General features: G+C 38.7%; 6 protein-coding genes across 6 annotated transcripts in view; 1 reads left to right on the top strand and 5 right to left on the bottom strand.

The window, feature by feature from the left end:
- The window catches only part of LOC140232495 (BBSome complex member BBS4-like), a 14,785-nt gene extending 12,311 nt beyond the window's left edge, over positions 1-2,474 (top strand). Inside the window, exon 13 of the mRNA XM_072312589.1 lies at positions 477-2,474. Coding sequence (XP_072168690.1) covers positions 477-788 — 312 coding nt within the window. The 3' untranslated portion in view covers positions 789-2,474. The remainder of the gene's footprint in view (positions 1-476) is intronic.
- Positions 2,475-8,266: 5,792 nt separating this feature from the next.
- LOC140233111 (sodium-coupled neutral amino acid transporter 7-like) lies at positions 8,267-18,927 on the bottom strand. Its single transcript, XM_072313225.1, has 7 exons — positions 18,668-18,927; positions 17,922-18,120; positions 16,026-16,164; positions 15,172-15,325; positions 14,168-14,430; positions 11,019-11,218; positions 8,267-8,870 (listed from the first exon to the last, which is right to left on the bottom strand). Exons 1-7 carry the CDS (start codon positions 18,908-18,910, stop codon positions 8,698-8,700), a joined length of 1,371 nt encoding a protein of 456 aa, XP_072169326.1. The 5' UTR covers positions 18,911-18,927; the 3' UTR covers positions 8,267-8,697.
- A 10,173-nt stretch (positions 18,928-29,100) lies between these two features.
- Positions 29,101-30,269, bottom strand: LOC140232872 (somatostatin receptor type 4-like). Its single transcript, XM_072312984.1, has 2 exons — positions 29,849-30,269; positions 29,101-29,543 (listed from the first exon to the last, which is right to left on the bottom strand). The coding sequence occupies exons 1-2, from the start codon at positions 30,267-30,269 to the stop codon at positions 29,101-29,103; spliced, it is 864 nt and encodes a 287-aa protein (XP_072169085.1).
- Positions 30,270-38,145: 7,876 nt separating this feature from the next.
- On the bottom strand, positions 38,146-39,306 carry LOC140232870 (D(2) dopamine receptor A-like). Its single transcript, XM_072312983.1, has one exon. It carries the CDS (start codon positions 39,304-39,306, stop codon positions 38,146-38,148), a length of 1,161 nt encoding a protein of 386 aa, XP_072169084.1.
- Positions 39,307-45,720: 6,414 nt separating this feature from the next.
- Positions 45,721-46,896, bottom strand: LOC140232868 (prolactin-releasing peptide receptor-like). Its single transcript, XM_072312981.1, has one exon. It carries the CDS (start codon positions 46,894-46,896, stop codon positions 45,721-45,723), a length of 1,176 nt encoding a protein of 391 aa, XP_072169082.1.
- Positions 46,897-54,301: 7,405 nt separating this feature from the next.
- On the bottom strand, positions 54,302-63,082 carry LOC140232866 (neuronal acetylcholine receptor subunit alpha-6-like). The gene is made up of 7 exons (XM_072312979.1): positions 63,067-63,082; positions 58,876-59,000; positions 57,113-57,222; positions 56,528-56,660; positions 55,716-55,910; positions 54,968-55,225; positions 54,302-54,412 (listed from the first exon to the last, which is right to left on the bottom strand). Exons 1-7 carry the CDS (start codon positions 63,080-63,082, stop codon positions 54,302-54,304), a joined length of 948 nt encoding a protein of 315 aa, XP_072169080.1.
- Between the last annotated feature and the right edge of the window lie 9,007 nt (positions 63,083-72,089).

Below are 72,089 nucleotides of genomic sequence, written 5' to 3'. Positions count from 1 at the left end.
TTATGAAGTAGAAACAGCATATAATTCTTAGAGGAATTCAAAGCTTGTTTGGTGAAAATTGGTTTTGAAATGGCTGAGGTATACAAAACATTTTAAACTATCATAGTAAAAGGTGGAACCCACGTTTTATTAGGATCGCTTTGTTTTACTTTGTTTTTGGATATCCAAGCCATTTCCAAACCGATTTTCATCGAATAAACGTTGAATTCCTCTAGGATTGTATGCTCTTTAAGATTTCATAAAGTGATTTTGAAGTATCTCGCAAAAAGTTAAAAGCTGAATCCTCACCTCAACCAATACTATACCATGCCTTTGAAATATGGGGCAAGAAATCTCTTCTTTAGTTTCTCATCTCACATACCAGTGAGACGGTGTAGATGATCTTGGAAGTATGTGAACAAGTTTAGAATGTCCAATACCAATATTTAGCTACCAGATTAACTCCTTTTACCATTTTGCTACATGCAACCCCTCAGCTGATTGATCTGGCCAGCAAGCTGGGACCAGCCCTACAGGTGGGAGAGAGTCTTGTGTGGCGGCAACAGGCTGAAGAAAAGCAGCAACAGCAACCACAGGAGCAACAACAGCGAATGCAGAATGGGTTGCAGCAGCCAACAGCAGGCCAGCAGCAACAACAACAACAGCGACTGCCGAGCAATGACGCAGCCCTCATGTCGGCGTTACAGAATGCCCCCCAACCACCACCTGCCTACGACCCCCCTGCCTACTCACCCCAGCAGGCTGACGGCAATGCCACGCGGCAGCGAATCCCAGACTTAGCACAGTAGGCGAGCATTCTCTCTGTGCCTAACTCCGCACTGAAGACGAACGTTTGCTGTCAAGAGTTGTTGGTAGTGATAGAGTGCAGTGACCTCGCAGTGAGTTATCACTCGGACATATGCGAATACTTTTATTCCTTATAGACACGCATTGTGTAGGCCAAGAATTTTTTATAGACCCTTTTTCTGAGAAACAAACACTTTGTATGTATGGTTCCCTTCAAGAACTACCTTGCATTTACCAAGTGTGTTAATCTTGATTCCAAGTCAGTGAGACCATGTAGAGGCACGTTTACTTTCTTTGACACTGATGTCACTAATGCTGACTAATGGGGCTTCTGACTGTGTTGATATTATACACCAAGATCATTTACGCTGACTGATATGGCTCGACTGTGTTACACCGAGATCCCTGTTGGCAACTGATGTTGGTTGACTGTGTTACACCAAGATCCTTGATGATGGCTGAGGTGGCTCCTGACTGTGTTACACCGAGATCCATGATGGCAACTGATGTGGTTCCTGGCCGTGTTACACTCAGATCCCTGATGTGGCTCAACTCTTTACACCAAGATCCCTAATGGCAATTGATGTTACTCCTGTGTTACACCGAGATCACTAATGTAAACTGATGTAGCGCTCGACTGTATTACATCAGGATCACTGATGCCAACTGCTGCAGCTCTTGACTATTGTACACTGAGATCACTAATGATGACCAATTTGGCTTTTGACTGTGTTTTACTGTGTTACAATGACTGTTGCTACTGCCTACAATCATGGCATTTCCACTGTATTGTCAATGTCTTTCATGCGTTTTTCTGTAAATTTGTCTTTTGATCTGCCTTGTTCCAGTGAATAGTGACTGAAGTTTGCCCCTCTGTATGTGATCCTGGCACTCCACTGTTCACCTCTGAGCTTTACATGCACCTGGGCTTTGGGATGAATAAGTGTCTTAATCCAACAGAGATGCTATTTTGTGCTGATTTGTGTTGTGGACATACACTTGTATGTACAATAAAGATACACCAGTTGCACTGGATACCTGTTCCATAGAAGGTAGACCATAGAGGAAATTCTGACAATGTGAGGTGCAGTCAAGATTATTGGTGTACTGCTCGCCCTTCTTACCTCAGTGATTTTGGAGGATTTAAACAGGAAGAAACGACTCATCTTAGATGTAGCCTGAAGCTCAGGTGTACACACACAGATAAGACAACATTTCGTATTATTGGTGCACCATCTACAGTTGTATATTTTGTAATGGTGGTCTTGAATTATATTCTGTGGACAGTGCAAAAGTCTGAAGCCAAGTACACAGTAAGAAACATAATAGCAATTTTTCTGTTAGAAATATTCCCTTCTTATTTTTTTTTTTTGTTCCAGCAATGCATTTTTCAAATTCGAACAGTGACCCCTTATGATCTTAATACAAGGTCTACTCCCTCCACCCCCACCCCCTACACCAAGCCTGTAAACCTTGGAGTTGTGAATCATATCTAACATTAGATGACGGGGTCTATTCATGAACAGCCTCACTTGCTGATTCTAACCTGCAAATAAGTTGGTTCTCTTGTATATTATGCATACAAAAATTTAGTGTATATTTCAGATGCAAAATATATGATTGTACTTGTATAAATAAGCCAGCTTGTAAGTTATTTCTCTGTGCATTAAAACCAATCATGAAATCAAGACAGCTTGAGTGTGTGATTCATTACAATTATTATTATTATATATGGCTTAACGTAAAGGAATACTGTAGTTCTTTTTGTTGCAATAGGGGTAAAACAATCGAGTTTAAAAAATTATTATGTTCTGTTCAAGGTGATGCTACATTCTGTTCAAGGTGATGCTACATTCTGTTTTAACTGTGAATGCTCATCAGACTGTGGTATGTATGATAAGAAAGATGAGTAATGAACAGATCAGAATGACTCATACCGTTACAATTACATAGTAATGCAGTGCATCTCTGCACCAAATCAAGAGAATTACAAGACAATGGCTAATTGAAGGCACAAGCCTAAAAACAACAGCACATTTTGAAGGTCTACTTGGGAGATTACAAGCCACACCCCCTGCTACTCAAGATACGATACATGAAATATTGTGTGCATGATATCAGAGGAATCATTGTGATTGTGTGTGATGATGTTGATGGGAGGGGGCTATGAAGGGAATGAATTCACTACACAATACGTGATGGATTTGACGAAAATGATACAGAGAAACTTAAGAGAACATAAGAAGGAAGTGAAGTGTGAATGTCTAAGCCCTACTTGAGCTTTAGCATATCTCCAAGAGATACCATCTCATTCACTAAATGGCTTGTTTTATATGAAACCAAATTAAAAAGATAATGGCTCTTGTGCACACCTTCATAGTCACAAGCCAATGGCATGTACACAACTCCATTCAATTAAACAATGACCTTCACTAAACCCATGCATTGCAACTAATGAGGGTATGTGTGAGTAATAACTACTCAAGAGTATTGTTTGTTCCTGCTGTAAAAGTTGTTGAAGTGTCACTTGTCTTTCCTGATATAACCTCATCAGCTTACAATGTCTCCAGCTCCGATCCAGCATACAACAGTGAAATGAACGTGAAGCTTTATCATGGTTACAGGGTCAATAACGTAAAATTATTTCATGTACATTGTAGGCTTAAAGTATATGTGTGTCCCTTTTGCAACCCTGAAAATCTGATTCATTTCATAAGATGGTATGTTTTAGAGGTTAATGTGTGTGTAGGTAAGTCAGACCTTTCCTCGGGATGATAAAACTTGAAATATCTTTATGAAGGATTTGAAAACAAAAGATTTCCTGTCAATTCATTTGGACCATGAAAAAAAAAAAATTCTTTTATTCTCAAGTGACATGTAGTTAGCTTTTCAGTGAAAAAAAAAAAAAAAAAAAAAAAAAAAAAACCTTGTCTGTATACAACCATCAGATTTCATGCATGATGTCGGGAGGCATTATTCTTCAACCATGCAAAATTTTGTGGCGTTTGAAAAAGGGATAATGTGACCTATAGAAGAAATAGTCAAGTGGCATCACTGATGATACCTATGTCCCTTCCCCCCTTGCCTGAGAAGAACTAGGTCACTTGATAGTACACAGTGCAACGCACTTTCCCTTCAGTGTCGCCCAGTGTGCGCAGCAAATTCATTGTTTTGTCATCTATAAAGACAGCTGCTTGTTTTGCTGATCTCTGGCAGTCCATACAGCAGAGACTCCAACCCAAAGCACCTTCTGATCTGGAGATTCTCCCGCCTGAAACCCTAGCAAACGGGAGACTCCAACTTGATGTGTGCGAAGCACGAAGTTCCTAGTGTTCTAGATGCTCTCTGGTGCTATCTAAGGTTTATTTTTTCAACATACGATAGAAATGAGTAAGAAATCGTTTTCAACGGGAGACAAAGAGTCAGGGCGGGAGAAATTAAATCTCAAGCGGGAGAACGGGAGATTTTGCAAAAATGGGTTTTCGGCGGGAGATCTCCCGTCGAAAACGGGAGAGTTGGAGTCTCTGATACAGTCTTAACGCGAGATGAGTATGTGCGAAATAAAAGTGCGTTGCACTGTGGACTATCATTTAACTAGGTCACTTGATAGTACACAGTGCAACGCACTTTCACTTCAGTGCCGCACGGTGTGCGCAGCAAATTCATTGTTTTGTCATCTACGCGCACACGTGGCCTAAGCCCTAAGGATACCTAAAGACAGCTAAAATGGTTTCAGATGTGGAATGAAATAGGAATTTCTAGGACCCTAGATGTGGAATATAAAGCAAATACCCGGGTAATCAACTTTTAGTTTCAGGCAATGAGACAAACTATCACTTCCTCGGTGATCTGAATGTGTACGCTATCTTTCCTTGGCTGCGCTTCGGAAAGATAGCTACATCCAGATCGCCTCGGAAGTGATAGTTTGTCCCATCACCTTCACCAACGTTGATTATTTGCTTACTATCATGAGAATGAAGTACAGTTATACAAACACACATTGAAATCAAAATTTTAAAAAAATGCAATAACTACTTTTAGCCACACAATATGTACACATGGGATCCAATAGAACAAAGTCACACTGGATAGTTATATAAAAAATGTATTTACTTTTTTACCTTCATGTTTTTCCAACATATAAAATTTGAAGAAATGTGTCACAGGTATGTATTAGAAGTGAATAATGAATTCAATACAACAAATAGGCCTACAAACAGATTTTAACCAGAACATAATTACACATGATTACAAACAAGATAAAGATCATGAATTGATATGTATAACTGTCTATGGCTCTGCCATCTCCAGACATTTAAATTGCACAAATAAATATGTAAAAGAGCATCTTCTGTTATTTTTCAGTCTTCACTTATCAACTTTTCAGAATTTCACCTCATTTCTTCCCCGTTTTCTGCTCATGATCATGGCACCTGCAATAAACATTGCACTCACTGTAGGGCCAATTTTTAGTTGACATTTTTACCCGTGCTTTGGCCTCTCCATTCAATATCAATATACCACATCATTTTGACCTAAAAATAGAATAGATCTATAAATATAAGTAATTTGATAGAACCAAATGAGATTGATAGAACCAAATGAGATACATCGTAGTGGCCACTGCCATTTAAAACACTGCTATGGTCCCTTCAAAATATATACAAAATACATGTATTAAACCAGCCACCAGTACTACCAACACTGTAAATAAACACACAACATTGCTCTTAAGATGATGACTCTTTTTTCATTTGAAAAATTGAAAGTTCATAATCATAATAGCAGGTCACAGCTAATCTTCAACATTTCTCTCCCCACCCTGTGGTCCCCTCCCCATCTAAAATTATCTTTGGCAAACTTTCATTTTAATCACAATCTGAAACTCTGAGTCGTGAAGAGAAACTGATGCCCAACTACACATCAGTGCATGACTAAATCCATCTATGAAGTTGTATATATCCATACATATGGATGGAATAACTTTGTTTCCTTGTCAAAAATAACATACACATACATATGGATGGAATAACTTTGTTTCGTTGTTGAAAATAACCAACATCTTTGAAGATTTCATATATATTTGAAACCTACAAATGCGAGAGCAACTATCATTTTCAATATCCAGTACCTTAGCCACCTTACTGTAAACTAAACATGGACTTTTAACGGGAAGGGTACATGTATTAGAAAATTTCTCGATGTAATGAAATGAAATGAAAGAATGACTGAAAAAATGATGCATAACATTCCTACATCAATTACGTTGCATGGCAAGAGAATATTCTACTTACAGGAAGAAAAATAAAGGATATTTAAGAAAAAGTAAAGACAATTACATATTTCTCAAAGGACAACCTCATATGAAAGAAATGTTTTCCAGACTTGTCTATCACAGCCATGGACATGCTGCAGTGTAGATGCACATTTTTAAGGAGTGCCTAAAACTACTGGAAATGGCTGATTTATCCTGTAAAACCTTGTAAAAATATATGGTTTCAAAGATGGGATACATACTCTTAACCGTATACAACGCAAAACTGAGAAGACTGGTTGGAGGCCTAAAATATAACGACCTAACACAGTGTACAATGTACATAGATAAAAATGACTTATCATTATTATCTTAATAAATTATGCTTCCCTCTACTGATTTGTGTATTAGTGATCATATGCAGATTTTGTTTTTTCATCCTCAGCATGCAAGTATTGAGACAGTTTACTTACACTGTAAGACTGCTTCAAAACTGATACAACATAAGAGGGTTTTGTGGTGTCTAAGGCAGTCACTTGGATGCTTGAGTTGCTGAAATAGCTCATTCAAGACATAGTTCCTCTTCATTGAGGAAATACAGTTACATGGAAACATAAAACACAGAAAAATGTTTCTGCAGACTGTTAGTTCACATGTAAGAAGATTTTTAGATGTTTAAGATGAGTTTCATCATGACCAAAACCCTGTCAAAACTTTTAACAAAGAAAGCTATTATGATAACTTCTTTTCTTTTTTTTTCTTTTTTTTTTGGCAAGAGCCTCCGAAGTGTTCAGTAAAGATCAACCATACCCTGCTCATGGCATCAGTATAAAAGCTGCTTTCACAATCACCAATAAGAAGTGGATGATTTATTTGATTTTTTTTTTTCTGGCATGTGTACGCAGTTTTTTAATTGTGTGTGTGTGCTTCATGCTTTTATCATCTTTCAGTGGGACTAAGACAATAATCTTATGTCAACAAAACAAATGGCTCTGTCCTGTATTAGATTTATCAATTCAATTACAAAGTAAACCAGCATCAGAAAAAGAAGACTTCTAAATGACACCTTTAATATAAGACTTATGAGCCTTCAATAAAGACCACCTAGAGCCTCGTGAGCATATCTTATTATCCTGTAATCCCACCCTACTACACGAGAGACGTTAGTTTCAGACAGCTCATATCAAAGAGGATCACAACAAAACGTACCTACTTAAACTGAAGTGGGGGAAAACAAAAGCATGCATACATTTTCCTTCTAGTACCATACCTTCATGGTATGGGACAAAACCAAAGATAAACGTGTGATGATTCCACCTGCTTCATGCTTAAAGAATACATCAAAACTAAATATAAAATGCAAAATAGACAGTACAAAAGCAAAAATGTTCTGCTCTCTCTGAACTTATTTCTGCCACAGACTACGAGTATGATAAGGATGTTTACAAGGTATTGGGCCTTGCCTCAAAAAGCTGACAGACCAGCAAAAAAAAAGGACAAAAAAAAAAAAAAACACTTGTAATGACGACCCACATGGAGAAATAGGAGTGGTGCATTTTATGGACTCTCTGTGTAGCCATTGCCTCTACGTTCAACTGAGCAATCTATCACACACTACATGCATACAGGCGGACAACAGCACACTTTTTATAATAAAAACAATGATAATTATAATAATAATAACTGTATGCAACATCCTCTTTAATAAGCCCTCTGAATTTTTAGCAAATTTGTCTTATATGGCATATTTTGGTGCTGGAGAAGTATGTGCACAACTGTAGCTCACTGGAACAAGCAGCCTCAGATCACTGTGCTCCCACAGTTAATTTGTTTGTTTGTTTTTCAACCACAACACACAAATACTAAAACCTCTGGATGTCAATAATGTGCAGGAAGTGATCCTTTTGTTCCTGTACATTGTTAAAGTGTGCTTTTTCATTTCATCTTATAGCAATGACCCTGTCTCTTCAAGACTTCTAGTACTTTTAACACAAACACAAACACACATGCATACTGGACAGTGTAAACTTACACAACCCACTTTTACAATCTAGCATATTTTTATTGACGACCTTTTCTCAAAAGGCACAATAGATCATAGACTCCACATTAAGGAATTCTTGGGGGAGAGTGGTGTGAATTCAAGGTAACTGCTAATTACAAAAGGTGAGCACATGCCAGGAAAAAAAAAAGGTCTCAACAATTGTTTTGCCCAACTGAGATCTAATAACCAGTCTTCACTGGTTCAAAAGAGATGTTGACCTTCACAACAAGAACATAGAGGTAAGCATTGTTGTTGCATTGGATTGACAAATTGCCCTTTATCAATGTAAAATGAGCACCAATTATTCAATGTTTTAGTAGTGAAACCCGAGTGTGTATGCCTATGATTGTTTTAATCATGGCTACTTTTAAAACTTAATCTGTGCTTCTTTATGTTGATGGAGGGCAATCTGTCAATCAGTCGCATTCAAATCAACTCAATGCAAGAATTTTCCAATGTGACCGCATTGCTGTTGTTCTACTAGTAGTTAAAAATATAACTTCACATCCTGATATCATTGATAATGCCACACACAGTCATTTCAAAATACAGAAAAGTGGTTTACGTAATGCCTTCACACTGCTCTCACTTGCACGAGACGGCCGCAAGTTTCTCAGCAGATGTTCTTGCCCTGGCCGGAAACGTCATTCATGATGGACAGGATAAAACTCTCGGAGAATATGAAGACTCCGAGCGCTAGGAGGAAAGTCCCGAAGGCTATGAGGAACCATCGCTTCCTTGGCGACGCCGCGGAATGTTGAAGTACGAATTGGACTAGACATAGACCTGGGAAAAAAAAGATGGAGGTTTGAATGATGGGACTTATGGCAAACATCACATGATGAGATAACTTTTTGTGATGCTATCTGTCCAAAGCAGATGCTAATTCCGCATGAATCTTCTTGTCATTTGAAAACCCAAATTATTCAATATCTCCTTCATAAAAGCAAATTGCCAAAAATCGAAATATTTGGCCCTTGATTTCAGGCACTAGGAGTATGTACATACAGTGGGGCACTACACATCACACATTTTTTTTTCCCCTCCTTTCTTTCATGTAAAATCTGAGCACGTTGCTCTCCGCATGAGTTGCCTATACGCTCTTTTCAAAGATACAACTTGACAAAGGGACAGATTAGAATGCAAATGGAAGGTGACTAATCAGTTGAGTATTCCCTGATAAAAACCAGGTGGTAATTCTCCCACACTGAGGAAAGAGAGTGTACTTTGCCCGCTTCCAAAGGATAATCCGTAGTTTTGTTCAGAAATAGGTACATATACAACCTTAGCCTACAGGAAAGTGGTGAATGGTCAGTTTGTCATTATCCTGTTAAAAAAAAAAAAAAATGATGAAAACTAGAAATGTCGCTATGGCGACTGATGCCTCCGCCATAATGCATGATTCTCCCAACAGGTGTATATTACAATGTCTTCACAATGTGTGATGACAGTTTCACATAACTGGCTAAATATTGAAATGACAGGTTTGTCAGAAATATCTTGAATTTTCACTTTCCTTGAACTGGGTTTGCTATAATTGTCTAAGAGTGCAGGTTCACGTATATTGGGGAATTGAGGATTTTTACTTGACTTCTGACCAACCCTTTTATAAGTTTATGCATTGAGTAATTACCAAGGTATGAAGAAAGAGTGTAATTACAGTACAAAATAGACTTTATTTGCATTTAAACCTGGCCTTTGACCCTTAACCTTTGACCTTCTGGCTGGAAATTTCCCACAGAATCTCCATTAGGTAATACATGTATATAAGTTTTAAAACTAATAATGCAAGCATTGCATATACTAGTATATGAGGGAAATAGTAAAATTTTGAGGAGTTGACCTTGACCTTTGACCCCCTGACTATTGACCCATGACCCCTAAATTCCCTAGATAATCCCTGCCAGTCAGTACATGCGTATGTACCAAGTTCCATGAAGATACACTGAACCATTAGCGAGAAAAGTGATTATAACATTTTCACCTAACCTTTGACCTTTGACCTTATGACATGAAACTCTCTCTGGAGAATCTTTATGCAGGAGTACATGTTTACTCTAAGTTTCAAGAAAATAAATTTGGGCATTGCATAGATATAGGGGAAATAACATTTTTAGCATTTGACCTTGACCTTTTGACCTTTGACCTCATACAAATGTCCCTAAAATCTACTCAACTAATTGCCCCATCATACATTATCCTTGGACCAAGTTTAGTGAAAGCTGCTTCATCCAGTTTTGAGTTATCACGTAAACAGATAAATTTTAGGATTTGACCTTGATCTTTGACCTTTGACCTCTGTCCAATTTCACTAAAAAACTAATCAAGTAATTGTCCCATCATACATCATTCTCGGACAAAGTTTGGTGAAATTTGCTCGATCCAGTCTTGAGTTATCGTGTAAACGGATACAATTTCATGATTTGACCTTGACCTTTGACCTTTGGCCTTAGGCCGATTTCACCCAAAATCTAATCAAGTAATTACCCCATCATATTTTATACATGGAACAAGTTTGGTAAAATTCTAGTCAATATTACTCAAGTTATTGCGTAAACGAATGCGGACGGACGGACAACACGAAAACATAATGCCTCCGGCACCACTTTGTGGCGGAGGCATAAAAATAAAAATAAATAAAAATTGCAATTACAGAAACCAATAAATCAAATTGAATCAAATCAAATCAAATCAAGTCAAATCTAATCTAATCTAATCTTACAATAATATAAGAGACAGATGAGGAATTTGACTACTAAACAGAGTCCAAGAAGTTAGTTACCACAAACTTGTATCCTAAAGATTCTGTTTAGATCAGAGTAGTAACCATGACAATGCTTGTGCAAAAGATATCCTGCCTTGCACAATCCTAAATTGAAGCAAACGCATGCAGAGTAAAGTGAAATTCTAATGAGCCAGACAAAAAAACCTAACCTGGGAAGACAAATATGAAGACGGCACCCAGCCCACCGATGACGGATATTACTACACCGATGTCAGGAATGAAGAGCGCCAGCACCAGTGACAACACAAACCACGTCAGCGTTTCGATCACTCGCCGCCTCTTCTCTCTGAAACGCCACTCCTCATCAGTTTTCTTCATGATAGATTGGAACATAGTGTCCACCGCAAGTCTGTTGGCAAGTTTTGCAGAAACAAATTATTCTGACAGACATAAGAATTTTGTGGTATAAATGCAAAGATGAAAAGGTGTACCAGGTAAGTAGTTGTATGTATGTTGCACACACACGCACACACACACAGCCACATTCACACATATACTGTAAAAGTGGATATTTTTGTGCGATTAGTTTTTTTGCGCTCAGCCGGGTGTAAAGAGTTTCGCGTGCTTTTAATTCCATGGAATCAAGAAATCAACTGTTGAAACATATGGCAAACAAATATATTTGCATGCTTTTATTTTCGCGCTGGTTCCTGGTTACGCGAAATGCACGAAACTTTCAATGCCGCAAAAAGTTTTATTTTTCCACTACACCGTACATCATATAAATATACCTGTACTATACTTTCCAACAATACTTGCAAAGTTAAAAATAATGCATGGATTGCATTTTTTCACCTGCAAGAATCTATTGTCACATGGTTAAGTGAATTGGAAGTAGTGCTTGCAAAGTACACAATTAAATTCTTTGCCAATATACACTATAATATACTGAACCTGTACACTATTTCCGTAATTAGGTTTCGAATGATTACATTTTTCTTCACAGTGCAGAGAGAAAATTGGAGAGGAAAAGAACCTAAATGCGTATGCGCCATAATTCTGCATCGTTGAACGTTTTCTGGACTCTTCTGAATCTTACCACTGAGCAATACTGTACAACTATTGTATGGGTTGTTCACATGCCAGCAATCAACTCTCGGTAGATAGATATGACCATGTGATTGCCTGCTATTTGTATGAGTCTCCATTTGGCAAAAAAATCCTTGCTAATATTCCCGGGGCAGAAAAACATGCTCAAGCGATCAATTGGTAAATGAAGGCGTCAATGCATAACAAAAATGTTGGTATGCTATTTCCTTACGCACTGCACAAGTGAGGCGCAAACTGCAGATGCCTTTAATTAATAATACTTCCTGCATAGCTAGTTAGCTGTCTGTTGGCTTGTTGGTGCTGCTGCAGAAATGACTACAAAAGAAAATTGAAGTTGAATGTATGCATCTGTCTCAAGCTACTTTGGTTGAACTCATGCAACAGCAGGTGGTTACTTTTGCTGGAGGAAATAAACAGAACGTTCTAACCTCTGAGTTTGAAATGCGATAGTTCCTTGGAGGTTATAAGTCCTTCAATATTATTTCATACTTTCCCACTGATCATGCAGTATGTGCCCTTCCCTACCAGTCATAATATATATAAAATTGACTCCTGCAGACCATGAACTGCCTATCGTGTATTTAAAAGCCAGGTCCATGTTACAAAATAAAATCAGCTGTTATGAGATGAGACAGACATAACCAAGATCTTGTGAGACTAAATAACAAAATTCCAATTTCAAACATTATGAAGAAAAAAAAATTATTGAATATTCAATATAAAGATGAGTGACACATTTATTCTGTACTTGTAAATAAATGTTATACAAAGTGGTAGTCACTCAAACGTTTGTTTGCACTCATGAAAATGAGAGAAACGTTAAAACTTTGGGTCTTGACTGAAGATATTAGATATTGAGTTGTGAAATGCTGGAATGGATTCAGTAAAATAACCCATGCAGGGCTAAAAAGTTTGGAAGAAGAAGAAAAACAGGAGAAGGTCTAGTGACACAGCAGGAGGGCCTGAAAGTGGTAGATATGATAGGGAAGAGAAAGACAAAGAGCGACAAGGAAAGAAAAGGTGAGAGATAAGAATGCCACATGATATTCCCCTGGGTGAAAAGTTTATCACATCGAAGAAACAATGGCAATTTTGAATTGGGTGTTGGAAAAGCATATGGATCTTTTCACACAACAAAGTGCGATAAACAACGTCTGCACTGGATGGACACGCATTTTTGCGTAATCGCTCACGTGTACCACAGCATGTCAGTATGATAGCTCAAAACTGCCTTGATAACTCAATACACACAATGCATCATTTGCCTATGGAAAGTTCAGGAGACTTGTGTTCACCTTGGTATCTCTCTTCATTTGTAGTTTAAAATTACTCTAACGATTATGTTCTCTGCAATAATGCAATAACACTACAACTTACAGATTAAATGCATATTATGCTACATGCAAGAAATATGCTGAGAATAGGGCTGTGCAATCATTTTATGAGTGAATGTTTTAGAGTAGCATATCCTGTGTTTGTCATTTCCAAATCTAATCAAACATGTGAGAAAATATTGGCAAAGATGTGTATTTTGGCTCTGAATTTTGGAGACTGCATGATGGCACTCATTTAGAATGCCTGAAATATGAAAAGCAAGAGATACCAACCTGTGCTGTAGCCACATACTGGCAACTCCTGCATAACAAAATCTTTCGGACTAGCAGTTTTTTGTTTTGTTATATCAAAATTTAATCATAGCCGAACAAAACAGTACATAAAGATACACAGACAATCATTTTGGAACCTGAATTTTTACTTCGTTGTAACGAGAGTTTCGTTGGTTTCACTACAAGCATGTTTGTTATAATGGGAGTGCACAGAACACTGTATGTAACTCCATAGTGTTAGAAGGTGAGAGAATGAAAAGGGCAACTACACTATACAAAGACCCATTTCATGCCAAAAGTGCTGTCTCTACACATACAAACGCAGTGCACACTGATCAGCAGTATGCAGTCAAATCTGCCTGTTTGAAAGTATGAAAATAATACCTAAGCAATCACTAAAGGACAATTTTTATTTTTTGAACGGACATCTCTATGGCAGTACTTTCATAACAAGATCTACTCATGCAATCTGTGTATATTTTGCATGTACTGAGCTGCATCTGAATTTCTCTTTTACAGAACATGTAACGAGGAGTGAACGCAGGAACGAATGTGTGCATGAATGACACAGCGCTGTATGTACAGCCTCTTTGCCTGCACACGTAGGTCTGCAAGTGGACCGCAGATGTAAGTGGCCTCACCTGCCGCAGAAGTGCAGTATGGGATAGGTGGTGAGCATGTTGGCAAGGGCCATGAAGCGTGCGATCATGACGGTCACCTCCCTGCGGTGGTAGGACACCAGGATGTCCGAGCAGACGTTGCTGCCGAAGGTCAGGGAGCCGAAGATGCCCGCCAGCGTGTAGGCGGTGAAGCTGATGAAGAGGCCGGGAATGACCACGCGGGCGAACCTCTTGACGGACCGGTTGTAGAGGCTGGAGTACACCGGCACGACACTGACGTGACACTGCAGGACAGTGAGTACAGCAGGCAAGAATGATTCTTTCAAAATAATTTTTAAAATTATATCTCTTTTTTTTCCATCTTTAATTCACTATAAATGCTATACATTTTGTGGCAGACTTTCTTTTGCACACTTTGAAGTTTGATTATTACAAAATCACAAGCATACTAAAACACTGCCTCCTTTTACACAAATGAAAAATACACTGTATATGTACACCACTATATACCGTGTTTACAGTGGAAAATTGCTAACTCTTCTTAGTCATGATTTCACCATTTGCAAAAATGTCTTATAACCTCCTAAAGCATAAAATATTATGTTAGCAAAGTATAATGGAAAGTCTTTAATTAAACATTCACATAAATTTTGCCTCTGTAATCTCATAAGAACAGGCAGAAACAATGGTTTAGGTGCTGCTGAAGATGAAATAACAGCTGAATGCATTAGCATAGCCATTCTACATTTCCATTCTTCAATGAAATCTTTTAACCCGTTGAGGACGGGTTGATTTTACTACAACATGCATTTCCCACAGACACTTGCCCGAGTATACTCGGGACTCATCCTCAATGGGTTAACTGACTTTTTTTTTTCTTCAGTGCAAACTATAGCATACTGATCATTCACTTTACACAAAGAAATTTCCTTTCTTTCAAATCAAACAGCAGAAAACATCATTGACACACACAGTGGCTCTGTCGCAGAGGAAATGGTGCCTACTATAAAAACGGACAAACTTGCCTGAAAACCAAAGCATATAGTCGGCACGGCTACAAAGACCTGCGTCCATGACGACGGCTTGGTGACAAGATCTTCACTGGGCGTGTGCTTCCATGAGAAATAATTGATAATGACAACAGCACAGATGTAGAGAGATGCCAATACACCTACAGACCTGTATGATTTGGTGGAAGGAAACAGAGTAGGAAGATACAAGCAAGATCCATGTAGTATAGCAACTGATTGACAAAGAGCCCTTCATTGACATAACTCAAGTATGCACGTCCATGAGTTTTCAACATGGCTATTACTATCAAACTAACTATAAATAATTTGTGCTTATTAACATCAACAAAGGGCAATTTGTCAATCAGTTGCAATAAAACAATTTGATACAAGAATCTATAGATTGAATCCACATCCTAGTTCATGTACGTAGCACAGCATAACTGATAAAATGCCATCATGATTTTATTTTTTGATGACACTAAACATGATGTGTGAAGTTTCCAGTGTTGGGTGTACCCAGGTACTTATTTCATGGTCAGGATCCTCTCTCCCACATAATAAGCATAGACCTAGAACAACAACAACAAAAAAGGTCAATACGATGAAAGGTTAGGTTGGATGAGAATTGGAAGGGTGCAGGAAAATACAACATTTATTGAATCATTGAGATCACTTTATGCCCATCCCCCCCCCCCCCCCCCCCCATTAGATCCAACGTCTCCAGGCCACCTGGTCTGTAGTATCCACCTGGGTGGGACTGGATATTCTCACCCTACTCCGCAAGCCTCTCTCTAAAGGTGTCGTGTGGTCCAACCACTGGTCTCGAATCGGACAAGTTAGCTTGAAGGACACCGAAGCTTGCTTACCCTGGGTACTTGAGGAAGTCAACCTTCTTGGGTATGCAGAGCGGTAAGACGATAAGAAGGCCCCAGCATGTGATAGTGAAACGTCTGTCAAGATACCAGTCCTTCACTTCCTCATCCCCTCTGACGATGTATGAAATAACTGTGAAGAGACATAAAATTGAAATTGCCATTTGCATGTTAACACCACTGCATGATATCAACATAACAGTTCATTCTATGGTAACAGCAAATTTAACAACAAAAAATGACCCACCCCCCCCCATAAAAAAAGAGAAAAAAAATCAAAATGTATATGCGCAAACAACAAAGTGCGATAAACAACGTCTGCACTGGATGGACACGCATTTTTGCGTAATCGCTCACGTGTACCACAGCATGTCAGTATGATAGCTCAAAACTGCCTTGATAACTCAATACACACAATGCATCATTTGCCTATGGAAAGTTCAGGAGACTTGTGTTCACCTTGGTATCTCTCTTCATTTGTAGTTTAAAATTACTCTAACGATTACGTTCTCTGCAATAATGCAATAACACTACAACTTACAGATTAAATGCATATTATGCTACATGCAAGAAATATGCTGAGAATAGGGCTGTGCAATCATTTTATGAGTGAATGTTTTAGAGTAGCATATCCTGTGTTTGTCATTTCCAAATCTAATCAAACATGTGAGAAAATATTGGCAAAGATGTGTATTTTGGCTCTGAATTTTGGAGACTGCATGATGGCACTCATTTAGAATGCCTGAAATATGAAAAGCAAGAGATACCAACCTGTGCTGTAGCCACATACTGGCAACTCCTGCATAACAAAATCTTTGGGACTAGCAGTTTTTTGTTTTGTTATATCACTGGCAGTATTAAAAAAGAGAAAAAAAATCAAAATGTATATGCGCAAACAATTTGTCAGTGGTAGTAATCTGATTGTGATGCTTTGATTAGAATGATACATCATTCAAAAACATTTCGCATAATTTCAATTTAACAAAAAAAAAAGTATTGATCATAGTACAAAGTACACAAACAAAGGTATAATTTGCATTAATTTGACCTCAACTGCTCACTAGTGGTATTGTTACATCAACTGCAATATATATTTTTTCACTCTGTATGCTTGTGCACCTTCAAGATAAAAATCAAAGTATATCATACTATTCTTGATAGAGCCTGGGGAATATCGGTAAATGTGGAGTATAACTGTCCTCTCTAGAAGTTCCTGTACCAACTGCTCTCTGAAGTACCTGTTTATGTATGTTTGAAGAGGCTCTTTTCCTTTATCTATAATATTCCACCATTTCCTGGATAGTAAACATGAGAACACAACAAAATCTAACATTTGTCTTCTACACATGCACTTCAGTAATACACTGTATGCCTATGACTGCTGGTCTGAACAAAATAATAATAATAATAATAATAAATAACATAATAAAATAATAAAAACTAATAATAATAATAATAATAATAATAATAATAATAATAATAATAATAATAATAATAATAATAATAATAATAATAATAATAAATAACATAATAAAATAATAAAAACTAATAATAATAATAATAATAATAATAAAGACTCCAATACATATTTGATTGTCACTTGACATTCTATTATCTTTTTTTTTTCTTTTCTTTTTTAATTGAATGGTAGCACTTGATTTTCTGTTCCAGCCCAACTTGCCTACATGTAAACCTTTCACCACATTCTGAAGAAGGGGCCTGTTATTGAATACTGGTACATGTAGTACACCCTCTATTACATTTTGGTGTATGAATTACATTCACGTATATGATCAGTGGGTGTATCACTTGGCAATAAATGAGTAAAAGTGCCCTCTGGATGTCCACTGAGAGTTCAACTATGAAGGGATCTTCTCCCGGTCTACTCACTCCCATCTGTTTGGTCTCCGATAATGATGAAGAAGGTGATGCAGGTGCCAAAGCAGTAGGCGATAATGCACAGCTCACAGGCCAGCCGCCCGATGGGGCCACACATCTCCTGCACCACACCCTGGTAGGAGGTAGATTGTCTCACGTCGGAGCACAGGGCGAGGATGAGTAGGGTGGCCATAATGAGCCCAACAAGGACCTGAAGAACAAATACAAAGTCAGGTATGTAAGACATGCATTACAATCGACAAGTCAATGCACAAACAAACCTCATGTTACAAGCTTTAGTTGCACTGTCAATTTGGGCTGCCTCAAGTTGATTTCTTCAAGGCTTCTGAATTTGATAGAAGTTTGAATAGAAACTGCAACTTTTATATCAACCAGTGAAAGGGGGAGTCATTTCACTGGAGCCAAGAATCACTAAAATATATTCCCAATCTTTTAAGGACATCTTGACTATTCTTTTTTCAATTCTCATAAAACTTTCCTACAAACGTAGTAACCCCATAATATATATTTAATCTATATATTGTCTCAAACCGAATCTGAATTCTGTAAAAATCTTCAGTGGTGTACACTTTTGGTCACAATTTTAAATGACAAATGAGCAAACAAACACTATGTTGAGAAGGAAATCCTTAAAATTTACATTACTACTAATAATTCCCGCAACATACATTATAAGTTGCAGCACAGATTAATCAATAAAGTCCTCTCTAAACGACGGCAGCTGCAAAACAACTTACTGATTGCAAGATGATACTGATGGTTATGCCGCCCGCTGCCTGGTATGCGAAGGGGAAGTTGAGCAGTCCTGCTCCGATGCAGGCATTGACCAGAATAAACATGGCTCCAAGGATGGACGTCTCACCAGTCGGAGCAGGGAGCATCCGGATGGACACGCTGCCCAGAAGGGACTGGCTCTCGCTCGACTCGTATCCATCTGGGGCGGCGTTGACACCATTCAGGTTGAGAACCTTATTGCTCATCCTGAAGCTGAAGCAGCTCTCTAGTAAATAAAGGTCAAAGCTACTTTTATATTGCCACACAAAGTTGTCGTCAAAAACATTGGAAGTGATTTGCTCTTTTCTCTCTCTCTCTCCTCGGCACAATGAGTTCAAGTAAATGTACAAAGTAGGCAGTCTCGGTCAGCTTTTCATCCCGTGCACATATCACTCCAATTCTCTTGCACGCGGCGTCTGGTCGGGCTAAGACTAAGAGTAAGAGAAGTACAGTGGTCTACTACACTTCAGCAGACTTACCAATTCAGTAAAGTTTACAGCATTTAAATTTTATACAGGTCTTGTCTGTTTTGCAATGGCATGCTCCACACTAAGCAGCACTTCTGACACCCACCCATCCCAACGACAACGGCAACGTTAAATAGATATATATCAGAGTTGTCTTTGGGCGTCACAACATCATAGACGGTATTAGTACACAGAACGAACATCCAACTGTGTTGGCGAGGTCGAATTTCACTGCTCAAGTGAAGTCCGGGTGACAAATACCCCGTATACCGGCAGTAGAAACAGCGCAGTAGGAACAACAGCACCACTGACATGACATTGACACTACGAGCTGTGGTGCACATAAAAGCTTTCGAGTGTAGTGTGCACGGTGCTAGTCATGTGACTACGGGGAGACACGTGACTTTCAGCGCATCAGATGGTCGGATGACTCATTATTATTTACGATTCTCCCTCCAAGATATCACCAGTGATGTCGTTGACAGCAAGCAATTTTGGAGCCCGCAAATGGAATGAACAAATCCACGTTTTAGGGCACAGAACATGTCTGTTTGAAAGTTGACGAAATTCATGAAGTGGTACTTATTAGCGAAAACTATCATTTATAGTTTTAATGATGAGGTGTGGGCCAATCGGCTACAAAACGAAAAAAAAAAAATCATCTATAGCGTAGGCCGTACTGTATGCAAAAGTGACAAGAGGTTATGTTAAAACGAGAAATAATTAGAAACGTCAACTTTCATGATTTCTAACAGAAGAGAGATCAGATTACCTAAAAATGATTTTGATATGCTCCTGTGACGTATATTAGTAATCACGTACGTGTCAGTGGCAGATGAGGGGGGGGGGGCGCACGAGCGCGCGCCCCCTCTTTATTTGTTATTAAAACAAAAGAAGTAAAACGCAAAAATGAAATGAAACCCGGAAGAAGCACCACATTGTTTGCACCCCCCCCCCTTTACGGAATTCCTGGATCCGCCCGTGCGTGTGCTTCTGCGCGTCCCCCCCCCCCCCCCTCTCTCTCTCTCTCTCTATTGGGTTTGGAAATGATCGAGTATAGTAGTACTTAATTTCTCTTCTGCTTTCATCTTTTTTAATGTTGTTCTGCTGGTTAAGTCTCTCGCAATTTGTGTGTCTTCCCGTCTTGTGAGCCTTAAAGAATTGTGTATGCTATCTCGACGATATTTTTCACGAGAAAAAGCATCAATGCCAATACTTATTCATAATCATCTATCGTTCATGAGCATATTATAACGGTTTATAAAATGGGGCAGTGGTGCAATGTGTCTTAATAATGATAGAAATATCTGATCAGTATGAATTCACTATCTTGCATTTGTTACTTTATTTCGAACAAGATATGTTGTGATTCAGTAACTTGGACTATGAAGTGTGTGCCACTGGTGAAAGCCAATTAATTTAAATCAAAATGTAAAGAACTACATTGGCACTAAATACATTTGTCTTTCCTATTTGACAAATTACAACATTATGGAACATCTGCTTTCTTATGTTATGCAAAGTTTCAGATGGCAAAGAGATGGAAAAACCAGAAGCTGTGCCAAATTATCATAATGGTGAGCATATTACAGGTATTGCTTTATATATATATATATATATATATATATATATATATATATATATATATATATATATATCGTCGCTGGGGTGACAAGACCTCGTATCTCAAAAATGACAAATGTTCAGGAGAGCAAAAAAACATGGCGGCCAAAGCACTGTAGTGAATGGGAAAGCCTTTCCTTTGACATGTCATGGTGGCTTCATTTTTGGAGTAAGACAGTTGGGATTTGGCCAAGATATCACTTGACCCATTATTTGACCATTAAGCCATTTGACATTTTTGAGATACGAGGTCTTGTCACCCCATCGACGATATATATATAATATATATATATATATATATATATATATATATATATATATATATATATAAACAGTTAAATAGTTTCTTTGCTCTTTCTATGTCTTACAGTATTTTCAGTTGATATGCCATGATTCCATGCATTCTTGCAGACGACGATTTCGAAGCGAATTCAACGACATGCTTTGTTTCACTTGAACGCTGTGGAAAACCAATGGTATACCTAGCCAGCAGCTGTCATCGTTTGTATACATTTATTAACTCGTTTATTCTAGTATCTCTTTTATTATAAATGTAAACTTAAAGGATTAATTAATGCGCGGACATGCACATAATGATGTCCTGTAAGCAACCCATGCAGTTTTAAAGTTTGTTTCAATGCCACTTTGACACACCGATTTCCCACTGGAGTTTGCATGCATGTGGAGATGATGTTTCATAATTATGGTAATCAATATGAGTTATTAAAAGCATCAATAGCTTCTACAGTGCAGTAATTAAGTTGAATTAATGACAATGAGCTGTTTGGGATTCCCAGTATACCATCGCATTACTAGTCAAGAGGACGAAGTTGAGCAACATCACGTTGGAGTTCTGTCGAAGGCGTTTCCGCTGTCGACGTTTCCCGTGCGGTGGTTGATATTTAGTCTCGATCATAGTCTGTAATAATCCCATTTTATCAGTCTTTGACGAAGACAAGTTAGAATGAAAAACTCATGATGACAAGAACGATGACGAGGAAGAGGATGCACAAACCCGAGTGAAATGTCTGAACTCCAGCGCACGTCGTTTGATGACAAAGAAACCCCCAAACAGACAAAAACAAAAACAAAAACAAAAACCGACGACGATGACAATACATTCACAACAGTGTCAGACTGTTTTGACAAATTTCTCACTTGACTCTACCGATGACATTACCTCAGTCCTTATCCTTCGGAAAACGACATTGTTGCCGAAAATACCAAAGCTATAGCGACAATTGCACACTTAACTCGTTGATGACATCTTGAATATATTGATAACAGACGCAGTATCTGTCCTGATGGGTTATCTACTTTTTGAGTTTTGTAGGATTGTTTTGTCGGCATTTGCATGGATATGGGGGCAAACCTATTCCTCACAATTGTCTTCTTTTCTTTGTTTTTTTTTGTAAACGAATTCACATGTTCTATTTTGAAATCATTTTTAAAAGGATCGTTAATCTGAAAATGTAATAAGGAAATAGAAAAAATTTGAGAATTTGACCTTAACCTTTGACCCTGAACTTTGATCCTAATGACCCAAAAAGTCCCAAGAAACTCACTGACAAGAAACTCACTCGTACATGCACGATGTACGAGTTTCATAGTAAGTCACTCAGTACATTATTATGCATGTTTACTGCTTGTCAGTGATTTTCTTGGGACTTTTTGGGTCATGGGGTCAAAAGTCAAGGTCAAAGTTTCGCAGATTCCTTGAGCAGGGTCCAAGATCCCGTTTACAGTGCGGGGCCGGGCTCGGCCGCGGCCGAGCCCGGCCTCAATTGCGCGGCCGAGCCTCGCAATTTTGTCCGTTTACACTGCTGGGCTCGGCCGCGCTTTCGATTCAAACCTTTCATTATTTGGTCGTAGTGGCGCTCTGCTTGTAAACTAACGCAATTTGGTATTGTCTGGTTTTCAGACCCTTTGCCAACTGAATTCCGTGGCGACGAAGTCGCCGTTCGGGCAAAGGCCTTTGCCGAAGGAAAAAATCCTTTGCAGGACAAAACCACCTTAAACTATACTAGTTTTCGACGTTGAGGGGGTTAATATCCTGAACAGCGAAAGATACAGGCAGAGGGTTTGGAAGCCAGACTAAAACTGGCCGCGCAATTGGCCGCGCATTTGGCCCAGTTTGCGTTTACACCAAGAAAAGGCCGGGCTCGGGCGCGGCTCGGCCGCGGCCGAGACCACCTCCAGAGCGAGGCCAAATGCGAGGCCAATTTTGGCCTCGCATTTGGCCTTTTGCGCGTTTACACTGAAATGAAGGAGGGCTCGCACTGTAAACGGGGTCATGGATATGGAGAAAAAAGTTAAATTTTAGCATTTTCACTTGACCTTTGACCTTTTATCCCATGGCCCAAAACTTTCTCTAGACAATCTTAAGTGGCTAACACATGTATACACGAAGTTTCAAGAAAATTCCATGAGGCATTGTATGGGATATGGGGGGGGGGGATAGTGAAATTTTGATAATTTGACCTTGAACTTTGACCTCGAGCTTTATGCTCCTAAGAGTTAGGCACAAATTCGTCCATTTATACATACATATTATATGCCAAATTTCATTAGGATGGTTTTTATAAGTTACACTGTGGATGGGCGACGAGCTCAAGGAAGACCAAAGAGGAATTGGGTGGATGATGTGAGAAGATGGGCGGAGAAACCGGTGGAAATCTGTGTGAGAATGGTGGAGGATAAGGAAGCCTGGAGAAGGACATCTCAGTGCCCCAACGGCAGAACTGCTACGGGTGTGACCTGACCTGACCTGACTGTCCACAAAATTCACTACGAAAGGACGGACGGACAACCCGAAAACATAGAGCCTCCGACGACGGAGGCATAAAAACACTTTACTTTAGATGACAGTGTGACACACGCTCTTTCAGGTTAGATTTGTTATTGCATCATCAAATTACTGTATTCGTGAAGTGATACATGGATTGTTATGTCTATGGAGACTTTTTATGTATTCTATGTATACGTTTATGTCTATTCAATGGAAACAGTTCGTTAATCCAATGCTTCGTTAATCCGAAAATGAAATAAGGTTCGTTATTCCGAAGATTCGTTAATTTGAAAATAAAAAGGGGTGGGTTCGCTATACACCGAAAGCTCGTATGTATGTATTCTATGTATACGTTTTTCTATGTATTCTATGTATACGTTTATGTCTATTCAATGGTAACAGTTCGTTAATCCAATGCTTCGTTAATCCGAAAATGAAATAAGGTTCGTTATTCCGAAGATTCGTTAATTTGAAAATAAAAAGGGGTGGGTTCGCTATACACCGAAAGCTCGTAAGATCCAAGAACGAAATAAGGTTATTAATTCTAAAATTTGTTTATTGGTACCCATCCCCTTTTCATTTTAAGATCGACGAAATTTGGAATAACGAACTTCCTTTCATTTGCGTATTTACGAAACTTCGGAATAGCGCCATAGCTATGTTCGGACTAACCAACCCTGTTTCATTTTTGGATTAATACGCATGCCTTCGGAATAACGAACATCACTCATGTAAAAAGAGACATTAAGCAAAAGAAAAACTTCTGGCAGAAAATTCGCTTTGGAAACGCAACGTTCGGGATGGCATGGATATCACATTGGATGCATTTTCTGTTGAAAGACACATACTTCATACTAGCAAGGAGGTTTTATACATGGAGTTCCAACTGGCTGTTACCCAGTCAGTGGCGTATCTAGGGAAAACGGCGCCCGGGGCAAGCACGAAAATTGCGCCCCTAATTATTTTTCTGAAAAAGTGTTCAACCCACAGAAGAGTTCTGTGGTTCAACCCCAACACCATCCCGGTAGGGACTTTAAACAAAGTCCACATGATGCTTTTTTCAAGCACTTAAAAGGGATCTTTTGAGGGTGATTTAAATGTAATGAATTTTGATAGATTTTGGCGAGCGAGCGCAGCGAGCGAGCCGAAAAATTTTTGTGTTTCAGCTTACAAAACATGGAATTCTTGTCATTTTTTGCTTACCAAATCTTACAATTCTAATCAAGATATAGTGACGGCCTTATAGACAACGATTTATACAAAAAACTGAGGACTTTAAGAAATACTCTGAATTAGTGCGCGCGAGTGAGCTGAAATTTGTATATGTCCTCGTCATCATCACGTATTGTTCTTATCTTTTTTTTATATAAATTTTGGCGAGTGAGCCGAAAATTTTTGTATTTCAGCTTAACAAAACATGGAATTCTTGTCATTTTTTGCTTATTAAATCTCACAATTATAGTGACGACCTTATAGATAACAATTTATACCAACAAACTGAGGCCTTGAAAAAAAATGCTCTAAATTAGTACGAGCGAGTGAGCCGAAATTTGTATATTTCTGCGTCATCATTACGTTTTTTCTTATCTTTATTGATTTTTTTTTGCCCCCCCCCCCCTCCCCCCGTATGTTCGAAACCGTTGGCGTCCTCTTTTGATCCAATCGGCGATCGCTTCAGAACGAATGAAATTGCAGTCGCTGCTCCGTGTAACATTTTTCCTGCTAAATATAAAATGACCATGAGAGAACACAATAGACACTGTCATTTTGTCATCATCACGTTTTGTTCTTACCTTCTTTTTTATGTAAATTTTGGCGAGCGAGCGCAGCGAGCGAGCCGAAAATTTTTGTATTTCATCTCACAGAACATGGAATTTTTGTGTGAACACAATAAACATTGTCATTGTCATTTTTGTCATCATGTTTTGTTTTTATCTTGTTTGATTTGGTTTTCTGCCCCCCCCCCCCCCACCATTCTCCCTCCCCCCTTCCGGGCGAGTTTTTTTTTGTTTTTTTTTTTTCCTTCTTCTTCTCCTTTTCTTTTTTCTTCTTCTTCTTCGTTTTTTTCCTTTTTTTTCTTCTTCTTCGTTTTTTTTCCGTTTTTTTTTGCGCCCCCAAGGAGTGGCGCCCGGGGCACGTGCCCCCCTTGCCCCCCCCCCCCCTAGATACGCCACTGCACTTATTCAAACAGTTGTCAGATTTCTATTGATGTACAAAAGAATTCCACAGGTGCACTTGTGCCTTTGATAATCGAAGTTCGACGCCGCAGTCTTGCTGAGCAATCTGAAGATTTATTTTGAACGTTATCATAATGTTGGCCATATTTTGCCTATTTTTTCATTAAATAAAATGAAATTCACTTAAATGAAAAAGCATGTAAAACAAAAGTCAATTCCCTCCAAATTTGCACAAAAGTGAAATCAGAGCTGTATCATGTGAAAATGTTTAAAACTGTACCATCTTGGAAAGCTGGTGTTTTCACTTTTTGGCTTAATTTCCCATTAAAAGCATTTTGGATAATTCTTGAAGTATAATTCCTTATTGATAGTATATCAGATTAGTGCCATCATAATGATGCCCAGTCGAGTAATTTTCATCTTCATTTCAGCATTTTCCCTCAATTTCTGTTCGCGCATCCTCATGTCTGTACCACCTACCTTTTATAAGAAGGGATAGCGAAAAGTAAATTACCATCACAAAGACAATATCTTCCTCTGAAAGTGGCTGGTGATTATGCAATGAGACACGAGTCAGTTGTCTTGGTATCGGCGCGGCAGATCCTGTTTGGCGCATGCTTCAAATATTTTTGAGCGGCGGCTTTGAACATAGATCAACGGTAATAACTCTGTTGTTACTCCATCTCTTCAACCTCCTTGATACTAGTATACAAACAGCATTGAACGTGTTAGCATACGTATATATAGGGTAAAACCGCATGCAATTCAAATATCGAGAAACAAAGTGACAAAGAAACGAAAGTATTTTTGATGAAACGTATGTATAATATCCCAATCTGAACCAGGGAATCGAATCATTTCAAACGCACATTCCCCGGGCACACTCTCTTCTGAAATCAAAATCATTACCCATACACAAAAATGAACTGCATTCGTCATATAATGTATAATATTGCGTCACTAGGATAATGTAACATTCACTCCAGACGAGGAAGAAAATACAAGACAGTTCAACGCTCAAGATGAACAGTCATAGTCTTTATTTTACATTAATTTCTTACACTATAATCATGTCCAAGCTGAATTGAATAAAGCAGTAGAATTAAAAGAACAGAATGCTTGATGTTTATTGAAGCGGATGACAAGATTTTTTTTTCAAGAGAGTGAATATTTCTCAACTATAATGCAAGCCAATGATGCGCACATGCGTGCCATGTGCATACGTCATGTACGTAAAGAAAATAAATGAATGAAGTGATTGGAATAGCAATATGGATACTAATTTCTGTATGTAGTACGTATTTCCTTCTCTTTATCGGATTTTCTGAATTTTCTTGTCTTCAGTAAATTAAAACAATCATCCACAGGGACATCGATCCAGTCTAAATGATGGCCGAGGAGGAGGGGGCAAGACTTTGAAGATGATTGATACGAGAGTGCGGAGCGACCCAGCGGTGGAGAGTGTGGGAGCGGGATACCCCCACCCTCACACGAGGGAAAATTAGCATTTTCAGACTTGTACTTCAGAGATCCAGTGCACACGTACGGTTAAATGTTCGATTTTTGTTTCTATCAAAAAAAAAATAAGAAACATTTATATTCAGGGAAAAGTAACGATAGAGGGTGCGTGTGTGGTGTGTGTGGGGGGGGGGGGGGGCAGGCCCTCTCCCACTTGAGGGCGATTTTGCATTTTTAGACTTATAAATTCAGAGATCTGTCGCACCCCTTTGGTGAGAGATATTCGATTTTTGTTTCTTAAAAAAGTAAGAAATATTCATATTCACGGAAATATGCGGGGAGAGGGGTGACAAGGGGATAGGACCCTCTCTTACACGAGGGAGATTGTGCATTTTCAGAGATAATATGGTGCACACTTTTGGGTGAGATATTCTATCTTTTTTTTCCTATCAAAAGGGTAAGAAAAATATAAACTGATATTCAGGGAAATGTGCTGGGGGAGGGTGTGGGAGGGGAATACCCCCTATCACAAGCCTAGTTTTAGGTGCCTTTATGAAGGGTATATAAATCAGATCTTTACCGCTGCCCAGCAAGTCAACAGGAGAATGCTGGGATACACGCGATGAATGGTGAACATGAGAAGAATTAAGAAAAAAAAAAACAACTTTAGATGATAGTGTGAAACGTGCTCTTTCAAATTAAATTTGTGTATGCATCATCACTGTATGTGACGCTATATATGAGGTGATACTTTTTGTTGACGGAGACTTTTCATTCCACCAAGACTGTTGAAAAGCCCGGTATTTTATGTTTATACGTGTATGTCAATTAAATGATTACGGCTCGTTATTCCCAAGGTTGCTTTAATAACCGAAAATTAAATAAGATTCGTTATCAAAATTCGAAAAAAAAGTTCGTTATTCCAAAAGTTCAGTACTAATAAACCTTATTCCATTTTCAAATTAACGAACCTTCGAAATAACGAACATCGCCCATCAAAAGTGACACTAAGATATACAGTCGCAATCAACAAATCATGTCGACATAGTGATTTGTCGATTTGTAAGTGTCACGTAGATTTCCGTTAGAAATAAGGCAAAAATTGAGACTGTTTAATTGCGTCAACAAAACAGTTTCAGATCAAAGGTTTGGATGATTTTTATTATCATCAGTTATGTTCGGTATCTACTGCCACATGGTACACAGGTAGCACACATTCATTGTTATTTTACATTATTTTTGTCATTACACACATTTCTAAACGTACAATTTCGAAATTACTTCATAGCATTATATCTCATGTGCCTTTTCACCTATTTTGAAAATGAATAGTGCTACTTAGTGATGATTTTATGAATATTTTGATGAAAATAAAAGGAAATGAAGAGAAATAAAAGGAGAAGGAAACAGAGAAGAGCGTACCCGCCAGTATTCAATACTGACGTTACAATGCACGTGACCGCGATTTCCTCAAAGCCTGAAAGACTGGTGCGTATTATACGAACCCCTACAGTATCTTGCGAAATCTCTTTGACAAATACAAGTTCTGCCGATAGTACACTTAATAACGATCGTTGGGCAAAATAAAGATTTAGATGGTCTTCTTTGTTGTTTACATGATAGATGTATCCCCATTCTGATAGCTTCATCTGAAGCAGGTATACGAAGCGTAATAATCATAGCACTGTCCTGCAGCCTTCGCATCCAAAACAAGCAAACACGAGTTTCCATTATTCTTATTACGTCTATATTGAATTGGTATGGTCCTACAAGAAATGTTAAATAATGATACACACAATGTGCTTGTTGAAAGGCGACGACGTGATTCCCTTTTCTGATGAACATAATCTTTCCTTTACGTCGGGCGAGACGGGGCAGTGCGATTATTGTCCACACCGAAGACATTCGACACATCCTTGGCGGAATTTCCGGTTGAAGATCAGGTAAACGAACACGTTAATGAAGTGATTGAAGTTTTTCAGCTGCAACAGGACGTTAATTGTGGTCAGGGCGAGGGGCACACGCCTGGCAAAACCCTGCTTAGAATCCGGGGGGATCAGTCGAAGTGCCACGGTCGGGAGCCAACCAATGAAAAAGATGATAGTGATGAACATCAGCATCTGGGTTGTCTTGTGGTCCGCTTGACGCCGTTGCTTAGCAACCGATTTGGTAGCAAGAACGCCAGCCGGTTTGTTGTCGCAAGCACTTGAAGGTGGAATACGTGCTGTACTCACAACGGCGTTGGGGCCGACCAGTTCCCCTAGTCCATGGTCTGTTTTAGACTTGTTCTCGTCACTGCCACCAACACAGGAGATGCTTGTGTCATCTGGTGAAAGCAAATAATCTGATGTCTTAATTGCGATTGAGATGTCTTTTGATTGACAAATGACTGGGGTCTCATCCATGTTAGCGCCACTACTTAGGGATGCACTGATGGTTGAAACAGTTACGTTACCTGCTATCATTTTCTCTCGGAGTTTTTGTTTTGTTGTTCTCTTATAGTATTGTACACTCTAGCGTACAGAATAATTATACCGAGGAGCGAAAGCAAGAAAATCAGCGCGGGAAATATGACGTAAAATTTTCGCGCCTTCGGATCATATCCGTACGTGTTGCAGGCATAGATGTCACCTTGCTTCTTGGAGGTTGCAGTGAAGATGAGGGGAATCTGGACGACGGTTGCAAGGAGGACACAAGCAGCGGAGATGAGCCACGCCCTTCGAGCCACAACCATTCGGGAAAAAGGATGCAACACCGCTACGTAGCGATACACTGCGAGTGAAAGGGTGATGAATAGGGCCGAGTAAAGGTTTGTCTGCGCCACCATGGATATGACGATACATGTCCAGTCAGCGGGACCGTGGAGCGGGTGCACGACGGCTTTCGTCGCCAACGATAGACAGCTGAAAAGGTCGACGAGAGCGAGAGAGATGATGGCGACATCCGTTGCGTTTTTCTCCTTTCGCCGGCCGAAGACGACGGCGATGAGCAGGTTGCCCGGTACACCCAACCCGACGGCGATCCCGCCGACAGCGAGCCGACGACTTGCCATGATGGGACCGTGTGGCGTTCGGAGGTCACTCAAGCAAGTCGGTGTTTTTTTTGACAATTAGTTATTTCAATCCCTTGGAGGTTTAAGTGAAGATTCCAATAGTAACAACACCTGTTACTGATGCTCTACAGGCAAAGACGCGCGGTTGATGTTCTTGTGTATATTGGAAGGTGGCGTGTGGCGGTCGGCAGTCACCAAACTGAGCTGTTGCTATATCTCGGAAAAGTGGATACTTCAGTCTCGATATTCAGGTTTAAGTGAAGATCATGGCAGTACATTTAGAATTCGCCGATGCTCCAGGGAAAGATACACGGATGCATTTATTGTGTGTCTTGAAATGGCGATCGACAGCAATCAAATTACATTACTTCTGATTGGACGGATATGTTCAACTTTACACTTAGAGGAAGTATAGACTATTCCATTCCGCTGAGATTCCTAATCAGACGTAAATTCCACTTCCAGTCAACCAATTGCTCTCCGATGGATCTCCTAAAATGGATTAATCCAAAAAATGTATAACGTTACATTATACCCACCTTTACCATTAGTGAGGCTGTCTTACTAAAGCCCGGGAAACCATCCATGTTATATCCCAAGTAGTTAAAAGTATTATCTGTCATTCTCAAATCTCAATATGTCCCTTTTATTGAAATGATGGCCCAGGAGAGTGTTATCTTGTGGTATAAAAAAATGTTTTCCGTAGCCATCCATGTCGACACAATACACTTTACGCTGTGGAAAAACAAACAAACAAACAAGCAACCCCCCCCCCCCAAAAAAAAAACAAAAAAAACAACAACAACAACAACAACAACAACAACAAAACAAAAACAAAACAAAAACAAAAACAGTAGAATCTTTGATATTACTGGAAATATGCAGCATTTTCACTTTGCATGATATTGTCATATTGTCAGGAAAAAAATGCATGTTTGAGGATTATATTGACGGTGTAAATTTTGTCCGTTTGTCTTTACAAAGTCATACATTGCCAGTTATACTTTTATATTCATTATTTTGTCTTCATGAATATAGTGCAAGTTACTGCCAAATTACTCACCATAACCGTTTATTTTGAGATTCTTACGTAACCATGGCAACTGTGATATTCAGGCCAACGCCGCTGAGATCGAAACGGTCAAAAAAAAGTTGTTTATCCTATTCTGCTAATATCCTCTTCTATTAGTTGCCTTCGTCTCTCTGTATATTGTGTTATAATTGTTTTTACTCAGCTAGAGGTCATGAGTTAAACAGATGCAGATATGCAAATAAAATGCAGGAGTGATCTTTAGTCCTAACCGATGCATACACTTTAGACTGCAAGGAGACAGAAACGTCGTATTTATTTTTTCCATCTTCCATGTCTTCCGTAAATTTGAGTTTCAAAGAACTTTGTTCTCTTTACACTGACAACTTCAGTGTACAGTTTTTGAGCCATTTATGAAAATCGATGTGGAGATTCCAGAACGTACATTACCCAAAGTAACGTTGATAAAGGAACAAAAGTGCATTAATGGCTGACGATAATAAGATATCTTCTGGCTCTGTAGAAAGTACGGCCTATTATCCAAGTATCTTGTAAAATGAATCGCTATTTCAATCTTTGCTTTGAACGACTGACATTTATAAAGAAGCTGACAGAGACTGCGTTCTGTCATTTCCTTTTGTACTTTAGATTCTTCAATAGATAACGGATAATCAATAGTACTTATGGGCATTTCACGTTAACGGAGAAACATTCTTAGCGTACTTTATCACGTGGGTGGCAATTCAGCTCTCCTTTTTCAATTTGGAGAAATAAAAGATTCAATGGAATAACAGAAGTTGCTGTCAATGCACCTAGTGTAAAAATGGGAAAGAGAACTTGCTACATTGTGCACATCTTTTGCTGTTATGTGAAAGAGATAAGGACGAGAAATACGATGTCGAAGAAGAATAAGAAGAATAAGAAGAAAACAAAAAGAAAAACAAGCAGTTAAAGGGTTAATAGTAGTAGTAGTAGTAGTAATAGTACAGTAGGAGTATAGTAGTAATAGTAATAGTAGTAGTAGTAGTATAGTAGTAGTAAAAGTAGTAGTAGTAGTAGTATTTGTTCTTGTTGTAGTAGTAGTTGTTGTAGTAGTAGTAGTAGTAGTAGTAGTAGTAGTAGTTGTTGTTGTTGTTGTTGTGTATATTACTTGTCATTGTTGTAGAAGTAGTAAAATAGTAATACCGGTAATAATAGTACATATAGTAGTAAATGATAATGACGATGCGACGATGATGATAACGACGACGATGTAGTGGTGCAATAATCCTGTATTAGAGTAGTAGTAGTAGCAGCAGCAGTAGTAGTATAGTAGTGATAATAATGGTAAGGGAATAGTAAAAATTGATCAAGAGATTACAAGAAATAGTTGCATCATTCGCATCTTGGTACTTACAGTGACAGCAGTTGTCACAGTTATAAGGAAGCCTCTTAGTGCCATTCGGCTTGACGAAATGGCGAGATACTTCATCTTGTTGAGTCGACTTAAAATTCTTATCATGTCGACACGTCAAGATATTTAACACACCATGTCAACTTATCAATTTTAAGAATTAAGTCAACATTACGACATAGATTACCTCGCTAAGTCAGCTTCCTGAATAGTGTATGTTGACATACCATGGCGCTAAACACTATCTCGCCAAGTCGACTGCTAAAGAGGTATAAGGCAACATGCACTTTTGGGGAAGTCGACTTGATGAGATATTATGTCGCCATGGGATGTCAACATACACTTTTGGGGAAGTGGACGGCGAGATAACGCATATCGCCATGTCGACATACACTTTTAGGGGAGTCGACTTGGCAAGACAATATATGTCGCCATGTCGACATAAACTTTTTTTAGAAGTCGATTTGGCGAGATAACCTATGTCACCATGTCGACATACACTTTTTGGGAAGTCGACTTGGCGAGACAATATGTCGCTATGTTGACATACATTTTTTGAGATTTGGCGAGATAACGTATGTCACCGTGTCGACAAAAACTGAGCTGTCGACTTGGCGAGATCCTTTTGGGAAGTCGACATGGCCAGTCAATGTATGTCGCCATGTTGACATACACTTTTTGGGAAGTGGACTTGACGATACAAGCTATGTCGCCCTGTCGACATACATTTTTGGGAAGTCGACTTCCGTGTTCAGTAGTACACAAAGCGGTATAGTTGGTGGAACCCTCAGTTACAGCGGAAGGACGGAAAGACATTTATGATGATGTTTTTAGAGTCGTCTCCTCGCGGGTACTGCTTGACAAGTTTATTATTTACTTCAGTTTCCGATCTGAGACGAAAGAAAACCTTGAATGAAACCAACATCGAATAATTGTGCCCAGAAAAACCACACACGCCTGCGCGCGCACGCACGCACGCACGCACACACACACAGGTGTGTTGGCTCAGTGAGTAGAGCGGCTGCCCTCACAATCGGGAGGTCGTGGGTTCAAACCCCGGCCGCGTCATACCAAAAGACGTTAAAAGATGGGAGTTGCTGCTACCTTGTTTGCCGTTCAACAGTTGAAAAGGTTAGAGCAACGTCGATCTGGCGCTGCTCAGTGGCTGCCGGGCCCACGATCAATTGGGCAAAAAGAATTTTCATTCTTGGACAATAGAATTTGGAATTTATATCCAAAACAATTATTATATTATTATTATTATTATTATTATTATTATTATTATTATTATTATTATTATTATTATTATTATTATTATATATTATTGATATTATCATTATCATTATTATTATTATTATTATTATTATTATTATTATTATCATATAACATTATTTTTATTATTATTATTATTATTATTATTATATTATTATTATAGGCTGTCATGATACGAACGGCGATGAATCCAGAGTGCGCCAGTCAGGTACACGACGGTGACGATCATTGCACCAAGATCGAGCAATCGGAAGTATCGTCGTCTGCGTTCATTCAACAGATCTTTCTGTGAAGAGAAGAAGGGAGGTAAAGCTGAGTCTGAGAGTGTGAGATGATAAGACAGAAAAAGACGGAAGAGAGAATAAGAGAAAGATATTAAGAGAGAAAAAAAAATAAACGGAGTCTAGGACAAGAGAAAACTGAGTCAAATCTAAAGTTTCCTATTTCCATAATATAGGTCCAGATTTCAGCAGTGTCAGCTCTCTTTAAAAGCAACTGCATAGTTTTAGTAGTGAATTAAAGGGATGATATAGTATTGGTGGAGATGACGATTGGGCTTTTAACTTTTTGCAAGATACCAAGTAACCACTCATGAAATACTACAAAGCATACCATTCCTAGTGGAATTCAAAGTTTATTTAATGAAAATTGATTTTGGAATGGCTGAGACATCCAAAAACAAAGCGATCGTAATATAAGGTGGGTCCCACCCTTTATTAGAATCGCTCTGCTTTGGATATCTCAGCCATTTCGAAACCAATTTTCAGCAAATAAACACTGAATTCCACTTGGAATTACATGCTCTTTCACATATCATAAGAGGTTTCTCATTATCTCAGTGAAAAAAGTTAGAAACCTGAAGTTAGGTCTCAACCCAAACTATATGACCCCTTTAAAGTCACCGAGATATTGGTTTTGTTTATTTAATAATATGTAATGTCTTCATCAACTTCTCCTGAACTGCGGGCAGGAAAAGGCTGATTAAATTTTTTGATACATTTAATCTTGCGTGTCAAAGGCCGCTGATAAAGAATTATTGTGTTGGGTCCTATCAAATGCTCTTTTTTTTTTTGCGGCTGGTTGAAGAACACCTATTCGTTCAAAGTATACGTGTTTGAAGGCCTTTTCAACTTTTTTTTTTTCAACTTCTTGACATGTCGGACGACCGAGGTCTCTACCACCTCTCAGCTTGGGTTCGGTATACGGTATCGTGATGATCGAGGGTGTGGTCAGGCGGTTGGCGCAAGATCATAAGGCCCTACATGTATTATAAGACGTTTGGTATGTTTGGCTTCCATATGTAGCGCGAGAAGTAACCTTTGTCCAACACGATCGGAACGTGAACGTCTATGGCAACGGAGATGTGTGAATTGGCTATCGCGATCGACCAGGAATAAATTCACTTAATTTCATTCCGTAGATAAAAAGAAAAGGTGTTGACCGCATTTGGGGAAATTGTTGATATCATACCTCCCGAGTAAGAGCATGGAGTTGAGATCCCTCGGGGCTATAATATCAGCAATACCCCCGAAAAGCAGCCTATATCATCGACTGTCGACTTACGCGTAAGTCGACGTTGGCAGTTTCATTGATTTATAGCTCCTTTACGATTATAGGATGATATGACTATTGGAATAAAGAGAAAGGTGGGGTTATTAGTCTCGTAAATGCTTTCTTTGTGTGTGTGTGTGTGTGTGTGTGTGTGTGTGTGTGTGTGTGTGTGTGTGTGTGTGTGTGTGTGTGTGTGTGTATTCATGGGGCGAAACATGGTCGTACCCACTGGCATCTTTCGCTACCATGCCTACTACAATATACGCCTATCTTACTTACCCTATGTGTTGATTCGGGACGTTCCTGTTTCGATGTGAAAAGAAGAAACAAGAAAATATCGATCTGGAAATGTATTATGTATTCTATTTGAATCTGAAGTGACACTGTGCATCACTTTCTTTTCTCTTGCGTTTTGTAAAAAGGATTTGACAACGTATAAAGCTATGGGCCTAAGTGAGTTTGTGCACGTTCATGACGTTCAGAATTTCGAAACTTCACGCTGCGGTTCGACATCGTTTCTTGACAACGAACAGGCATCGATTTGGCATCAAAGTGATATTGATATAAAGAAAAAAATGACTATCTAGCAACACATCTATCTGGATAAAGCTTTGTGGATATCTCATTGGATCAATTTTTCTATTCAAAGACACCGGAAATTCTAACGCATACTGCTTACCAAAATGCATTTGATAGAAATGCAAAGGGAAAAGCATGCCAATATCTAGAAAAGAAGTGATAAGAAAGTTTTGGCGAGACCTAGATATAACTTTCAAATTCAAACAGTGAATCGAATCACTTCAACCTTAAGATCTAAGCTCTCTTAGCCAGAAATCTTATATCACTATTGATGGTGTTAAAAGGGACGACGAACCCGTCCCCCCTCCCCTTAAACTCCCCACACTCTAGTATGACTGCACGTGTTGGAACAGTCAGAAATAACTGACCATGATAATACAGCCACTCGGCAGCATCAAACAGCCACATGCATGGCATACCCAATCCCACATGCACATAATCACACATTCGCATGCGTGAAGACTCATTCGTGGACTAGTACTTAAAGGAGACCTCCGGATGGTTTTCAGATTTTTACATTTGAACAACTATAAATTAGTTATACTTCGGACATGGTTTCAGAATTTATGATAATCAGGATGAAGAAAAAGAATATTTTCGAAATTTATAACAAATTGCAATGAACAAGGATGATGACATATGGCAGAGTCACCATATGAATGCATGAGTTGGGGCTAAAGGAAGCAGAACAAAAGAAGAAGGCATGCATAGATTATATACAGGTGAACTCGCAAGAGAGCGGTATTGTAATGGAATTACACTGCTACATTTCTGAAATATGTGAGCCTCCTATGTCATCATCCTTCTTCAGTGTAAATTGTTTAAGGTTTTTCAAATTGTTGTTTCTCTGCTCAAGAGTAACAATAAATTCCACAAATCTATACATGGAGCTGTTGATTAATTTATACTTCATGATGTGAAATTATGAAAATCGTCTGGAATGCTCCTTTTAAGCAAACCCTGCAGAGAATACACGGCGTTGCCGCCGAGAGAGCATTCGTGTCATCTCTCTAGATAAAGACGTAAAAAATGATGATACTTATCGACATTAACCACATAATTTTTTTTCCAGTCGGGACCACCAAATCATATCAATGTATAGGTGCCTCTCCTACTTGCAAATGTCAACTTACGCATAAACGTTCGTTAAAATAACCAAAACCAAAATCAAGAATTTGCATAGCATGCACAAAATTGCGTCAAGCCAAATCTTTGCTTGATTTTAATTACTATCAGTACCTACTGCCACTCGGTGCAAAGGTAACAGACATGATAATTATGATATCATGATACACTGATGATGTTGTAAGCCTCTTAACATACTCAATTTCGTAAATACTTCACTGCATTATATTAATGTAATGTGCCTCTTCATCTGTATATACAAATCAATATTGTTGCTTGTAAAAATTTTGTATCATTTTGATGTGGAAAATAGATAAAGCCGAAATGAATTTAAATGAAATACTAAGAAAAATGGTATGCCTTTCAGTATTCATTTAATCATATATTCAATTCAATTCAACTTTTTTTTCATATCTCTCAATAAAAGAATATACATCAAGTATAACAAAGTAAAGTGAAACACAATATTCGGGTAGGATGCACAATAAATTATTACAAACATATAGAACATTGCGGTCAATCTTTGTAAGTTTGGCTCTATATGCATGAAATTAATGCTAAAGAAATGCATAATGTATGATGCAACCTACTTAAAACCAAGCTAAGCGTAGGTCCCAATTCTGAAGCGAGAATAAAGATCCAGATAAGGAGCACGGAGGCAACATAGGACCAAAATATGGGAAACAAATCGAAAAGATTAGAATACTCTGGGATATAGCAGATTCTTCTCAACTACAGATGGAGAAAACAATTTACATGCTACAGACGTATGAACAGTTGTTTGCGACACATTATAAGTGATTATGCCACTCCATGCGCAGAAATTAAAGCACGCAATGTGCTGACATACTTTCCGGATGCACAGAATATTTTTTACTCCTCGGGTGAGACGGGACGCGAAAGTGTCATGACATCAAATTCTCCTTTTATTGTCCACATCGAAGATATTCGACACATCCTTGACGGAACTTTCGGTTGACAATCAGGTAAACGAACACGTTGATGAAGTGATTGCAGTGTTTCAGCTGCAACAAGACGTTGATTGCGGTCAGGGCGTGGGGCACACGCTTGGCGAAAAGTTGCTTAGGTTCCGGAGGGATCATCCGAAGTGCCACGGACGGGAGCCAACAAATGAAGAAGATGATAGTGATAAACATCAGCATCTGGGTTGTCTTGTGGTCCGCTTGACGCCGTTGCTTAGCAACAGGTTTGGTAACAAGGACGCCAGCTGTTTTGTTTTCACAGGCACGTGAAGGTGGGATACGTGTTGTACTTACAACGGCGTTGGGGCCGACCAGTTCCCCTAGTCCATGGTCTGTTTTAGATTTTGTCTCCTCACAGCCACCAGCACGGGATATGTTTGTGTCATCCAATGAAACAAAATATCCATGCGTGTTTAATGCAACCGAAATGTCTTTTGGACGGGTGACTGGCGACTTGTCCATGTCAGCGCCGCTACTTGGGTATGCAGTGATGGTTGAAACGGTTACGTTACCTGTTATCATTTGCTCTCGAAGTTTTTGCTGTTCTCTAATGGCATGGTACACTCTAGCGTACAGAATCATGATCGCCAAGAGCGAAAACAAGAATATGAGCGCAGGAAATATGACGTAAAATTGTCGCGCCTTCGGATCATACCCGTACGTATCGCAGACGTAGATTTTTCCCTTTTTCTTGGAGGTGGCGGTGAAGACGAGGGGAATCTGGACAAGGGTTGCAAGGAGGATGCAAGTGGCCGAGATGAGCCACGCCCTTCGAGCCACAATCATTCTGGAAAAAGGATGCAACACCGCTACGTAGCGATACACTGCGAGTGAAAGGGTGATGAACAAGGCCGAGTAAAGGTTTGTCTGCACCACCATGGATTTGAGGATACATGTCCAGTCAGCGGGACCGTGGAGCGGATACGTGACGGCTTTCGTCGCCAACGACAGGCAGCTGAAGAGGTCGACGAGAGCGAGAGTGATGATGGCGACATCCGTTGCGTTTTTCTCCTTTCGCCGGCCGAAGACGACGGCAATGAGAAGGTTGCCCGGAACGCCCAGCCCGACGGCAATCCCGCCGACAGCGAGCCGAAGACTTGCCATGTAGTAACACCTGTTACTAATGCTCTGCAGGCAAAGACGCGCGGTTGATGTTCTTGTGTATATTGGAACGTGGAGTGTGGCGGTCGGCAGTCACCAAACTGAGCTGTTGCTATATCTCGGAAAAGTGGATACTTCAGTCTCGATATTCAGATTTAAACAAAGATCATGGCAGTACATTTAGAATTCGCCGATGCTCAAGGGAAAGATGCACGGATGCAGTTATTGTGTAACTTGAAAAGACGATCGACAGCAATCAAGTTACATTACTTCTGATTGGATGGATATGTTAAACTTTACACTTATATAGGGGAAGTATGGACTATTCCATTCCGCTGAGATTCCTAATCAGACGTTAATTCAATTTTCCAGTCACCCAATTGCTCTCCGATGGATCTCCTAAAATGGATTAATCCACAAAATGTATAACGTTACATTATACCCACTTTTGCCATTAGTGAGGCTGTCTTACTAAAGCCCGGGAAACCATCCATGTTATACCCCAAGTAGTGAAAGGTATTATCTGTCTTTCTCAAATCTCAATTATGTCCTTTTTATTGAAATGATGGCCAGGAGAGTGTTTTTCTTGTGGTATAGAAAATGTTTTCCGTAGCCACCCATGTTGACACAATACACTTTACGCTGTGGAAAAATAAACAAACAAACAAACAACCCCCCAAAACAAACAAACAGTAGAATCTTTGATATTACCCGAAATATGCTGCATTTTCACTTTGCATGATATTGTCATATTGTCGGGAAGAATGCATGTTTGAGGATTATATTGACGGTGTAAATTTTATCCGTTTGTCTTTACAAAGTCATACATTGCCAGTCATACTTTTATATTTATCATTTGTCTTCATGACTATAGTGCAAGTAACTGCCAAATTACTCCCCATAACTGTTTATTTTGAGATTCTTACGCAACCATGGCAATTGTGATATTCAGGCCAACGCCGCTGAGATCGAAACGGTCAAAAAAAAAAATTGTTTATCCTATTCTGCTAATATCCTCTTCTATTAGTTGCCTTCGTCTCTCTGTATATTGTGTTATAATTGTTTTTACTCAGCTAGAGGTCATGAGTGATACAGATGCAGATATGCAAATAAAATGCAGGAGTGATCTTTAGTCCTAACCGATGCATACACTTTAGACTGCAAGGAGACAGAAACGTCGTATTTATTTTTTTCCATCTTCCATGTCTTCCGTAAATTTGAGTTTCAAAGAACTTTGTTCTTTTTTACGGACAACTTCAGTGTATAGTTTTTGAGCCATTTATGAAACTCAACGTGGAGATTCCAGACCGTACATTACCCAAAGTAATGTTGTTAAAGGAACAAAAGTGAATTAATGGCTGACGATGATAAAATATCTTCTGGCTGTATAGAAAGTACGGCCTATTATCCAAGTATCTCGTAAAATGAATCGATATTTCAAACTTTGCTTTGAACGACTGACATTTATAAAGAAGCTGACAGAGACTGCGATTCTGTCATCTCCTTTTGTACTTTAGATTCTTCAATAGATAACGGATAATCAATAGTACTTATGGGCATTTCACGTTAACGGAGAAACATTCTTAGCGTACTTTATCACGTGGGTCGCCATTCAGCTCTCCTTTTTCAATTTGGAGAAATAGAAGATTCAATTAAGTAACAGAAGTTGCTGCCTAGTGTAGAAATGGGTAAAGAGAACTTGCTACATTATGCATAACTTTTGCTGTTATGTGAACAAGATAAAAAAAAAAGAGAAAGACAGCGTTGAAGAAGAAGGAAACAGAGAAAACAAGCATTAAAGGGTTAGAAGATAGTAGTAGTAGTAGTAGTAGTAGTAGTAGTAGTAGTAGTTGTTGTTGTTGTTGTATATTAGTTGTCATTGTTGTAGAAGTAGTAAAATAGTAAAACTAGTAGTAGTAAATGGTAATGATAATGACGATGATGATGTAGTGGTACAATAAGCCTGTATTAGAATAGTAGTGGCAGCAGCAGCAGATAGTGATAGTAATGGCAAGGGAATAGTAAGAATTGAACAACAGATTCATTGCAAGGAATAGTTGCATCATTCACATACAGTGTAGTAGCAGTGACAGTGATAGCTGTTGTCACAATTTACGGAAGCTTCTTGTATAGTGTCATTCGACTTGACGAAATGGGGAGATACTTCATCTTGTCAAGTCGACTTGATATTCTTATCATGTCATGTCGATATGTCAAGGTATTTAACTCACTATGTCGACTTATCAATTTTAAGAAGACGACATAGATTACCTCGCCAAGTCGGCTTCCTGAAAGGTGTATGTTGACATCCCATGGCGATGTAGCTACATTATCTCGCCAAGTCGACTACTAAAGTGGTGTATGTCGACAAGGCAACATGCACTTTTGGGGGAAGTCGACTTAGTGAGATATGTCGCCTGGGATGTCAACATACACTTTTTAGGAAGCCGACTTGGCGAGATAACGTTTATGTCACCATGGCAAGATGACGTTTATGTCATGTCGACATACACTTTTTGGGAAGTAGACTTGGCGAGATAACGTTTAGGTCGCCATGTCGACATACACTTTTTTGCATAGTTTTAGTAGTGAATTAAAGGGATGCTATAGTATTGGTGGAGATGACGATTGGGCTTTTAACTTTTTGCAAGATACCAAGTAACCACTCATGAAATACTACAAAGCATACCATTCCTCGTGGAATTCAAAGTTTATTTAATAAAAAATTGATTTTTAAATGGCTGAGACATCCAAAAACAAAGTAAAGCAAAGCGATCGTAATATAAGGTGGGTCCCACCCTTTATTAGAATCGCTTTGCTTTGGATATCTCAGCCATTTCAAAACCAATTTTCAGCAAATAAACATTGAATTCCACTTGGAATTACATGCTCTTTCACATATCATAAGAGGTTTCTCATTATCTCGGTTAAATAAAAGAAAAAGGTTAGAAACCTGTTGTGCTGAAACTATTGTTTATTTAATAGTATGTAATGTCTTCATCAACTTCTCCTGAACTTCTGGCAGGAAAAGGCTGATTCAAGTTTTTGATTCATTTAATATCTTGCGTGCCAAAGGCCGCTGATAAAGAATTGTGTTGGGTCCTATTAAATGCATTTTTTCTTGCGGCTGGTTGTAGAACACCTATTCGTTCAAAGTATACATGTTTGAAGGCCTTTTCAACTTCTTCTTTTTTTTTCAACTTCTTGACATGTCGGACGACCGAGGTCTCTACCACCTCCCAGCTTGGGTTCGATACGAGGTCGTGGATATCGAGGGTTGGCGCTAGATCATAGCGTGAGAAGTGACTTTTGTCCAACACGATCGGAACGTGAACATCTGCGGCAACGGAGATGTGTGAATTGGCTATCGCGATCGACCAAGCATAAATTCATTTAATTTCATCGGGTAGATAAAAAGAAAAGGTATTGATCGCATTTGGGGAAATTGTTGATATCATACCTCCCGAGTAAGAGCATGGAGTTGAGATCTCTCGGGACAATAATTTCAGTAACACCCCGAAGAGCAATCTTTATCATCGACTGTGATTATCATCGTAAGCCGACGTTGGCAGTTTCATTCACTTATAGTTCCTTTACGATTGTAGGATGATATGACTATTGGAATAAATAGAAAGGCGGGGTTATTAATCTCTTAAATGCTTTTATTTTTAGTGTGTGTATTCATAAGGCGAAACGTGGTCGTACCCACTGACACCCTTCCCTGCTACAATATACACGAATCTTAGTTACCCGGTGTGTTGATCCGGGACGTTTTTGTTTCGATGTGAAAAGAAGAAACAAGAAAACTTCGATCTGGAAATGCATTATGTATTTGAATTGAATCCAAAGTGACATTGATGTAGGACTTCGTTTTCACTTCCGTTAAGGAAAAAGATTTGACAACGTAAGCTACATGCCAGAGGGCTCGACATCGTTTCTTGACAACGAACAGTCATCAAGTAGTCATTAAAGTGATATTGATGTAAAAAAAAAAAAAAAAAAAAAAAAAAGACTCTATCGGGCAACACATCTATCTGGACATAGCTTCGTGGATATCTCATTGGATCACTTTTTTTTTTTCCATTCAAAGACACCCGGAAATTCAAACCCATACTGCTTTATACCAAAATGCATTGGATAAAAGGACAAAGGAAAAAGTATGCCAAATAATGATATATAGAAAGAAGTGACAAGAAACAGAAAAAAAAAATTCTGTGCTACCCAGATATAACTTTCAAATTTGAACAATGAATTGAATCACTTCAACCTTAAGATCTAAGGTCTCCTCTTCAGAAAACTTATATCACTGTTGATGGTGTTAAAAGGGACGATGAACCCTTCCCCACACTATAGCATGACTGTACGTTTTGGAACAGTCAGAAATAACTGACCATGATAATACAGCCACTTGGGGAGCATCAAACAGCCACATATACCCACACCCCTCCCACCCCACACGTACATAATCACATATTCGCATTTTATACGATCACATCTGCGTGAAGGCTCATTCGTGGACTTAAAGGAGACCTCCGGATGATTTTCAGATTTTTACATTTGAGCAACTATAAATCAGTTATACTTAGGACATGGTTTCAGAATTTATGACAATCGGGATGAAGAAAAAGAATATTTTCGAAATTTATGACAAATTGCAATGAACAAGGATGATGACATATGGCAGGGCCACCATAAGAATGCTTGAGTAAGGCTCAAGGAAGCGCGACAAAAGAAGAAGGCATGCATAGATTATACACAGGTGAACTCGCAAGAGAGCGGTATTGTAATGGAATTACACTGCTACATTTCTGAAATATGTGAGCCTCCTATGTCATCATCTTTCTTCAGTGTAAATTGTTTAAGGTTTTTCAAAGTATTGTTTCTCTGCTCAAGAACCACAATAAATTCCACAAATCTATACATGGAGCTGTTGATTTTATACTACATGATGTGAAATTATGAAAATCGTCTGGAACGCTGCAGAGAATACACGGCATTGCCGCCGAGAGAGCATTCGTATCATCTCTGTAGATAAAGAAGTAAAAAAGAATGATACTTGTCGACTTTAACCACATAATTTTTTCCAGTCGGGACCACCAAATCATATCAATGTATAAATGTGAAATTTTGAAAATCATCCGGAGGTCTCCTTTAAGCAAACGCTGCAGAGAATACACGGCATTGCCGCCGAGAGAGCATTCGTATCATCTCTGTAGATAAAGAAGTAAAAAAGAATGATACTTGTCGACTTTAACCACATAATTTTTTCCACTCGGGACCACCAAATCATATCAATGTGTAAATGTGAAATTTTGAAAATCATCCGGAGGTCTCCTTTAAGCAAACGCTGCAGAGAATACACGGCATTGCCGCCGAGAGAGCATTCGTGTCATCTCTGTAGATAAAGAAGTAAAAAATGATAATACTTGTCCACTTTAACCACATATTTTTTTTTTTTTCAGTCGGGACTACCAAATCATATCAATGTATAGGTGCCTCTCGTACATATAAATGTCAACTTACCCACAAACTTTCGTAAAAATAACCCAAACAAAAATCAAGACTTTTTCATAGCATGCACAAAATTGCGTCAAGCCAAATCTTTGTTTGATTTTAATTACTATCAGTACCTACTGCTACTCGGTGCAAAGGTAACATACATGATAATTATGATACATTCATGATGTTGTAAGCCTCTTAACATAATCATTTTCGTCAGTACTTCATTCCATTATCTTAATGTAATGTGCCTCTTCATCTGTATACACAAATTAATATTGTTGCTTGTAAAAATTTTGTATCATTTTGATGCGGAAAATAGATAAAGCCGAAATGAAGTTAAATGAAAAAAAAAAAAGAATGGCATACCTGTCAGTATTCATTGAATCATTATATTCAATTCAACTTATTTTCATACAAATGAATGTACATCACAACAAAGTAAAGTGAAACAGAATATCCGGCTAGGATGCACAATATACATTATTATAAACATAATATACTCGATAGAACATGGCGGTCAATCTTTGTAAATTTGGTTCTTTGTATAAATGCAAAAAGAAATATGATGGACTCTACTAAAAAACAAGCTTGTTAAGAGTAGGTCCCAATTCTGAAGCGAGAATAAAGATCGAGATATAAAGGATCACGGATGGAACATAGGACCAAAATATAGAAAACAAAAATAAAAGATAAGAATTACTCGCGGATATAGCAGATTCTTCTCAACTACAGATGGCGAAAACAAGCAAAGTACATGCTGCCGACGTATGATCAGTTGTTTGTGGCACATTGTGCCACTTCATGTGCAGAAATTAAGACACACTGTACAGACAATATACTCTTCGGATGCACAAAATCTTTTCTATTCCTTGGGCGAGACCGGACGCGAAATTGTGATGACATCAAATTCTCCTTTTATTGTCCACATCGAAGATATTCGACACATCCTTGACGGAACTTTCGGTTGACGATCAGGTAAACGAACACGTTAATGAAGTGATTGCAGTGTTTCAGCTGCACCAAGACGTTGATTGCGGTCAGGGCGTGGGGCACACGCTTGGCGAAAAGTTGCTTAGGTTCCGGAGGGATCATCCGAAGTGCCACAGACGGGAGCCAACAAATGAAGAAGATGATAGTGATAAACATCAGCATCTGGGTTGTCTTGTGGTCGGCGTGACGCCGTTGCTTAGCAACAGATTTGGTAGCAAGAACGCCAACCAGCTTGTTGTCACAGGCACTTGAAGGTGGAATACGTGTTGTACTTACAACGGCATTGGGGCCGACCAGTTCCACTAGTCCATGGTTTGTTTTAGGTGTGTTCTCTTTACAGCCACCAGAACGGGATATGTTTGTGTCATCCGATGAAACCAGATATCCATGCGTGTTTAATGCAATCGAAATGTCTTTTGGACGGGTGACTGGCGATTTGTACGTGTCAGTGCCACTACATTGAGATGCAGGATCGATGGTTGAAACGTTTGCGTTACCTGTTATCATTTGCTCTCGGAGTTTTTGTTGTTCTCTAATGGCATGGTACACTCTAGCGTACAGATTCATGATCGCAAAGAGCGAAAGCAAGAATATGAGCGCGGGAAATATGACGTAAAATTGTCGCGCCTTCGGATCATACCCGTAAGTGTCGCAGGCGTAAGCGTCTCCCCGCTTCTTGGAGGTGGCGGTGAAGATGAGGGGAATCTGGACGAGGGTTGCAAGGAGGACGCAAGCGGCGGAGATGAGCCACGCCCGTCGAGCCACAATCATTCTGGAAAAAGGATGCAACACCGCCACGTAGCGATACATTGCGAGTGAAAGGGTGATGAACAGGGCCGAGTAAAGGTTTGTCTGCACTACCATGGATTTTGCGATACATGTCCAGTCAGCGGGACCGTGGAGCGGATACATGACTGCTTTCATCGCCAACGACAGGCAGCTGAAGAGGTCGACGACAGCGAGAGTGATGATGGCAACATCTGTTGCGTTTTTCTCCTTTCGCCGGCCGAAGACGACGGCGATGAGAAGGTTGCCCGGTACGCCCAACCCGACGGCGAGGCTGCCGACAGCGACCAGAAGAGTGTGGTTATCATATACCATAGTGAGACCGTAGGCGTTCGGTAGTCACGAAAGTCAGCTATCGCGATTTCTCAGAGAAGTGGATACTTCAAAATCGAGTCAACGCAGTTTGTAGGAGAAGATCGCGATGGTATATTTATTCACCGATGCTCTATAGGCAAAGATGCGCGGTTACTGTCATGGTGTGTATTGGAATGATGGTCGACAACGATCAAGTTACATTATCTCCGATTGGTCGGATCTGTTAAAACTTTGCTCTCGGAGAAGGCGTGGACTATTCCATTCCATTGCATTTCCTAATCAGACGTACAGTCCATTTTAATCATCAGCACTCGAAAGTGATGCTGTCATTTCTGCATGTTACAATACACAAGTATCTCTGTATTCTTCCTTGTCTGCACAGTATCATCATTATCACCATTTCTTTTAAAAGATTGTTAGCATTATCAATAGCATTCTTGATATGATTGACGATATGATAGCTGATTTTTGTTTCATAGTGTTTTTCATATTCTAACCATGTGTTCATTCTTTTTTTTTCTTTCGTCAAATTAAGAGAAAGAAATGAAAGTATACTTCGTACGCTATGACTCGACAGAAACTACAAACCTTAATAAATCAAATTTTCAGGGTTGAAAACAGAATCTCTTTTTATTGTGGCCTATGAAGTTATTGCATTTCCGCATTTTGATGCATAGCAAAAGCATGAAATTCACTATAGAAATGCATATCACACGACCACCTTCGTCACTGTTCAAGTCTAAGGATGTAAATGAAAACAATGACAATATTCTTAGGCCAGACATATGATATTAAAAAAGAGAATGTAAAGGTATTTGACGTAATATGTATACATATAATTATATATCTGATGATAATTGTAGTCCACGTGTTGGTTCCGGTATACAAGAGATGAAAAGAGGAGATTGTAACGCATTATTTTACTGTCCCTCGGATTAGGACATTAAATGGCGGTCCCATGTGTGTGTTCGCCGCGACACACGCGCGTAAAAGATCCCACTTCATTCATTCATCACAAAGAGCAGGGTGCCAACCCGGTGAAGTGCTCCCCCTACCCATCCACACAAGAAAACGAAAAATGATGCCGACCCCTCGTGGTTCGCCCCAGGTGACTAGCAATAGTCAGCAAACGTTACCAACTAGGTACACTGTGCCATACGCTTGAATGTATGAACAACTGTTAATGGTTGCACCAAGTTTATCAACGCTTCATGCGTCTACTTCAGGGTTTCGGACAATAAGCCAGTTCGGGGTTCGCTCATGGGCACATCGGTACAAATGACCTTTCTTCTTTCTCAGTTGATTAGGCACTCCACGAGTTTTCAAGCGAGAGAAGGTATTTCAGCTTACCCGACGTAACAATTTATGGAATTCATCAGTCATGCTCAAACAAAGAATGAACTTGCGTAGACCAAGTGATCAGAATGATCCATCAATTAGCACTTTTGAAAGCATCCATTTCATTATTTCTCATTGAATGTATTAACAATCTTTTTCTATTGATATTGTCAAATTCCGTTTTTGCTGTCAGGTGGATGTGCTGGCAAGCACCACTCATAATGATCACTTGAATAATCATTACATCACAGATGCTTATCTCGGTGAATAAAAAACCAACATGCTCTGCCGGTACTGATGACCTTTTTCTGCTCATGCTCAAAGTGGAACCCCGAACTGGCTTATTGAGTCCGAAACCCTGTATGACACTCGTGAGTGTTGATTTGGTTTTTGAGCTTCTACAGGTAACCTTTTTTTCTCTGCAGTAGGAAACTCTTTATAAATCTTGCACATTTTGGGAGATTTTAGAAAATACTGCAATGATTGATCGAAACGAGTTTGATCGTGTTCGAAATAAATTGTCCAATCCATCCCCACCCCAGCCCCAATATTTGTAACTTGGTAATACTTCATTCATTCACTTCAGTTTTGGTGCGACGGTTACTAAGTTCATCATTGATTTCAAAACGTGTACTTTTCTCTCGCTTTTCATCTATTTTGCGTTTGTCCTGAATTTCTATGATACTGCATCACAAGGCTTCTGCCTATTTTCTTATATTACTTCAATCGTCCAGTATGATTTTGTGACGATTGTGACCCTTATTTTATTTTTTTTTACTCGTGTTCCGTTCTTTTTTTTTACCATCGATTAGCGTCGATCACCACTAAATATGACATTATTTCCCCTACTTAGACAGAGTTGTGAGGCGACATTACTTAGTAAAATGTCGTTGACCTAGACCTTTCGAATCATTCGCTCCAATGCTCTTTTTCAAGACTGCCGAAAGAATATTCGTCCTTCCAGCAATAATTTATCATTGAATAGAAGATTACTTGTGTTTCTTGTATCCCCCCCCCCTCTCCTTTATCTTGTTATCTCGCCTGACTGTATTCACATAAACAAGCATAATTCATGACAAGTATCTGATTTCAAGTATAATACGCCAAGATGTGGCTTGTCCTATTCTGGTGAAATCCTCTATGATTTGTTCCCTTCGTCTCAAAGCAGGTACTGAAATTTATTTGTCTTTTCCAAACTAGAGATTATTCTTTAAAAGATACAGACGCAAATAGAATAGACCTGTGGTTCTCAGTGATGAATGCTTGAGATTTTATGTTAGACCCAAAGGACATACAAAACCATTTATTTCCTCTTCAATGATACCGAGTCTCAAGAAACTTTACATGCTTTATTACATCTTCAGTATGTTTTCTTTTTAACTTTTATTTCAGAATACAGGTTTGCGATTTCCGTAAAATGCAATTTGACGTTGGATTTTTTTTTAAAAGCCATTTATGAAATGTCGATGTGCAGAGTCCAAGCCATACAATGCACAAAGTAATGTTGATAAAGGAACAAAGGTGTATGGACAACGATGATAAAATCTCATGTGGTTCTAGAAAGTACGCCCGTTCGACATCCAACGATTTTGTACAAACATGCGATGCGAAATCAGTTGAAATTAACCACAATTTGAACGACTGACCTTTATGAAGATGGGAAAACCATGATACAATGTACTGTCATCTCTCTTTTTTTTAACTTTTAAATAATCAACATTGACTTCGAATAATCAATAGCACTTTATCGACATTCGTTGTCTACACAGTTTCCTTTTCAATTTAAAGAAATAGCACATTCAATGAAATAACCGCAGAAGTTGATGTCAATGCACCTAGTGCACTGAGAGAAATGGTGAAAGGAAATGTACGTGGCGAAAGAAAAGAAGAGAAAGACAGCATCGGAGAAGATTGAAGCAAAAAAGAGAAGGAGAAAGTACATAACAGCAGTAAAAGCAGCAACAGCAGCAGAAGCAGTAGTAGTGGTAGTATACACAGTAGTAGCAGTAGTAGTATATAGCAGTCGTAGTATAATAATAATAATAATAATGATGATAATAATAATAATAATGATAATAATAATAATAATAATAATAATAATAATAATAATAATAATGATAATAATAATAATAATAATAATAATAATAATAATAATAATAATAATAATAGTAATATTAGTAGTAGCAGTATAGTAGTAAACGATGGTGGTTACTAAACAGTAGTAATCGTGTAGTATAAAGTAATACTAAAAGAGGAACAAGAGGTGAAAATCAAAATCAGTCGTCTAGCACTATCAAGAAGTATTTGCCGTTGTAGTACAAGGAAAATAGACCATGGTAGTTGGTAAAACCATCAGTTTATATCGTAAAGACGTTAATGATGACGTTCTTAAAAAAAAAAAAAGGGGGGGGGGGGTCCTTGTGGGTCCAGAGGTACCAACCCCTCGACCCACTTCTTTTTTGTTGTTGTTGTTTTTAAAGAGGAAATCCAGTCCAAATACAAGTTAGTCTGATAAAAAAGAGTACAATTTTACGAGTTCAACGGTAAAGATTTGACTGAAATCGGATGAAAAATAAGGAAGTTATGACATTTTGAAGTTTTGATGATTTCTCCAAAACAGTTCTTGTACAATGGGTATGAATATGCAAATGAGTGAACTAACCATGTCATACCCTCACAATTTTCCATTGATCATGTAGTAAAAAACTGACCAAAATTCGATGTTTCTGTCATTGAAATCTGAAACATGACGTTATTCCTGGTTGAATAACTTCAGAATAGTGATCAGTTAGACATACGAGGATTTTGAGCCTCGGGCATAATTGCGTTTGAATGAAAAAGGGGAAATTTCAAAATCTTATGTACGAACTATGGTAAGCTGTGAGGGAATGACATGCTCACTTTGTCATTTGCATATTCATATTGACTGTTCAAGAACTGATAGCAAAATTCCAAATTGTCATAACTTCCTTATTTTTCATCTGATTTCGATCAAACTTATACTGTTGAACTCGTAATATTTTACTCTTCCTTATCAGGCTAACTTATATTTCATTCATTCGTGCATTCTTTTCATTTATTTCATTCTCATTTTTCTTTCAACAAAACATAACACAAAGTAAATCAAAAATTCAATCATAAGCATATATACATTACAAAGTATGATGACAATCAACGGTAATCAACAAACTAATAAAGATATGTACACATATTGGAATTATAAAGTTATGTTTGAAGGGTAAAAATGAGAACTGAGAGGTCCACTTAAAAGCATTGCTCGTAGATTGTGGACCGCTCGAAAATGTCTTCAAAAATACTTATCATAATTTTAAGTACAAAAAATTACATAATACAAAAATAAGTCAAAATGAAACAAACAACAGAGGCACAACAACATGACATGACTAAACTGAGGGGGATACGATTGAAAGGAACTTATATATTTGGACTGGATTTCCCCTTTAAGGATGATTTTCAAATAGTTTCAATGAGAAGTTTGCAGTTGCCATTCACACAGGAGGGTTGGGGCAGATGCGTTGACGAAGGGAGGGGTAAACTGGACATTACTAAGGTCAGAAGTGGGTTGTATAGGAAGTACATAGGTTTATGGGTTAATGGTTACGCCTACCTTGGGTTCATGATGGACACGGGGGGGGGGGCAAACTTGCAATGGGGAGATGGGGGAATAGGATTGGGCGTGTTATTTTTTTTTTTTAATGATTAGCACAGATTCCCATTGTCTTTACTTTTGCATGTCTTTTTTAATTTTGTAGTATTTTTTTTTTGTATATGTCACAGTGGTACGAAGAAACAAAGGCATTTTTTTTTTTTTTTTGGGAGGGGGGTTACTACACCAAATTCTATATTTTTTCTTTTCTGTGCAGAGAAATACCGGATTATGTTGTCGTTTTATTAATCAATTGGATGTAAAGAAAATGATACGCGGGGGGGGGGGGGGGGGGGAGACCAGTGTTGTGGGAGGACCAAAGGTGGGAGTTGATTGTAGTTGATTGTAGTTGCAGAAGTAGCTTTGTTGTGTCTATTCATTTCATGCAGTTCAGCATTCAGCAATGTAAAAAGAAACTTTCAATCAGCCGTTTGACTGTTTTCTGAAAATCCGTATATACTTAATCATTTCTATATACATGAATAAACCCTAAAAAAGAACCATCGCAACTTTAAAACAATGTAACATGTCAAAAGTTGCGTCGTGTTATGAGTTGCTTGATTAAGTAAACAGTGAATAATGACATACACGTAAAACCACTCTTTCAAGTTCAAGTTCAAATTAAACATAAATACAACAAACATTGATTCAATGGAAACAAAGAAAATAGATATAAGATCAAACATATCATAACAATATACATGGATTGATTAAAATAGGAAAAGGGGAACAAAAAATGAAAAACTGTATAAAGTTTATGGGGGGGGGGGTCAACAAGGAAGAGCAATAGGCCCTAGGAAACGCTGAGGAAATTTAAGGGAATCACAAACTATTATCCACTGAACTCAGAAATGAGCGAACACATTTCTAACTCTCATACATGCACTGTTATTTTTGGACAATACATTACGCTGTTTTGTGAAATTACGTCACAATAGCTATATGACTTTTAATTGGCAAGCTTTCTATGGAGATGCGCCCCCTTTTTTAGCTGAATAGAAAGATTGTAAGAAACCAAATTTGGTTACCATCGTTACGTTACACATTGTCATTTTTTTAACCCTGAAATGATCCTTTCAGAGAAATTAATTACAATTTACACAACTAATGAAATAACAATTGCCAAGCAGAAACAGCGTGTTATTCAACCGTATCCAAGCATCTTGTTGTCTATCCATGCTTACACACTATTAATTAGTAAGTGCTTCTTTTGTATCTCCCAAAATGATCAAGGGTAATATACATGACTGTACATATACAAAACAATTATGATGGCACAAAAAAAAAAAAAAGACGTAGTAGTCTTTTCAGACGATACGCATCGAGACATTTGTATGATTATAGTTACCATGTATGGCACACAATAATCATCTATTGTGCAGGTCAGATCCAAGACGTACCATGGCCGTAAATAATTGGTTGAAGCCTTACCTAGGTTTTTACACAAGATTTGAATACAAAGCCTTCTTGTTTCTGTTTTTGTTTGTTTTTAGAACACCTTTGAAAAATGCCCATAGTTTGTTTGTTTGTTTGTTTGTTTGTTTGTTTTTTTGTGTGTAAACAACACGTCATAACATTATAGTATATCCTCCGTCTGAATTTTCAATCTGACGTCATTACCTCTATGGGTTGTATGTCTATATCAGAATGCGAAGCAGAGCATTCAACAAGTCAAGCAACTTTTCCATATACAAAAACAGGAAATAGCCTTTTCAGCTAATCCACTACAGGTTCAATGCAGTTGAAATCAGAAAATGAGAATACATTCGATATACAGCGCTTGTCCAAGGATAAACTAGGCAGCAGTTTTTGACGTAATACATGCTAATTCACAAATTTGGAATTTCTTTGTTTTGATGGTCTCTTCTTGTCTTGTTAGAAACGGTATGCTTCATAACGATGTCCATATGCTGTGATACTTACTCCTGTGACGCAGCATCAATAATGATGTACAGGTCAAGAATTCAATCGACGGTATTCTGGCGATATAGGAGTCAGACTCTTAGCAAGAATATCAAAATAATAAATGTGTGGAAGAAAATGAATTTAGGATAAAGTCGATTCCTACGATGAAAATAAAGGCAATCGATCGTATAGCCTATAAACCCATACAAGGGGAAACAAAGTCTGACTGAGCAAGCCATGAGACCAGTTAGCACCGCTGATCGCAAGATACACGCCATTCTGGTCAAATCATCATATATATAATACAGATTATTTAGATCTTTGTAGTGACCACGGACAGGTGAATTCATAAAATGGTAATTTGCTCAGTTCTGCTACTCCAGTGCCATCTACTGGTAGGAAGAGCCACATGCACACACACACACACATACATGCACACACACGCGCTTGTTTCCAATCCGTTATGATAAGAACGGTGGTCGGTCTACCCCTAGCTCACGAAGCAAAGAGGGCACCAGTCATGATCGAGAGAAGCACGACGGTGACGATCATAGCGCCAAGATCGAGCAATCGGAAGTATCGTCGTCTGCGTTCATTCAAGAGATCCTATGGTGAGGGGAGACAGAGAGAATGGGTGGGGGAGGGAAGAAAAAGTAAGGCCGAGTCGGAGTGTATGAAAGGAAACAGGGGGAGAGCGAATGAGGGATAGATAAGGAGAGAGAGAGGGAGGGCGGGGGGGGGGGGGTGGGGAGGAAATAAGGCGAGGAGAAAATTTAGTTGGTTAAAGCTTTAGTTTTCCCAACACCATGATACGTCAATATCTTAGCAGTGTCACTTCTTTTACAAAAATGATTGTAAAGTTACAGTAGTGAGTTCACACTCGGGGCATTTGCTTGTTTGCTCATTTGTACACTGAAGTCTTTATGAACTTGACCTAAACTTTCAGCACGTTACGGCTGATTTAAGTTTTTAATCATTTATTTCTACGTGCATGCATAAAGTATAAAGTAGGCTATTTTGTTGGGTCCTAATTATATTATTATTTGGTTGTAGAACACCTGCAGGTTCAAAGCACATGTTCCAAGGCCTTATATGCATGTATACTTATATAAAGTTTGACTTCATTTTGGTTCCTTTTTGCCTTTTTCACTGTCATTATACCTGCGTCGTCTGAAGGCCCTCCTTTACGATGCTTAACTCCGGTCTCGGGAACATGCCGTAACTCACAGCCATCAGCACCGTGATCATCGCCGTCATCATCAATCCGAAGACCAGGAATCGCCCAAGGCTCGTGGACGTATACGACGGCACCGAACCGCTGAGCGATATCGACAGGATGATCAGCGAGATGAATATGAACGCGGAGAAGATGATCCTTTCCCCGGACGAGGGCGGGGCGATCACGAAGGTGATAAGGATCTGTGACCAAAAACGATTGGAAACAATCTTTCCATGTAGATGCGTTGTCTGATATTGTAATGCTTTAGCTATCACGCTAATGTTCATGCTGATGATCCATCATTCAGGTGGCAATTATAGCGAGTCGGTTTCCTGGTGTGCCGTATAGAAGTCTAGCAATAAAAATGTGATTTTATTCTATTCGTTGGTTTGTGTGTCTCTACTTCGAATCGGCATCGTCTTTGAGGTCTTTACAGTCATGCAAATTTATGCTGTGGAATAGGCCTTGAGTAGAGTTTTTTCGTGTGCACATGCAACATTTCCGTAAGCACAGAGTGGTGTTCTTGTAACTGTCGATAGAGAATATCCTTTATATTTTTCTTGTTATTTAAAACAATTATGTTGCCATATAATGTATAATGCAGAGCAAAATCCAAAATGAAAATATATGACAACTAAGTTGAGACAAGGGGAGATTGTGTGAATCTTGTGAGTTGAAGTGAAATCCTACCATCCACGCGGCAATGACGGACGATGCGATGAAGCTGTCGGGATGGCGTCGGCGGAGGATCACGGAGACGGAGAGGTCGACGAAGGACTCGAGGCAGCAGTTGTACTTCTTGACATGTCGCACGACCGATGTGTCGACCACCTCCCATCTCGGGTTCGGTACGAGGTCTAGGAGATCGAGGGCGGGGTCGGACGGCTGGAGCGAGATCATGGATTCGTCGTGGATCCAAGAGCCCCACACTAACGTGCAGTTCTTGAGATAGATAGATAGATAGATAGATAGATAGATAGATAGATAGATAGATAGATAATTAGATAGATAGATAGATAGATAGATAGATAGATAGATAGAACGGGAGAGGGGAGGGGAGGAGAATTTGTAAGAAAGGGAGGGAAAAAGAAAAAGTTGTGTTTTTCCAGGCGTAATTACAAAAAAAAGCAAAAAAAAAAAACCAAAACAACAGCAACAGCAGTAATAATAATGATAATGAAATAGCTAGTTTTTATATAGCGCATTTCAGACTTGGTAAGAATTTAAATGCCTTTCACAAAGGCCGACATGGTGCTCCTTATAATACGAGTGATATTTTCAGAGCATTTAATTTGATAACTTTACGAAATATTTTGAAAATTTCCGTTAGCTTCCACCAAAAGTGCACTTCTACTATAGTTGTTTATGCCAAAAGTGCATTTCTAGTAGTTTATGCCTGTTCTTTAGTTTTCTGGAACACGTCCTTTTGCTCAGCTAATCAATCAACGGTTAATCATCTGCAGTCTTTCACGAAGGTTATCTCAATAACAAGTCACGCTTACCTGGACGTCGTACGGATATTTTGCGAGGTTCATCTCGCACCACGATTTCACACTAAGTGGAGCGATGTAATACACAATGCCGTCAGGATAGGCCAACACATGGACCGGAGACAACGTCTCCCATTCAGCAACGCTGCAAACAAAAACAAAAACAAAATTGAAAACAAAGCAGAAAAAACAAAACGAACAAACAAACATACAAAAATCATGGTTTATTTTTCGCGTATCACTGCATGAAAGCAGGAATCTCTAAATTCTCTTTTAATTGGTGTTCTATAAATAGCATCATCATTATTTTCTTTTAAACTTCTGATTAATTGGGTGGCACACATTATTACAAACATTGACAATTTTATGTCCTTATGTTTTGGCTCTAATTTCCTACTAACACAATGATTTCATTGTTTAATATACTTAACGCACTTGCTTATTTTTCTTTCCGCTTACAGAAGTATATGTTCATTTATTTTGTATCAAATCACAATGACTTTTGTAATCATTGTATTTGAGATAATCTGTGTGATATCGGAAATCAAATTTGAATCGAAACGAACACCATGCCATCACTTAATTTTTGCCAGCTACCTGTTGTAGAGAACGATGTCTGGTATCCATAGCTGTGATGCCGGTAACCGAAGCACGTCGATGCCGTCGAAGTTGGATTCGTTCCACGCCAATCTGGGATCGGTCCAGAACTGCGTGACAATTAGAAAATGTCAGAAATTGGTTAAATGATAGGAAATTATGATAAAGAAGGCAAACACTTGCAGAGGGTCATAACCATCACGAGATGTTGGAGAAAGGGAGGGGGATTGGCTTATTTTTCTGCAAATATTCATTTTTTTTTCTTTTTAAGACAATGTTCTACTCTAATACATCATAAAATACTTGTCTGTAAAATCTCTCGAACTTAATTGCAAAGGCGACCATCACGAAAATAATATAGAAATTGTGATTTTAACAATCAGCAATCACCATCTCAAGAAAAGTATTAAAGTTATTTATTTTCTCATGGAACCAGCATCCCAGAACAGTTCTGTGTCTCTTTGATACTTGCCAATTTCTGCCACACAATAGCCGAGAAAGTGCCCTCGAATTCATCCTGAAAGAAGAAGAAAAAAAAAAATCCGATTTGTCAGCTCTATGATGTGGGAACTATAGCAGAGGTCCACATGATCATGCATGCATGATGCCACGATTGTTGACGGGAATATGATGAAATAGTGCCAGCATGCGTTCGCGTACTATATCAATCAACGTTGTTCAAAATCATTTTTCTTGTTACTGTGGTGCTTTTTGGCCATTGTTATGAAAATCTATCAGTAAATATTTCCCTCTAAGGGTAGTTCATTATCATTTTAAAAAGAAAAGACAATTGGACGTGCCCATTTGAATTGACTATCTCTGTAAAGGTAAATATCTATTTTATGCTGCGACGTCCATCATAAGTTCATACCATTTATTGTGAATCTTTCTGAAGAAAACAGGAGTATACATCTGTAAATCAACAATACAACTTACAGGTCCCGTTTATCTTTGGGAGCAGTGATTTAAAAAATGTTCAAGATATCACATTTGATGCATATGTGTATGTCTGTTGTATCACAAAACATCCTAATATATAAAATTTTTGCAATAAAGCCTAAAATATAAGGAGGTATCAGTATTTTTCTCATTAAACCGTAACTGTAGACGGTTTAGTCTGGAAACATTTTTATTATAACTATCGTTCACACTTTGTGTATTTGACGATACTTAACATCGATTATACAAATTCATTTTTTTTTTACAGTGGTTGTTTCTATAACTAACTCACATTTTAGAGTTATTCTAAAGCACTAATGTTGGGTTTTTGCTTCTTCTGCAAATGGTAAATCATGCCTTTGATGATATACTATGATAATTTGACATAACCCATAATTAGTTAGCAAATGTAAATGCTGAAACCTTTCTGGGTGGTAGCAAATTTATAGCAGTTCAGAAAGTTAGAAATAATGCAACATCAACAGTTATTTGCTGAAGAGTGCGACTCCTTCAGCAGGAATTTCAAGATATCGAATGTTTGTGAGAAGCGGAAATAAACAGCAATAGCAATGCATTAATTGGCTTAATTGACCACAACTTTAGACAAATGCGGATGGAACAGAATTTTATTAGTATAAACTATTGGCAAACAGACATTGCAAAGACGGTTTTATTTTCTTTCTTTTGTGTGTGTGTGTGTGTGTGTGCATCTGCCGTTTACGATATCTATTGCAGTTTTTGATGAAAATAGGAAGCCTGAAAACAAATAATACAAGAAGGTAGCACTAAAATAACAGGAGTGTCAGCTCTACTTTGGGTCCTACCAAGTTCGCCACACTACGCAGAATGACTCCCATTTTGACCCTCGTCGATTCGTTGTGTGAGGGCGGGTTGTACTTGTTGTACTGGCCGAATATTGTGGCCGTCAGATTGTCTTGTGGGCCAAGCTCTGACAGAGATTATGAAAGATGGAAAAAACGTGAAAAGTTTAAGCACGTCGGGTGCATTTTGTGTTATGAGATCAGCTAATAAAACTCCAAAGCCCGGGAACCTGTTAGGAATAAATGAATCCGTGCATTCTTAATTAGAATCTCGCAATCTATACGTGAGTACAGGAACATGGGATTTAGGGTTTATCTCTTGGGGGAGAGATACTACTGGATATTTTTTTGAAGGGGATAAGGTAAGGTTTCATTGAATAACATCAAAGTTATGTGAATAAATTGCTATTCAAAATGAACAAAATCATTAGAAATAATGATTAATACTAAAATGAAGACTCTTGATACCACGTTATGCTGCCATGATAAGGAAACTCAATATTCGTTGATTCTACATATTTTATTTTTACTCGTCAAGCGTTCATTGATTTATCGGTATTGTTTCTATTTCAAAATTTGATAATTCTACAGAACATCACCGACATCAAAAATGAAAATAAAATCACCCGACCACGTAGTACCTACTACACACCAAAGTTCTCGAAGACAATGAAATCAAACACAGTTAAACTCAAAGACACACACAATCATTATGGCAGGCAATCGTAGCACACAGACTCGCGCTCTGTAAAGACGAGTGCTTGTCGGAAAAAAAAAACAGTCAGGGGAAACACTTTCTATAGTCGAAGGGAGGAAGTTGAATCTCAAATTGGCCCCTCGAAAAAGTTTTGAAGTCACAGAAGTTCTCTTTGCCCCCAGTTCCCTCGCTCCGGGAGGAAATAGTCATCTTTCACCAGACCCCCTCATCTCATCCTCCCCACCCCTCCCTTCATCCCTCCCTCAACACTCAACTTGCACTCAACTTGCACTCAACTGTACTGTCATTTAAAGGGATGGCATTGTTTTGGTTGAGATGGGGGATTCAAATTTCAACTTTTTGCGAGATAATTAGAAACCACATATGAAATATGAAAAGACCATACAATTCAAGAGTAATTCACAGTATATCTTATGAAAATTGGTTATGAGATGGTTGAAATTTACAAAGTAAAGCAAAGTGGTCCAAATAAAAGGTGGATCCCACCTTTCATTAGGGCCACCTTGCTTTTGGATATCTCAGCCATTTCAAAACCAATTTTCATCAAATAAACTTTTGACTACTCTTCCATATTTCGTAAGAGGTTTTTCATCACCTCACAAAAAGTCGGAAACCTGAAGCCCCATCCCAACCAAAAACTATGCTATCCCTTTAAAGTGTGACAGATCACTTCCATATACCGCGCTCATATTTCAAGATATTTCAAGCTCATACTTCATGCACGGCAATATTCTAAAGCTTGTTGGAGACTTGCCCGACCCAGTTACAAATCAAAATGCATGCGATGTACATTGTCATTGATTTATACCTGTGGGAGATTCGCTTACATAGGTAGAGAAAAAAGTTGTTTGCTATGGGTATTCTATAATAGATAGAGCAAACATTAACCAATAAGATTCTTAATACGTGTACTATGAACTTCGCGTATATATAATCATTAAGACTGAATTCAGGCAGGCGCTAATATAAAGGTCAGAACTTCTCAAAGGTAAGTCTACCCTCTAATACAGTTAGATTGATTAATCCACATACATCAGATTCTTACTTTATTCTATTTAGTAAACCCAACTCAGACTGAATTTTGGTTTTGGAGCCAGGGATTTTAATATATGAGCCAGAAATTGGTGATATACTTAGCATTATATATTACACGTGTAAAGACGATTTTGATCAGACTTTAACCTATTTCCGTCTCTTCCTTTCCTCATGATCCCCCACCCCCACCCCGCCCCCTCCCAAATCACCCTCAACGTCACCCTACGTTTCCTGACCATTCCTGTCTCTTATTTTTAGTTAACATTTTAGAGAGTCAAATCTGGCCTGTCGCAGAACGCGCAGTTAGAAGATTCATATGACAGCTTAACCATTATGAGGGCTTGATATTTTTAAGAGTTTTTTTTTTTCTGTACCTCTCTCTCTCTCTCTCTCTCTCTCTCTCTTTTGCTTTACTAACTTCCTAAGCACTCACTGCAAAGGAGAAGATAATTATAGGCAGATAGCTATAGATGCAAAAAATAATATGAATAAAAGAGAGGAAAACGTAGAGAAGTAAACCATGATAAGTGCATGACAATTTCACAGCACACACGCACAAACCACATACAAGCAAACAAACAAACAAACAAACAAAAAACACACAAAAAAACCTCGCAAAACACAAAAACAACATCAACAACAACAAAACCGCCCAAAATTCCCATGGTCGCAGGGAGATAAGAAAGAGATATTTTTTCCGCCTTCCTGCAGAAGCATATACAGTTAATATTCTTAGTTGGTGTGTGTGCATGTGTAACCTAAATTCAAGAGGGGAGGAGGCGGGTAACAGAAAATTTATTGGCATGCGTTCCTCGGCATGTTATTATTAGTATAATTGTGATCTATATTAGTGATCTACAGTACAAAAATTTTACCAAAAAAAAAAAATATTCGATAACGTCATCCTGGGAGGGCTGCCAAAATACATAATTGCCTTATACCCGAGGTCAACATTATGGGATACTGCTATACCATGTGGGCACACTGTGGGACAGTCTTATAATGTATCGTACTGATGTATAGCTATTTATATTTTGAGCCCAATCCCACTAAAACTTAATCGTGGTGTCAGAAGCAATTATAATTTGTTTTGGTTTGTTTTTTAATCTTTTTTTTTTTGGGGGGGGGGGCAATTTTTGTTACCGCACATCAGTAATACTCATCAGAAAAAGAGATGCCATTTCATTTTCTACTCATTAATTGATCATTATGCTGACAAATTCTACGCATGTCAGTCACATTTTAGGATGACAGGCCAATAGCTGGAATTAAATTTTAAAAGATAAAAAATACAAATATCCTAGAAATTCTCACTTTCAGTTTCTCTCTGGAAAATCTTATCTCGAAGGAGCCAGTATATGATAGTGTTTCAGCATCATAACTAAAGTGAAATATCAGTGACCACAACTTAAAACGGACCCTTAATATGTCTTAAAGTTCATCCAAAATCATTGGGCCTTTTTTTTTTCTATTTCATTATTTTGAAAGTTACTAGGAAATCATTGGTAAACTGTTATCTTTTCATACCGATAATGACAGCGATCTTCACCTTGAATCATTATGCCATATCACTATATCTCCGTTCGGGAGAAAAAGAGGGATGGTGCCATAATCATTATCATCATTACCATCATCAATGTCATCATAATAATCACCATCTATTAACATCAACATGTTACTTCCTGGATAGTTGGAGGGGGCAGTAGAAGGATTATAAAAATATCAATATGGTTGAATTTACGATGCTGCCAAAAAAGAAACAGCTAAGTTACAGCAATTGCAAAAAAAAAAAAAAAAAAAAAAAAAATGGACACACTTTATAATATGACGAGCTTGCTTCCAAAAGGCGCTAAATCCATCATTTTTCAATGGACTTTGCGCCTTTTGAAAGTAAGCTCTTCATATACACTCGCAAAACTTAATAGTACAATGTATACTTCAGAAAGGTATAATGGCAACGATGCGTAAATGAGATTGCAGTCATAGTCATGTATATACCAGACTGATTCGTGAGCCAGCAACATGCAATGCTAACAGAAGGGATACCCATTGCATGCACAAATCATACCAAAATTATATTTCGTTGTCATTTTATTTCATTTCTAACAAGAATTATGTAACAATACGCTCATGCACTACTTCTTTGACCTGTACAGAATACGGTAATAATAATAATAATAATAATAATAATAATAACAATAATGATAATGATGATGATGATGATGATGATAATAATAATAAAAGTAATAATAATAATGATAATAGTAATAATAATAATAATAATAACAATAATGATAGAAATAATGACTATAAAGCGATGACATTTATAAAAACTAATATCTTTTTAATGGAAAACAAACACAGAGTACATGTAGGCCTACAATCTTTATTCTGCCAAAGTGTTTTACTTGCATTTTATTTAATAGATAAACAAACTTTACCTCGACCATTTGCCATTCCGTGTAGCAGTGATACCAACAGAATAATCGCTTTTAGAATATACAGGCGAACCATTCTGACTTTCCTGAGTATCTCCAATAATTCTCCAAAGCCAGTGGAATCTGGAACAAAGACACATCAACAGTTGACAATTAAATTCCATAGGTATCTAATCATTATTCATGAGGTTTCCGCCGTATTTTCTTTTGTTTTATTTTGGTTGGGAATCTCTGATCACCTCAGCCTGATTTTGTTCATGGGATTTCAACCGTTTTGCCTATGACATTCATGACGTGTGCAGTGAAAGCATGTTGTCATATTATAAAGTTACATCTCTGCGTTAAACTGTATAAATGTCGTACGAGATCTATTTGACCTATAACGTATCAACACTGAATAAGCAACAATAATGATAATATTACAAAGAAATCGCTCAAGCGATAGTGTTTAAGGTAATAGTTATACGTAAACGCACAGTCCACTTTATGAAACAGCACTTCTATCGACTGTAACATCATATTCATTATGCAGTTATACCTTGTTATGATGGAAACGCTGCAGCCGTAGCTTGCTGTATTATATCCGTATTCACTGAGACAGATTTCAGAAGATTGTGGCGTGTCTCCAGCTTGTAAGACGGTTCCTAAAGGAATGCAGAATACGCTGATGGAGAATCTGATGTGGTCAGACGAGGAATCCTCGGATAATCTCAACCAGATTCCCCTGATCACTGGCTGTCTCCACATGAGACATCCGCCTTTTCTTGTCGAGGGGCTGCGCTCACTTGTCTTGTCGAGCTGAACTCTAACAGGACTGACTTGGCAAGTGATGAACGAATTTCCCACAGCAGGAAAGGCGGCTTCCCTCGCCCAACCACACTCCAAGGTCAGGAGCCCACAAGCGGCTTGCCTACAATTTTTTTCTCGTAATATTTCAGTACAGTTTCATAATTTTCACGCTCCAGACTTTAACACGAATAATGTTTCTTGTCATATTTAAAACCCCTCAGCGGTGTATATGCATAATCAAAATGATAATGATAACAGCAGCAACAACAACAACAAAAACAACAACAGCGATAGTACTTACGACAATAATGATAAAAGTTAAGACACATTATGAATATAAAAATTTCTAGGGCCTATAACTAGCACTACGACCCCCTTCCCCACCCCTCCCCCCCCCCCCCCCCCCTCGTGGGAGTTATGAAGTACGAACAACAATGGCCGACTCACTCTTTTCTTTTAAGAGGAAGAATCTCGGTACTGACCCCTTGAAAGTTGTGAGCTTTATTGTGTTCTGTGATTTTACTTTCTTGAAAGTTTTTTTTTTTTTTTTAGCGGAGTGTGTGTAGTGTGTGTATATGTGTGTGTGTGTGTGCGTGTGCGTGTGTGCGTGTGTGTGTGTGTGTGTGTGTGTGTGTGTGCGTGTCCCCTTATTCTGATGTGCGCAATATGAACCCACGATATTTAATGACGGTAAGCCTGTAGTCCCAGACGGTATATCCCCATGCCTAATCTTCTGTCGCGCAGGGCAAGGCAAAGTAATGGCAGAGCATGAGTGTGATGATTGAATGGAATAAAAGATTCAAAGATTATTGATGGTTGTAACCTTTGAACAGCTTTTCAGCTACAATATAGTAATTGTCTCGTCCCTTTGTCCTTTTTTTCCTGGCACTGATCTGTACTGTAATATGGTGAAGCAGCAGTTTACTGTATTCAAATCTATGCATGATATGCACGGACATGAGGACCCAGACGTCTTTAAAAAAGATTTACTTCCTCACCTATTCTGTTGACTTTGCATCCTTTCGGTACTGTCCATATTGTTCTCCTCTAATCATCTCACACAAACATCTTGATATCGCCATGCAAAAACGCACCTTTTCTTCTTATTTTTTTTTCTTTTTCGGATAAACGACCTTCGGAATAACGAAACTTTGTTTCATTTTCGGATTAACGAACCTTCGGAATAACGAGCTCTAAGTTTCATATTCGAATTAACGAGCATCATGATAGGTATACGGAATTTGTGCGTTTCGGAATGACGAACCTTCGGATTAACGACCCCTATTTCACTTCATTTCAAACCTTCGGAATAACGAACATTACCCTTCAAAAACATTAGTCCTTATTTCCCTTGTTTCACGACAGGTAAAGATGATAAAGTGTCTCCTCCAGCATGCAATAACAGCTTTGGGAATTATACAGGACCTTTATTTGATGTAGTCAAATTTGTTTTGCTGAATCGTCGAGCTTCAAGTAAGCTCTTTATAGTGTTCAGGAAGAACACTTTTGGTCAAAGAGAAAAAAAAAAAGATAACATCAAAAGTATGAGGGAAATTTGAAACATGCGGTACCAAAGGAATTCATTGTCACTAATGACTTCGGAATCATAATATTAGCGATCTTTTTTTATTTTTTTTTAAATTCAATTTAAGTGGACAGAGGGAAAGAGAAAGGACACCTGATACCTCAAAGACGATATAGTAGGCAGTGAGTATTATAACCTGCTTGTAGAACGTACACCTTCTTCTCTTGTAAAAGGACAAAAAGTATAACCTCTCAGGAAAAGGATGCATACAAACGGGGTCATCCCACGAAGCCGACGCCCACGAGTCATACAGCCCATGAGTTCGACATTGAAAACAGGTCAATGAGTCATACAGCTCACGAGTCATACAGCCCATGAGTTCGACACTAGGCAAATAAAGCCCATGAGTTCGACACTAGGTAAAAACAGCCCACGAGTTCGACAGATACAACACGGGGCTTAATGTGTCGGTCTCGTGGGCCTTGTTTGCTTAGTGTCGAATTCATGAGCTGTATGACTCGTGAGCTGTATAACTCGCGGGCTGTATGACTCATGGGCTGTATGACTGGTGGGCTGTATGACTCGTAGGTGTCGGTCTCGTGACGTGCACCCATACAAACTAGTGTTGCCAATTTTAATACGGGATAGATGCATTGATTACCGGCCATCATTTTCAAAACCTGCATAGGTGCATATATAAAGACAAATAAATATTGGAAGATTTCCTGTATAGAAAAGAGATATACTTCCTTGTCATGGTGAATTTACCAGACGACAAAATGACATTATTTGAAAAAAAAAAAATGATAATGAGCAGTAGGCCTATCACTGAACTCCTATAGATCTTCTTATTGGCTAACTGCTGGGTATTGTTGTTTGCAGTTGTTGTGGTTTTTTTTTTTTTTTTTTCATAGAGAGGAATCAGCGCAGACGCATCCTTCACGCCCTCTGCTCTGTTGCGTTTTATGTATGCGCGCTACAACCATTTCTGACGTCATGATCAGGAGGTCTCCGTTACGCACCTAAGCGCAAGGGATACGCCTTGTGGTATGCAAAAATACGCGCGTTGACTTGACAACATATCCAAGGTAACAGAAAAACAAAGCAACAGCATTCTGTGTGCTGACTTCGAACGAAGTGTTTTGTCACGGAATTTTCTCTGATATTTTCGTATTTCTGCGCTCAGAGAGACGACATATCGTATTTTGTCAGGTCAGTATTGATTGTTTACACTCCATTACGCTAGCATGTGTAATTACCAGTATTTTTGTTCACTGATTTTCAAGATATTAAAGTTACATTCTTTCTACTCGAGATAAATCAAAGATACAAAGTCAAACCAAGGTCACGCATTACACTGCACGAGGGGATAGGCCTACACACATGCACGACACATGCAAAAAATATGAATGGGGTACCTCATGTCTGCGTACGATAGACAATGACAGGGTTTTACTACACATTATTTGAGTCCAGACACATCTTTTCTTTCATCTTGTTTTTGTAGATATTGAGATCTAGTCTGACAGACGACAAATGGAGATGTTTCCCAAGTCCCAAATTCACGTTCCCGTGCCATGGGAGTTACAGAAGAGGGCTCGATATGTCGAACCGTGGGTATGGGCGACCGCAACGTCACCCGCGAGCAGCCCTGCAGATGTAAGCTAGACAGTCCCTATATATGTCACTTGTATGCCACTACAATAAATACCATTGCGCTAATTTTTCAGTGCGTCAAGAATATTTGGTGCTACATATCCACAATAACGTTTGATTCAGATAAACAAATTCATATGAGAATATTTAGGAAATATACAAAGGTAATCGAATGATTGTAGTTATAATGGAAATATTAATACAACTCAACCTATGAAAAGTATATCATATATAGGCCTACATGCCTACATGGATGATTAAAATCACTCAATACAAGCCAAGGACTCCCCTTAATTTTATACTACGCCTACAGATCAGTGAAGTTCAATAATAAGTAAATCAGTAAAAGTAAAGGAATAGATATCCCTTTTTGAAATATTCATTTCAAGGGGGAAGACAATATGCAGAGTGTTGGATATATCTACTTTTATCTAATAATTTTGACAAGGGATTGACCATAGAATGCACTTCAGCTTAATCGGACGTTTACAAGTGTTGACTTAAAAAGAAAAAAAAATAATGTAAATTCTAAGTGCTTTTGATTTTCAGCAGTATTTACGGGAAATTTTGTTTGTGTTCTTCATTTCCCCGTTAAAAAGCTTGATGAGACAGCCCGCAAAGGTCCATCGCCGCCAGTGTACCTGGCAGGCAACCTTCTCCTTCAACGCTTGCAGGAATCCCTCAAGAACAAGCTGCTGAGGGAACAGATTGCAGTATGTTGAAAACCTAGAGCTATTTCTTTAAATGACATTTTTCCTCTCTTTTTATCTATTAAGTTCACAATACAAATCAAGAGAAAGCACAGAAGTTATACCCTAAAAACTAGTTTAAACCAAGACAAAATTAGAAGTCAAACTTTTAAAAGTTATAGAGCCTATATTTTACTCAGTCATCATCTACTTGAGAAAAATAAACCAATCAAATAACAATAACAACAAACAGATTTTCTTTTTTTTTTTGATGATGGAAATGAATACACTATTGAATTGAATTGAATTGAATTGAAATGAATTGAAGTGAATTGAATTGAATTGAATTGAATTGAAAAGTAGAGCCAATTCCTGTTTAATGGTTGGTAGGCCAGAACTATGTTCTAAAATTATTATTCTCTCACATGTAAAGAGGCTATCATGTTAAATTCTCATCAATTAGTTATTGTACATGTATCATATACGATTACATGAATGCCGAAAACATTTTTCTCTATTGTATCTCCTCATTTCTAACAGGCTTTATCCAGCAAAGTTCAACTGGCTGAGAAGAAGGTAATGCGGGCGAAGCGGACTGCAAATTTCATCGGGGGCATGGCCAGCCACTCCCTGAAGAAGGCGGCTCGCGCCCAGGAGGAGACTCGACTGGCCGAACTGATGGTGAGGCAGGCGGAAGATCGTGCGTGTCGTGCTGAGGAAAGGACACGCAATGCCGAGAAACGGGTGACAGCGATTGAGGAGGAGATACGAGTAGCCGAGACCAACTTGCGGCTGATCGGAGAGAAGGTGATGATCGCTGAAGAGATCGCGGCGAGAGCTCAGCAAAGGGCGTCATCTGCAGAAGAGAAACTGGCTGTGGCAGAAGAAGGAACTAACATCGCAGAGGAGAAATCTCGGCTCGCCGCGGAGAGAGCGACACGAGCCGAAGATAGGCTTATCATCGCCGAGGAGAATGCGAGGCAGGCAGAAGAGAAGACGATCATTGCCGAGGAGAGAGCGAGGCAGACCGAAGAGAAGACGATCATTGCCGAGGACAGAGCGAGGCAGGCCGAAATGAAGGCGACGATGGCCGAAGAGAGGGCGAGGAAGGCCGAAGAGAAGACGAGACGGTTCATGGACAAGTATCTTGATGCAACATCACAGATCGAGATCTTGAAGATGGAACTGGCTTTGGCTAAGCCTAAGAAAGATCCTCAAAGGAGCCATCTTCAGGTGAGGACTCTAATAGAGCCTTATAGAAAGACAAAAGAGAAATGGATATTCAATGTCATCTTGTAATTTGACAATACAAAAATAGAAGAGGAAATAGAACATCCTTTAGCAAATATCGAGATCATTGTATCTATCTATCTTTTCATTTTTGAAGCGCCATGAGCACTGAAAGGTAGATCTGTGCGCTATGCAAGTAGCCACTATTATTATCATTATTATTGTTATTATTATTATTATTATTATTATTATCATTATTGTCATTATTATCATTGCTAAAGCTATGCATAGAAAATTCAACACAAAAAAAGAATAAAAATCTGCTTCTTTTTTGCCTATCCCCAGGATCTTCAGACTGTCGTGACTGTAACTTCCCCGGCCGTTTCTCCCTCTCGTAGTCCCTCAGCATGGTAAGAATACTTTGAATGCTATTTTTTTTTTAACTTAAACACAGTGCGTGTCCCTCTATTATTATTTTTTTAAAGACTTAAAACATAGATGCCTTTAAACATTCTAGATCGATACCATCCAATCAAATAATAGGGTATATGAATGTCAGCTACAAATCAACTGAAAACCAACAGAAGATCCAATGAAAAAAAAAAATGAGACCGGCTTGTACTATCGTACTTCCCTTTTCCCAAGATATACATGTTCTATAATTCTTCATAAAGATTACGACGGGTGAAGTCGGTAACAGTTATTCTGTGCATTATAGATAAGTTTGATAGAGTGATGTCATTTGAAATGCTTACCTTTAATCGTCGTCTATGCTCTTTGTAAATCAGTACGCCATGTCAAGCCGCAGCCTCGGCACCTCCTAGCACCCTCCCATCCCCATCCTCACACGGTTCGACGCCAGTCGGCACCGCTGGTCCTTCGTCACCCAGCCCCTCTCCTGTGTCAAACTCCCTGTCCCCTGTGTAAGATTGTGGCTTTTTAAGTGATGTTTCTTAATAAATGAATTTCGTACTTAATGGACTCTTTGTAACACAGAGTGCAGCTAAAATGGGATATCCAGCCATCTTGTCAGTCGGAAAATGAAAACAAACAAACAAACAAACAAACAAAAATTTACGTTTACTTGACGAAGAGATAACATGGTATTGTTTAACATAGAACTGAATCCAAAAAGAAAATTGCAATTGCCCATGTAAACTATCTGAGTTTTAACCTTCATTCAATAACAAAAGACAGTGTTTCAAATCGCTCAGAATTTCGATGATCATAATAGTTATCGTTTGAGTCTTCTCTCACATTTTGGAAGACTTCTCTTTTTTTCTCATAGGAAGATAAAGAATTCTATACCGTTAGTTTCCCTCTGTCTCTTTCTCTTCTTGCAGACATACGCCCCTTACATCCAAACCGACATCTTCCCATCAGACGTTGGCAACCCCCACTCCTCGGTAAGAACTATTAAACTCACAAACGTTGGAAACTATCATGTTAACACTGCTTGCAGTATACCAAAGTGTAATCCTTCGACAATCGAAGGTTGACATTATCTTGTTCTTGTGATGATTAACATTTTATTAGTATAGGCCAACATCATTCTTTCGTAAGCAATGAGTACAGATGTGATTCCTTACGGAAAAATTGACGAAATTAGTACGACTACAGGATTATTTTGTACTCTCTTTGTCAGGCCTACCAGCACTCCATCTCAGGTGGGTACGACGACTGGGGCCGTTGCCAATAGCAACACCACGGCGAGAACTCCCAGTCCGCGTGGTGCTGCTGCACCATCTTCACCATCCGTTACCAGCAAATCTTTGGTTACCAGCTCGTACATTTGGACCATCACCGATCTCAAGGAGTTCCACCCTACCAAAGGTTCCATCATCCTTGGACAGGGGTCCTACGGCACGGTTTATCTGTGCCGGCACCGCATCACCAATGAGCCAATCGCCCTCAAAACTTTCACGCTACCCTCGTCTGTTAGCCAGATGACCAAGAAGGTAACTTTTCTTGTTTCAATCATTGTTTTACCTCTACATTCCATCATGGAATTAATCGTTTCTTCATCTAACTGCTTCTTTGTATATACTAGTATATGTTAAAAAACAACATTTCTATAGGTCGTCCATCTGATTTCAAAAGTGTGGTGACTATTGTTTGATATGCTGATAAGGATCAAAGTGATAGTCACAGTGATAAATAAAAATCATAGTGATAATGATAACAACGATATATGATAAAAACAATGCTGCAAGGTTAGATGTAAACAATAATATTTACGTTTCCATTCATTTTAACTTAAATAACTTTTCAGGTAGCTGAAATTCAAGAGGAAGCCGCCTTGTTGGACCTATTTGGCAGGGAGGAGTGCTTCCCAACGTACCTAGGATGCCTTGAGCTCGGTACTGGGTGTATCGGCCTGGCGATGGAATTCATCGGTAAGCTAATAACAAACTTTGTAATGGTTGACTATACGTAGCCGGGATAACTATGCAATTTCTTACCCAAACAATTACAACTTATAGAGAATTACAGTAACGACAGGACGCAGAACATTAGCACCAAAGCGACTGATGTCGAAAATTCAAGAAACATTATTAGTTGTGGCATTCAAATTTGGGAAAGCAGTAAGTATTATTCATAAAAAAAACTACAATAATGTATTTTGTGCCACTGATGTGTAATTCTAAGCAAGTGTTAGGTCATATTGTTTTCATCCCAACTCACAGAAGTCATATTCACAAATTCACGGTGAAATCTTAAGTTTTAAAGACGTCAAGAAAGTATCAATTCTATATTTGTGTTAAAGTATTGAAAGGAGAATGTCAACTTAAGTACTGTAAACCAGCGTTATTATCAAACTATTACCAGGTGACGCGGTAACGGGAGAGACCGTGACTCTCCACAAGGCCATGCGGGGCGGGGTCCCTACCATCACCCACACCAACTGGTTCCGTCTGGCCTTAGAGATTTGCAAGGGTCTTGAGCTCCTTCATCAGAGAGGATATCTGATGAATGACTTAAAGGAGGATAATGTCTTGTTAGACAAGTCCCTTTTAGGTGAGTTCAAGTTCATAAGCCCAAAATACATGTCAAACACACTCGTCCCCCATTTTTAATGAGCTTTTTGCAAAAGACACTTACGAAATATTTTGATTTTAATCCCTCGAGTAGCACAC

The sequence above is a fragment of the Diadema setosum genome, chromosome 9 (genome assembly GCF_964275005.1).
Source record: "Diadema setosum chromosome 9, eeDiaSeto1, whole genome shotgun sequence".
Classification (NCBI taxonomy): domain Eukaryota; kingdom Metazoa; phylum Echinodermata; class Echinoidea; order Diadematoida; family Diadematidae; genus Diadema; species Diadema setosum.
This window is presented reverse-complemented; position numbering and strand designations above follow the sequence as displayed.

What these genes read in the sequence shown, in the direction of transcription:
- LOC140232868 (XM_072312981.1), bottom strand. Translation starts at nt 46,896, where the DNA reads ATGGTATATGATAACCACACTCTTCTGGTCGCTGTCGGCAGCCTCGCC.
- LOC140233111 (XM_072313225.1), bottom strand. Translation starts at nt 18,910, where the DNA reads ATGAGCAATAAGGTTCTCAACCTGAATGGTGTCAACGCCGCCCCAGAT. An exon ending in CGGAGACCAAACAGATGGGA is followed by an intron (nt 16,165 to 17,921) that starts GTGAGTAGACCG and finishes GTCTCTTCACAG; the next exon opens with TTATTTCATACATCGTCAGA. An exon ending in CTATATGCTTTGGTTTTCAG is followed by an intron (nt 14,431 to 15,171) that starts GCAAGTTTGTCC and finishes ACTGTCCTGCAG; the next exon opens with TGTCACGTCAGTGTCGTGCC.
- LOC140232870 (XM_072312983.1), bottom strand. Translation starts at nt 39,306, where the DNA reads ATGGCAAGTCTTCGGCTCGCTGTCGGCGGGATTGCCGTCGGGCTGGGC.
- LOC140232866 (XM_072312979.1), bottom strand. An exon ending in AATATCCGTACGACGTCCAG is followed by an intron (nt 55,911 to 56,527) that starts GTAAGCGTGACT and finishes ATCTCGCTCCAG; the next exon opens with CCGTCCGACCCCGCCCTCGA. An exon ending in AGGGCCTTCAGACGACGCAG is followed by an intron (nt 54,413 to 54,967) that starts GTATAATGACAG and finishes CCCTCACCATAG; the next exon opens with GATCTCTTGAATGAACGCAG.
- LOC140232872 (XM_072312984.1), bottom strand. Translation starts at nt 30,269, where the DNA reads ATGGCAAGTCGTCGGCTCGCTGTCGGCGGGATCGCCGTCGGGTTGGGT. An exon ending in TGCAACCTCCAAGAAGCAAG is followed by an intron (nt 29,544 to 29,848) that starts GTGACATCTATG and finishes TGCTTTCACCAG; the next exon opens with ATGACACAAGCATCTCCTGT.